We start from the raw sequence: 71598 nt of genomic DNA, 5'->3' as shown, positions 1-71598 counted from the left end.
AGGACCCCTTGGTTCATTGGCAAGAGGAAGGGGGAACACATGAACACATGAAGCTGCCTTCTACTGAATCAGACCCTCGGTCCATCAAGGTCAGTATTGTCTGCTCAGATTGGCAGCGCCTTTCCAGGGTCTCAGGCGGAGGTCTTTCACATCACCTACTTGCCTAGTCCCTTTAACTGGAGATGCCGGGGATTGAACCTGGGACCTTCTGCATGCCAAGCAGATGCTCTACCACTGAGCCGCAGCCCCTCCCCTAGAAGAGGGATCTGGGGGACAGGCCGCCCATGGGAGGGGGATCGAGAAAAGGGCAGAGGGAGGGGAGGGCTTACCTGTGAGCAGGAGTTTTGGAACTGGGGTGGGGAAAACATGTGCCAAGAAGTCTATGCAATGCTCTCTGACCGGGGAGCTGCTTCCTCAGCCGCAGCCCAGCCGCTGTATGATTTACAGCCGCCCGCTCATTCCTCCCACCAGACAGACTGAGAGCCGGAGGCGCTTTTCGCTCGAAGGTTTTTCGGAGACGCCGAGCCCTGACCACTCTCGGCTCCAACTCATCGCATAAAAATTACTTCCCCTCCCCTTCCAGGAGTGCCGCCCGAGAAGCGTCTGCCATCGGATTCCCACCCTCCCCCAAACACTGCCCAACCGCAAGAGAGAGCCCCTTCCTCAGTCCCAGAGAAGAATCCTGGCGGTCATCCCTTCTCTTCCCCCTGGGGCTCCTGCTGCCCCCTTCAGCTAAGAGAACTCACTCGCCCTCCCAGTGCACGGAGACTCCCCAGTGGACCCTATTCCTTGACCCCACAGGCACAGCGCACAAAACCCCCGTCCCCGACACATGCATGCACGCGCAGTCGACGTGCAGCCTGGCTCTCCCTGCCAGAGATCATCCCAGCTGCAGGAAAGGTGTCGCCAAGCCAGCCAAACTCACCTTTCCGAAAAAAAGCCTTCTTTTCTCCGCGGTTCGGTGGTGACTCACAGGACCGTCCCGTTTCGCTTCCTGCTTTTGTAGTCGCCCTGATCCAGGAGCCTCTGCCAAGAGGTCGTGCCAAAAGAAGCAGAGCCGCGCAGAAAAACACCCCTTGATATCCTCTCGGCCGCTGCTACAGTTGGAGCCTGTCCCTTCTCCGTCCAGGAAGTCCACTGGCAGTTCTCAGAAATCCCCGGAAAGTTTCCTCTTTTTCCCTCCTTTCATTTGTCCGATTTTCACACTCCCTCTCTTCCTGTAGCCTCTCCTCCGTCACACGCCTACACTCCTCCCTCCTTGGGTGGCGTCCCGGGATCTTTTATTTATTTATACCTGCATTAAAAAAGATGAAACCAAAGATGTCAGGAGCTCCGGCTAAACCGTGCAGTCAAAAAAGAAAATAGACGCAAGCCCCCAAACGCAACCGAGGGATCGGAATCCAGAAGCCAAAGCAAATATTGTCTCAAGGAAAAAAAAGGAGAAAGGAATCTTTAAAAAAAAACTATTTTGCATCGTCTTCTGAAGTTCCCGGCATTCCTGAACTTCCGGACTTATTCATAGCATTTGGAAACCAAGCTACACTGGGAGGTGGATGAACAGCGAATGAGTAGCAATGCAAACTAATAAAGAAAGAAATGTGGCCTTGGAACAGAAGTGGCCTGTGCCACAGGTTCCAATATTTGGAAAATCAAACGAGGCAATGAGAAGAAGAAGTAGAGTTGGTTTTTACATGCCAACTTTCTCTACCACTTAAGGGAGACTCAAACCGGCTTACAGTCACCTTCCCTTCCCCTCCCCACAACAGACACCCTGTGAGGTAGGTGGGGCTGAGAGAGCTCCAAGAGAGCTGTGACTAGCCCAATGTCACCCAGCTGGCTTCATGAGTGTGTGTGTGTGAAAAGTGCCTTCAAGTCGCAGCCGACTTATGGCGACCCCTTTTTGGGGTTTTCATGGCAAGAGACTATCAGAGGTGGTTTGCCAGTGCCTTCCTCTGCACAGCAACCCTGGACTTCCTGGGTGGTCTCCCATCCAAATACTAACAAGGGCTGACCCTGCTTAGCTTCTGAGATCTGACGAGATCAGGCTAGCTTGGGCCATCCAGGGCAGGGCTGGCTTCATGAGTAGGAGTGGGGAAACCAACCTGGTTCACTAGATTAGCACCCGCCGCTCCTGTGGAGGAGTGGGGAAACAAACCCGGTTCTCCAGATGAGACTCCACCGCTCCAACCACCGCTTTTAACCACTACACCGCGGTGGCTCTCACGCTGGCAGCCAGATGGTAAGAAGGCGACAGAAGAGTGGTAGGAAAGCGTAAGGATGTACTTTGGGGGGGGGGGTTCATGGGGTTTAGGGGCATTCCAGGGGCAGCATTTCCAGGTCTAGAAGGGCGCATCCGAAATACGGCATGGGGGGAGAAAGATCCGAGGGGTAGGCGGGCATTAGGAAATGAAAGCCTCCCTCATTTCTCAGCCCGCAATGAGTCCCCCTCCTCGCAAACCCCAATCGCCTTTAGGGGTTGTCGAGGTTTTGTGAAACTGTTGTAAAAACAGGAACGCTGCTGCTGGGACGCAGCGTGCCCGTCATGCCAACCGATGCCAGATCAGCAGGGCCGCTGCAGACGCTCCACAGATTTGCATCCCTTTAATCTGGAGTGCTCTCTTCACACAGCCTGCATCTTGTTGGGCACTCAGCACCTGCATTTGCTATGCAAACGCAGAAGTCAGAAAGGGCGACCGAGACAGGAGAGGCACGCTTTGAAGACTGGGATGAACAAATGGATCAGACTGATAAGGCCCAGCAATTAATTTCTAGGGCGAGAGGCCTGCCCACAAAATCCCGATGTGCGGGAGGCAGGAAAGGTATGCTGCACATCCCCAAAGGCACTCTCCTCTCGATTGTTTCCAATTTATGAGCACTGGGATTTATGAGGACAGATGTTTATTTAGCTAGCGACATACTCCACTTTTCGCCAAAGCTGCTTACGACATTGTTTTCCCCTCGTCCATTTTAGCCTCATAACGACAACCCTGTGAGGTAGGTTAGGCCGAGAGTGACCAGCCCAAGCTCACCCAGTGACCTTCCATGACAGAGTGGGGATTCAGACCTGGATTCTCGTCTGACGCTAACCACTACACCACACTGCCCGTCATGAAAACAGATTCCAGTCTAAGTCCTGCCTCGAGGTCTCCATGCGAGCCAAGAACTTGCTCTAGAATTTACTTCTGCAGTGAACCATACAGATTGAGTGTGCCTCTGAGCATGCACAAAATACATTTCCTTCTGCACTGTTCAATCAGATTAGAGTGCATAGCTTTCAGGCAAAGAACACATGAACACATGAAGCTGCCTTAGACCCTCAGTCCATTAAAGTCAGTATTGTCTACTCAGACGGGCTGTGGCTCTTCAGGGTCTGAAGCAGAGGCTTTTCACATCACCTACTTGCCTAGTCCCTTTAACTGGAGATGCCGGGGATTGAACCTGGGACCTTCTGCATGCCAAGCAGATGCTCTACCAGTGAGCTGCGGCCCTTCCCTGTAGAAAGGCCCTAGAAATGCCTCTCTTTAGAAATCTAACAATAACTTATTTTTCAAAAAGCCAAATTAAAGTTGCAGAGGGGTTACATGAGAAGTTTACAAGGTTATTTTAACATTATATAAAAAGTTTCTGTCCTGTAACACTAGAACTTGAGAATCACACAAAATCGTCTGGCGGGAGGTTCAGAGCAGCCAAAAGAAAGCTCTTCACTTAATTAATTTGCAAAATGTAAATGGCACTGTGAGAAAATGTAGCAAAGGTTATTACTACCACTGGCTTTGAGCGAACCTTTGAAGACAATCTGCATGGAAATTAGGGCTGTCGGTGGCTATTGGCTGTGATGGCTAAATAGAACCTCCATGTTCAGGGGTAGCATACCTCTGAACACTAGCTCCTAGAGGGTCAACAGTCATGACCTGCTTGTGGGCTTCCTGAAGACCACTGGTTGGCCATTGCGAGAGACTGAACACGGACGGGGTAAAGTGGAACTTTGGGCGAAAACACACGGTTGCTTTAGCCTCCTTTCTTCCCTGTTTCAGCCAGGATTCAGCCAGGATTGAACGCAGGTTCGGCGAAAACGCATGCCTTCGATCCTGGCTAAATCCTGGCTGAAACGGGATAAAGGAGGCTAAAGCGACCGTGCGTTTTTGCCCAATTTGAGTCTGATCTAGCAGGACTCTTCTCTCAAGTAACTCAAATGAAGAGCAGGCAGACAGGCCCCGGGTGGGGAGACGGGCAGGGCCTGCGAGTGTCGATGGATTGATGTGGTGATGGGAATGAACAGAAAAAAATGAAGGCTATGAGCAGGATGGCGGATTGAAGGGAGGAGTGGAATTTGGGAATGAACAGGCTGGAGGAGGAGGAGGAAAGATCCTGGGCCAGATTAGTGGAGACGGGGAGAGAGATCTGTCAAGGCTCGGGAGGCGAGGTGACGGAGGTCGTCCTCCAGACTCATAAATCTCAGAGTCAAGATCTTTTTATCTCCGGTTATGAGTACCAGGTTCAAAGAGCATTTTTAAAAAAAATAACAACAGTAAAGTAGAGAAAAAATGGGGGGAGAGACTACAGGGTAGGGTTCCCAACCTCCAGGTAACAGCTGCTATTACAACTGATCTCCAGCAGATAGATATCAGTTCACCTGGAGAAAATGTCTGCTTTGGCAATTGGACTCCATGGCATTGGTGTCCCTCACCTCCCCAAGTCCCTCCCTCCTCTGGCTCCACCTAAAAAACCTCCCACCGGTGGCGAAGAGAGACTTGGCAACCCTACTACAGGGGGAAGGACGTAGGGTTGCCAGCTCCAGGTTGGGAAATACCTGGAGATTTTGGAGGCGGAGCCTGAGGAGGGCAGGGTTTGGAGAGGGGAGGGACTTCAATGCCATAGAGTCCAATTGCCAAAGTGGCCATTTGCTCCAGGGGAACTGATCTCTTTCGGCTGGAGATCAGTTGTAATAGTGGGAGATCTCCAGCTACCACCTGGAGGTTGGCAACCCTAGAAGGATGGGAGGTAACCCTCCTTAGCCCTAACCTAACCACAGCAATATCCATATATCACTTTCTTCAGAAAATCTGCGTGCCGCCTCTTTGGAACCAGCTCAAGTCTAAAACAACACAAAAAACCAAGACCATAAAAAAAAGACAGCACCATAAGAGCAGCACAAAACCACCCAGCTGTTTTCAAGGCGAGAGACATTCAGAGGTGGTTTGCCGTTGCCTGCCTCTGTGTCAGGAAGCTGGACTTCCTTGGTGGTCTGCCAGCCACATTCTTTTTTAAAAAATATTTTTTTAATTATTTTCTTCATTTAATATATCAACATATACATCAACATCTATTTACTAAAAAATTGATAAAAGTAGTAAAAAACAAAAAATAATAGTAATTTAAACTTAAAAAGACTTCCCCCTCACTCTTTTCCATCTAAAAATAAATTGTATATACTTTTGCTAACAAAATTAATCCACATATTATTTAATTAATATATACTTGTTAAAATTTGTTAATTCTGTACCTTAATGTAACCATAATACAAAATGTATGAGAGGGATTAAATCAAAGAATATCCTTTAAACGGTCCCATTAAAAATTGATTTTCACAGTAAATTCTCCACGACTCCCATTCCCCCCAAAATTGTACATTATCATTCGGATTTATCAAAGCTGTCAGTTTCGCCATCTCTGTCAATTCCAGCATCTTATTTATCCAGTCATTTTTAGTCGGTATCTCGCCAGACTTCCATTTGGTCTCCCAGCCACATTCTGACCAGGGACGACCCTGCTTAGCTTCTGAGATCGGACAGGATTGAGCTAGCCTGGGCTATCCAGGTCAGGGTAACCCACCCCAGTGCATGCTCTCAAGAGATGAACACGCATGAACTCAGCCTCATGTGCTCCCAGAAGCTGCCTCTCAGACCCCTTCCCCCCCCCATTCTAGTTCCCTGTCCAGGACAGGCCAAAGGTTGGTTGATACCTGAGAGGAAAGGTTCGAATGATACCACTGCCCCTAGTAAAAATACCACTGAAGAACAGGAAAAATTTTCTGCCCTCCTCATCCTATATTTTCTCACATTATCCCCACTTTCCACTAACTCAAACCATGGAGAGGATGCTTAACTCACATTTGAGAGCCGGCGTGGTGCAGTGGTTAAGAGCGGCAAACTCTAATCTGGAGAACCAGGTTTGATTCCCCACTCCTCCACATGCAGCCTTCTGGGTGAATCTGGGCTAGTCACCGCTCTCTCTCAGCCCCACCTACCTCACAAGGTGTCTGTTGTGGGGAGGGGAAGGGAAGGCGATTGTAAGCCGCTTTGAGACTCACTGGAAAAGACCATCATACTGGGAAAAGTTGAGGGCAGCAGGAAAAGAGGAAGACCCAACAAGAGATGGATGGATTCAATAAAGGAAGCCACAGCCCTCAATTTGCAAGATCTGAGCAAGGCTGTCAAAGGGCGAAAACGCATGGTTGCTTTATCCTCCTTTAATCCCTGTTTCATCCAGGATTCAGCCAGGATCGAACACATGCGTTTCACTTAATGTGCGTTCGATCCTGGCTAAAACAGGGATTAAAGGAGGATAAAGCAACCATGCGTTTTCGCCCAAAGACAGGACATTTTGGAGGACTTTGATGCATAGGGTCGCCATGAGTGACTTGATGGCACATAACACACACACACAGGTAGAGAAAATGTGGGGTATAAAAACCAACTCTTCTTCTTGTACATCACTAGAAATACAGGTCACATAAATTATCTTGTGATCTTAACAACAACCCTTTAATTATTATAGATATGAGAGGGCTGAGATGGAGGAAGAGCACCTCCCCGCGAGTTCACGGCAGAGGTGAAATTTGAACACAGAACCCTGAGGCTCACAGCTTGGGCCCTTAGCCCAAAGCCACCACCGGCCTCTGTGCCTTTCCGTCCTGCCGTCTCGTCCCTTCGACCACAATCTCCTTCAACGCCTACTGAAACGGGTTGATCAGATGTGGTAGAATATCTGGGCAGATCGGTATGTGACTGTGGCTTATCGGTACCGCTTAAGATGACATATTTAAAATGGGTAAGATGACGCATTGAAAAGAAATGTGCTGCGTCGACACAGTGAGCACGAGCACGAGAACTGGGCTATCGAAAGCCACCTTGTCTAACACACTGTCGCCTCCCGAAACTCCAAGCAGTAAGGTGACACCCATCGCTTCAAGAGCGTTGGCTTGGAGCGGTGGACTCTGATCTGGAGAACCGGGTTTGATTCCCCACTCTTCCACATGAGTGGTGGAGGCTAATCTGGTGAACTGGATTTGTTTCCCCACTCCAACACCAGCCGGGTGACCTTGGGCTAGTCACAGCTCTCTTAGAGCTCTCTCAGCCCCACCTACCTCACAGGGTGTCTGTTGTGGGGAGGGGAAGGGAAGGTGACCGAAAGCCAGTTTGATTCTTCCTTAAATGGTAGAGAAAGTCGGCATATAAAAGCCAACTCTTCTTCTTCTTCTTTGTCCTAAGGATCTGGCTCTCAGGGACACACTGCCTCTAAACATGGAGGTTCTAATTCTAGCTCTCCTGGCTAATAGTCTTTGACAGATTTCTCCAAGAACTTGTTCAATCCTTCTTGTTAAAAGTTAACAAAAGGGAGGATTGCCACTCCTTTCATGCGTGAATTCTTTACATCGGGGGTTCCCAAATTGTGCTCCACGGAGCACTTGGTGCTTCGCGAAGCATCTCGTAGTGCTCCATTAAGAGATTGGAAAGAAAAATACTACTGTCATTCGGTTTGGTATATAGGCGCTAGGTGAAAATTACTAATCTGTGACGAATTTCTCTCCTGAAAAGTGCTCCATGACTCAAAAAGTTTGGGAACCGCTGCTTTAAATTAATGGTGAATCACAGAGGACAATCACACTCACCTATGGTTTAACGGTCCTAACATGTAGATATTTCTAAGAAAATTGTGACTACAACTGTCTGTGGAGGGGGGGGGAGAAGAAGAAGAAGAGCTGGTTTTTATATGCTGGATTTTTCTACCACTGAAGGAAGAATCAAACCAACTTACAATCGCCTTCCCTTCCCCTCCCCACAACAGACACCCTGTGAGGTAGGTGGGGCTGAGAGAGCGGTGACTAGCCCAAGGTCACCCAGCTGGCTTCGTGTGGAGGAGTGGGGAAACAAATCCAGTTCACCAGATTAGCCTCCGCCGCTCATGTGGAGGAGTGGGGAATCAAACCCGGTTCTCCAGATCAGACTCCACAGCTCCAACCCTACGCTCTTAACCACTACACCACGATGGCCCTATGGTACTATGGAACTTGGGGACTATCAATACATTATTCAGGGGGAGGCTGTTCCAAATAGGCTAATAAAAAGTGGTTTGAAATGATCTAACAATTGTACCACGAGTGCAGCTAAATATTTGGGGATTTAAAAAAACTAACATGTTAATTAGAGAACAGAAATTAATCAGTCACAGGGATACAATATTTTTTAAAAATAGGAAGGCGGAGGATAAAATTATTAAGTACGTATTAAATATGTGTTTGTTAAATATCAGGGGAGGAGAAACAGTAAAGTTATTGCAGCATGTTTTTCTACAAGTCACTGCAGTTTGGTATAAATACCTTTTAAAAAATGCAGACACACACACCCAAGTTTAAATAATCTTGAGTATGCAACCGAGGACCCAGGAAATCCTGACTCGATAACCTCCATCGCACTCTGACTTCATAAAGCCATTGGCATTTTCCGCCGGTGGATGTTTCTGCTATCAGGGTCTTCGCTGTTCGATTTGTGGTTATCTAAAATGTTTATTTTCTATCCCCCCCACACACACACACACTGGTGAGTCAGCAATACGATGAGCTGCAATGTGACTCATTGATTGGATTTCATCTGGCAGGGCGTGAAAGGGAACACAGCCCTGGATACTTAAAGTGGCCACTTGGGAAGGGCCATGGCTCTGTGGTAGGGCATCTGCTTGGCATGCAGAAGGTCCCAGGTTCAATCCCCGGCATCTCCAGTTAAAGGGACTAGGCAGGTAGGCGATGTGAAAGACCTCTGCCTGAGACCCTGGCGAGCCATAAATAGCTAAATAAATGGTAGGGCCTGACCCAAAGTTTTGTCCAGATGCTGACATGTAACAAGGCCCTGCAGGAGAAGGGTTTGAGCAGGAAGAGTCTGGATGCTGGCAAGAGAAGTGAGGCACTCTGGGGGGGGGGGTCTGGCCACAGTGGGGGGCATCACATGAGGAGCACATGTAAGTTGCTTGGAGCAAGAGGGCATCTTATTTGCTTACGCTGCTTTATAAAGCAGCCTGTTCACTGATCGTTCCATAAATTCAGCTCTCTGCTCAGTCAAAGGCTTGCTGAATGACTTAAAATAATTTTTTCTCAGCCTCCAACTGCCCTATCTGTGCCAAGGGGAAATTAGAATAATAGTGACCCCATCCCACCCCGGACCCTCTCCTCAGGTATGCAACTGCTAACAAATAAGATGTTTTTTATTACATGCCATGTGGCTAAAGCAAAGTGCCTGCTAAGCATGTAAGTATAATCCAAATCAACAGCATTTTTTGTCATGCCTGGCAAATAGAACCTCCGTGTTCAGAGGCAATATACACTAGAATACCACATGCTGGGGGACAAACAACTTGGAGTGGCCTTCATGTGCAGAGAATGCCTGTTATGCATGTAAACATAATCCAAATCAACAGCTTTTTTGTCATGCTTGACAAATGGAACTTCCATGTTCAGAGGCAATATACCTTAGAATATGCTGGGGGACAAACAACTTGGAGTGGCCTTCGCATGCAGAGAGTGCCTGCTCTACATGTAAGCATAATCCAAATCAGCAGCTTTTTTGTCATGCTGGACAAACGAAACCTCTGTGTTCAGAGGCAATATACCTTAGAATACCATACGCTGTGGGACAAACAATGGAGTGGCCTTTGCATGCAGAGAGTGCCTGCTATACATGTAAGCATAATCCAAATCAACAGCATTTTTGTCATGTTTGACAAATGGAACCTCCATATTCAAAGGCAATATACCTTAGAATATGCTGGGGGACAAACAACTTGGAGTGGCCTTCGCATGCAGAGAGTGCCTGCTATACATGTAAGCATAATCCAAATCAGCAGCTTTTTTGTCATGCTGGACAAACGAAACCTCTGTGTCCAGAGGCAATATACCTTAGAATACCATACACTGTGGGACAAACAATGGAGTGGCCTTTGCATGCAGAGAGATCTGGCTAGCCACTGTCGGAAACAGGATGCTGGAGGAGACAATGGTCTGATCCAACGGCTTTCTTATGTTCTTATACCAAGAGCAAAAGGGCAAAGAGAAACAGGATTTCTGTTTTCCTCTGGGAAAGGAACAAGGTCTAGTTTAAGTAGAGAGTAAACCAGGGATAAAGTATGCAAATAATTGAGTATACACACAAGACCCCAGTTTGCCTTTTTAACAAACAAAGTTAGTGGCCACACCAGCAAACAGAAGAGAGAGAAAAATCAATCAACTAGGCCAGCAGGAAAAAGAAAACCACATGACACAATTCAATCACAGGCATACACCAGTGACGGAGCCCAGATTTATATAACACGGTGCCCTGCCCTCTCTTGCTGCCCTGGAGAGATGTGGAACACGCTTGGAACATGCCTCGCACCATGTGATCTTCAAAGGCACGGCCGGGACGGCGCGGGCCTGTGCCCCAACAGGGCAGGTTTCGCCTGGGAAAGCGGATGGTCTTTGCCAAAGTAAAAAAAGAGCAAAGCAAAACCTTTGACGATGTTCCATGAGCGCCAAAAGTGACAGCAAAACCCCAGAGATCGGCACACTGATAGTGCATCGCTCCAGAAACATGAGACGGTCTGCCAGCTTGCCTCAGTCGAACACGCTTGCACACACGTGCGCACGGTTGCCCAACTCCCTCGAGTGCAAACATTCCCTCAATTTTCCAGGTGCCATCGATATACTCCCCAGTTCGCCCACACAGACATTTCAGACCCATATACAAGTCTGTTGCCCAAGATCTAGGGCCTACATCAGCATTTCTCAACCGGGGTTCCCCGGAACCCTAGGGTTCCATGAGAAATCGCTAGGGGTTCCGCGAGAAATAGTGATTAACAGGCTAATTCTATGTAAATCGTATGTAATCACATGTAGGGTTCCCTGAGACATTAATATTATTTAAAGGGTTCATCAAGGGTCAAAAGGTTGATAAACGCTGGCCTACATCCTCGCTGATGGTCAGATATTGGATGTGTAAGCCGGAAGACCCTTTTCTGTCACCCTCACTCATGTTCCCCTGCAGGGGTGTGGAGAACCTTACCCAAACGCACATGCACAGCAGATGTCTGTGCATAACCCTACCATTTTTCTCCGGCCGTCTTGCCTCCTAGCTATTTTTTCTTCTCAGACCGGGTGTCATCTGCCCTGCAGGACTCACATGCCCTCTCTTCTATAGCCCAGCCTCTTGGCTTGCAGCTACATCAAGAGACAGCAACCTCCAACTGCCCTCCAGCGCAACCCTTGGCTGTCTAGGGCAGAGCCTGCAGGCGTGCCCCCAGGGGCTCCGAACCCTCCTCTTTCTGATAGTCCAGGTAACCCCAACAGCCCCAGAATCCTTATTCTAATGCCCTCAGTGCCAGCCCGCTACTCAACTATGCTCCCTTTCTGAAAGTTCTCACCTTCCCGGGGCCCTTCTCCAAGAGAATCCACCACTCTCCAACTTATACCTTCCCGAAATCTAGGCGCCCTTTGCAAGATCAGGCTGGACTCCTGGCTGCCAGCTTCTGCAAGAGATTCCCCCTTTCTAACCCATTAGGCAACACTACCCTTCCAAAGAACCCAGGCGTCCTGGTGACTTGGAGACCTCTCGCTCCAAACCCTTCCCAAAGAACCCAGGCGTCCTGGTGATTTGGAGACCTCTCGCTCCAAACCTTTGCCAGAGAACCCAGGCGTCCTGGTGATCCTAAGACCTTTCACTCCAAACCCTTCCCAAAGAACCCAGGCGTCCTGGTGATTCGGAGACCTCTGGCTCCAAACCTTTGCCAGAGAACCCAGGCGTCCTGGTGATCCTAAGACCTTTCGCTCCAAACCCTTCCCAAAGAACCCAGGCGTCCTGGTGACTCGGAGACCTTTCGCTCCAAACCCTTCCCAAAGAACCCAGGTGTCCTGGTGACTCGGAGACCTTTCGCTCCAAACCCTTCCCAAAGAACCCAGGTGTCCTGGTGACTCGGAGACCTTTCGCTCCAAACCCTTCCCAAAGAACCCAGGCGTCCTGGTGACTCGGAGACCTTTCGCTCCAAACCCTTCCCAAAGAACCCAGGTGTCCTGGTGACTCGGAGACCTCTCGCTCCAAACCCTTTCCAGATAACCTAGGCGTCCTGGTGACTCGGAGACCTCTCGCTTCAAACCCTTCCCAAAGAACCCAGGCGTCCTGGTGATTTGGAGACCTCTCGCTCCAAACCTTTGCCAGAGAACCCAGGAGTCCTGGTGATCCTAAGACCTTTCACTCCAAACCCTTCCCAAAGAACCCAGGCGTCCTGGTGATTCGGAGACCTCTGGCTCCAAACCTTTGCCAGAGAACCCAGGCGTCCTGGTGATCCTAAGACCTTTCGCTCCAAACCCTTCCCAAAGAACCCAGGTGTCCTGGTGACTCGGAGACCTCTCGCTCCAAACCCTTTCCAGATAACCTAGGCGTCCTGGTGACTCGGAGACCTCTCGCTTCAAACCCTTCCCAGATAACCCAAGTGTCCTGGTGACTCGGAGACCTTTCGCTCCAAACCCTTCCCAAAGAACCCAGGTGTCCTGGTGACTCGGAGACCTTTCGCTCCAAACCCTTCCCAAAGAACCCAGGCGTCCTGGTGACTCGGAGACCTTTCGCTCCAAACCCTTCCCAAAGAACCCAGGCGTCCTGGTGACTTGGAGACCTCTTGCTCCAAACCCTTCCCAGATAACCCAGGCGTCCTGGGGCAAAAACGCACGGTCGCTTTATCCTCCTTTAATCCCTGTTTAAGCAAGGATCAAACTCACATTAGGCAAAACGCATGCATTCGAACCAGGCTGAATCCTGGCTGAAACAGGGATTAAAGGAGGATAAAGCGACCGTGCGTTTTCGCCCCTGGTGACTCGGAGACCTCTCGCTCCAAGCCCCGACCTCCCCTCCCGGAGAACCCTGGAGTCCCGGCTTCCACTCTGCCCCACCGCTCTTCCCCACGGGGAGAACTCCCCACCCCACCCCACCCCACCCCAGCCTCCCATACCGGCGTCCTCACCTCCCTCCTCCATCCCGTCCTCCATCCAGCGGCTCCATCCGCTTCCAGCGACTCCCGGTTGCGCAAACTTCGTTCCCAGTTCCCCCCCCCCCGGCACGCCAACAGTTACAAAGGGAGGGGGGCGTGCCTCAGGCCACGCCCACCCGTCCCCGCTCCCCCCCCCCTACAGTTTCGTCCTTAAAGAGATAGCGGGACCGTGCGGGGATCAAAGGGGGGGGGCGGCTGGAGGGAAACTTTGAAGGCGCCGCGAGCGCGCACGGCGGCTAGAAGGCGGCGGGGATGGCATGGGGATGGCATGGGATGGCATGGGGGGGGGGGGTTGAAAAGAAATTTAAGGCAGGAGAAGCCCCCCCCCCCGCCTCTGGCAAGCCCAACCCTGGGCTGGAATTTCCTGAGCGTTGCTGCGAGTTCCTTTCCCAGAGAGGATAATCTGTTCCAGATGGGAAGAGGGGAAGGGGGGTGGGAGTTGGGGGAGAGTTCGAGACCGAAGCCGGGAAGGTAGGGGGGGGGTAAGGGCAGGGGGGGCGATGGCAGAAAAGAGCCGGGATCAGTAGCGGGCTGGGTCTGAAAATATTGGTCGCCAGGAGGCAAAGGGGAACCCCCCACAATTATATGGCTATAGGGTTGCCAACCTCCAAGTACTGGAAAAGGCAATGTTGTAACAATGTATACAAGTGTAATGAATACAAAATTCATATAATATACAATGTACAAGTGCATGGATGCATATGCAGTAACAGTCAATCCAAGGTAGAAATCTTGAAAGAAGAAGGGGTGGAAAGGGGATACGATCGTTTCAAGTCTCAGGTCTTCCTCAGTCCCGTTCAGTTAAGATATTAATATGCACACTTGTTTCAAAAGAAGCTTCTAGAGCCACTATTTTCAATTTCCCATAGGGATCAGCAAGAGCAATCCATGTATTATTCTCATATTTACAATTTCCTTAAGTTAGGATAGTGATTTGCCAATACATGGTAGCACAGACAAATTCAGCTAGTTACAACGTTCCCGGACGGGATGCAATCAGTAGCCAGGAGGCAAAGGGGAACCACCCACAACGATATGGCTATAGGGTTGCCAACCTCCAGGTACTAGCTGGAGATCTCCTGCTATTACAATTGATCTCCATCTGATCGAGATCAGTTCACCTGGAGGAAATGCCCCCTTTGGCCATTGGACTCTATAGCATTGAAGTCACTCCCCTCCCCAGCCCCCACCCTCCTCAGGCTAAGCCCAAAAATCTCCTGCCAGTGGTGAAGAGGGAACTGTAACCCTAATATGGCTACCATTTAATTTTTATAATAAATAAATAATTTTTTCAAAAAAATACATAAGTGGGAAAAAGGTACAATTAAAACTTTTGCGAAATAAACGTATTTTTTTAGCAATTACAGCGTGCATATATTGTACACATTACTGGCAGTATACAGTAGATACTAAATGTAAGTACAGATTGTTATGATGGAATTTTTAATTTTTTTAAATTTTAAATAAATTGATTATATTTTTAAGCTACTGAAAGGTCATTCACATTTTTAACATGTCTTATGTTGAAGGGGGCCTGCTTCATCAGGGGCCCACAGGGCCCACTTGCCATTGGGCAAGCTGACCCAATGGCCAGTCCGCCACTGGCTAGGATGCAGAGGAAGGAGGAGACTCAGGATTGATCAGGTGCCCCATTGGCATGTCGTAAAAATGCTGACTTTTCTTTCCAAGTTGCAACCACTTTGGGTTCAGGAAGCAATTTTCCTCCAGGCCAGATTGGCCAGGGACCTTGTTGTTGTTTTTTTAGTTGTCTTCTGGGCGTGGAGTAGTGGTCACTGGGTGTGGGGTGGGGGGAGGTAGTTGTGAATTTCCTGCGTTGTGCAGGGGGTTGGACTAGATGACGCTGGGGGGTCCCTTCCAACTCTATGAGTCTAGAAAGAGGTGGCAGGAGATGGCTGAGCCATTTAACACATCACAGCATGCTGCTTGCAACTAGCATGCAGAAATCATAGTGCCTTACACACTTTACGTTGAAGCCATAGCTGGCTGCCAGGGCCTGAATGGGGAGGGGTAAAGAAGGAGCAGCTGGGCCCAGGCGGTATTTTCATCCTGATAGGTCTATTTACATGACTTTGGCGATGAAAGAAAATCTTGTTTTCACTTTCATGACTGATGGGGTTGTATGTATAGGGTAAGACAAGTTTGTACCGGTTCTGAGGGGAGAAAATGCTCCAGGCCCCAGCTTTCCCGCATGGGAACTGCAGCTTTTTGGGAAGCTGTCACCTGGGTAGGGCGTTACGATTTACACGTGGCAAGTCTGAAATGCAGCATTTTTTGCAGCGTGTGAAACCGGGCGTCAGTCTCGCTCCTCCTTTTGTGCTTTGTTCAGACATTTTGCACATAGAATCATAGAGTTGGAAGGGACCACCAGGGTCATCTAGTCCAACCCCCTGCACAATGCAGGAAATTCACAACTACCCCCCCAAACCCCCAGTGACCCCTACTCCATGCCCAGAAGATGGCCAAGATGCCCTCCCTCTCCCCATCTGCCTAAAGTTATAAAATCAGAATTGCTGCCAGATGGCCATCTAACCTATGCTTAAAAACCTCCAGGGAAGGAGAGCTTACCACCTCCAGAGGAAGCCTGTTCCACTGAGGAACCGCTCTGTTAGAAAATTCTTCCTAATGTCTAGACAGAAACTCTTTTGATTTAATTTCAACCCGTTGTTTCTGGTTCGACGTGTAGAATTGACATGTACCTACACAGGTGTTATATTTCTTTTGAGCCTTTTTACCTACCCTTCCTGGAAGGAGCTCAGGGCATTTGTGGGCTTCCTGGAGAGAGCTGGCTGACAACTGTGTGAACAGAATGCTGAACTAGATGGGCCTTTGGTCTGATCCGGCAGGGCTCTTCTTATGTTCCCTATGTGGTTCTCTGTTATTTTTATCCTCACACCAACCTTTTGAGGTGGTAGACAAGAGCAAGAGTCCCGCAGCACCTTAAAGACTAACAAAATTTCTGGTAGGGTATGAGCTTTCATGAGCTAGAATGTGAGTCAATCTATCCTTAAGTAGAGAAGAGTGAATCAGGACACCCGATGGCAATAGCATGTAAATGTCAATAGATAAATGACAATAGCAGGCGTGATTGGATTAGGTGTGATATGCAGAGGGGTAGTAGGCGTGGAGGAATCAGCATTGGTAATGAGACAGGAAGAAAGTAGACTCCTTTGAAATGTGGTGTTGGAGGAGAGTATCACGGATACCACCGTGGACTGCCAAAAAAACCAATCAGTGGGTTATAGATCAAATCAAGCCTGAACTGACTCTAGAAGCTAAAATGACTAAACTGAGGCCGTCACATTTTGGTCATATTATGAGAAGGCAAGAGTCACTAGAAAAGACAGTCATGCTAGGAAAAGTTGAGGGCAGCAGGAAAAGAGGAAGACCCAACAAGAGATGGATGGATTCAATAAAGGAAGCCACAGCCCTCAATTTGCAGGACCTGAACAAGGTTGTCAAAGATAGGACATTTTGGAGGACATTGATTCATAGGGTAGCCATGAGTTGAAAGCGACTTGACGGCACTTAACACACACACACAATGAGACAGGAATCCCATATCCCTATTCAGTCCAGGAAAATGCATTGTCTTGAGCTTCATTATTATAAGCGCCTTAATACTAATTTCCTAAAATGTGAAGCAACCTTGAATACATTATGGAAAAAAGACATTCCACCCAACTTGCAGTGGTTACATCTGGACCAATTTGAGGGGGGTTAGCAAGCAATTGACTTCCTATTTTTAGGGAAACCCTCTGAACTCTGTGATTCCGAAGTGGAACCCGGGCAAGTCTGTAGCAGCAAAACACATGGTTGCCAACTGGCCCAGAGAAAAATATCCAGCCCCTTTAATAGAGAGTTAATAGGATGGTATTTACTTCCCTGCCATGAAAAGATTGGACTGCCTATTTCCAGGCATTACGCCTCTGTTAAAGGGACAGGGCCCTAGCCTGAATAGGCCAGGCTAGGCTGATTTGATCAGATCTCAGAAACTAAGCATGGTCAACCCTGGTTAGTATTTGGATGGCCTGGTTAGACCGCCAAGGAATACCAGGGGTGTGACATGGAGGCAAGCAATGGCAAACCACCTCTGAAAGTCTCTTGCCTTGAAAACCCTTATGGGGTTGCCATAACTCAGGTGTGACTGGACCGCCAAAAAAGGAGGACATTTTCTTCCAGATCCCTTGGCAACCTGAAAAATAAAACAGGATCCTAGCGACATTGTAAAGACTAACACAATTCCTTCCTGCTGTTGGACCAAAACCTAAGAATATGGGATAACATATTAGCTAAAGCAATGTTTGAGTGGGATTTAAATTCATTTAAAATAAAGCAAAACCAAGACATTAGATTAACCTGGATGTGAATGCGGAGGTTCTATTTGCTGCATTCATAAAAGGAAATTGACAAATCCTTCCAGTAACTTTCTTGTGTTTTGCCCTCACTGGGAGGTTGTTAATTCAGTCGATCGCTTTGGAGGATCTGATTACAAACCATGTTGCGCCACGCTTCAGTCAGCGTTCAGAGTCACAGTATGATTAATGCGATTGTTCAAACAAATTAAGTCACTGCAGCCTTTGTTAAAGCCATCAAAGTCAGTTAAATCAAGGGTTAGGCAAGCCTCTTTGCACTGCTGGCAGGGAATCTACCCCCCCTCCCAAGTTTATATTGCAACATGACTCGGGGCAGAGGCTGCTCCATGTTTTAAACTGATATATATGTGATATCTACACCAGCGTGGTGTAGTGGTTAAGAGCGGTGGAGTCTTATCTGGAGAGCTGGGTTTGATTCCCCTCTCCTCCACATGAGCGGCGGACTTGGGAAGGAGGGACTGTGGTTCAGTGGTAGAGTATGTGCTCGGCATGCAGAAGGCATGCTCAGTTTCTTTACACAGCATTTCTGCTCTGTTTCTTTACAGAGTAACACAAGGGGGGTGGAAAAGATCTCTGGCCTCAAGGATCTTGCAGTATAAAGGTGAACACTAGGGAAGCAAGATTTTAGGCTCTAAATGTTATGTTTCTATCACATTTAATCCCACACTCCCTCTGAGGTGCACAGGATTATCTTCCTCATAACAACCTTGTGAAGTAGGTTTAATTGAGAGAGAGTTATTGGTACAAGGCCACTCAATCAGCTTCATGCCAGCGTGGAGATTTCAATCTGGGTTTTCCAACTCCTAATCTGGTGTTCTAACCACTATACCACCCTGCCTGCAGAAGAAGTTACCTTTGCAGAATTCCATGTGCCCAGTGCCTTACCAGGTTGCTTTGCCCGTGCATGCAGCATTAGTGTGCCAGAGATCCATGGCCCAGGCAGGGCTAGGCTGGCATGCTGACATATTTTGGAGTGGAGTTTTTTTAATATAATAATAAAATATTATTCGGTTTTTAAAAGTTGGATACAAAGCTTTTAAAATGTATTCTGTAAACAAACCACATCGATGTTATTACGTTCAATTTACGTTGCTAGTCAGAATAGCATTCCATCTATCAATCTTATCTAACTTTTTACCATGCGCCATACAGGTTAGTTTACTCGACTGTGCGCATTCCTTTAGTGTTTCCAACCACTCCTCTTCATTTGCAGTTAAGTTCCTTTTCCAGTATCTAGCAAAGACGACTCTTGCAAAGGTTATGGCATTTAAAATTAATTCTTGAATAACTGTGGAAAGGAGAGGAGGTATTAATGTAAATGTGAAGCTGGCCCTAGGGAATGTCAGGTGGGAAAGTTCTTCTTCAGCTCCTCAGATTCATATTTAATTTAGGCCCGGCATGGAACCCAGGTGTCAGTGAATTCTCACATTACAATTTATTTATGTAAAACATTTTTAATGCCACCAAGGCGGTGAACATGCACACATTCGAACAATTAAAAACATTTTAAAATGACAAATTAATTCAATATAAACACAGGTTACTCAGGTTATATCTGGGTGGCCTACTCTGTCTTTCAGTCAGACATGAATTATGGGTTCTAGGGTTGCCAGGTCCCTCTTTGCAACCGGGGGGAGATTTTGGGGGCAGAGCCTGAAGAGGGCGGGGTTTGGGGAGGGGAGGGGCTTCGATGCCATAGAGTCCAATTGCCAAAGCGGCCATTTTTCTCCAGGGGAATTGATCTCTATCGGCTGGAGATCAGTTGAATTTGTTGGGTCTTAGATAGCGAGATTCGTTACATGTCAGACAGTCAAAGGGTTAATTAGCCAAATGGTCAGGAAGAGCAGATCGCCATTGCTTCCATGTCATATGGTCACGTAGGCAAAGTAATCTGCATTTTACTGCTTTGGTATATCCTTTGTTTGAAAGAGAAACTGTAGCCCAGTTACTTGTAAGTTACCAACCTGCAAGCATGGAGGAGCACATTCTCCTTGTGAGAATGGCTACTCGTGAGTAAGCGTAGTAACTGCTAAAGGAGTTTAGCAAGTCTAGGAAACTTAGAGATGTAGGATGTTTATTGTTTAATCCATGTACCCTACCCTTGAGATTAGTTAGTAAAGAATTGATTTGATTAAGAAAACGACTCTGTGGTATTTTTGTGTGTGATTAACCTTTATTATCAATAAGCCAAAACCAAGATTCATCGCCCTGAATGGTAGCAGATTAATTAAGTGAGTTTCAGATCCTAACAAGTGGTAGCAGAGGATGGTTTATTCTTGGCTATTGATATAAAGTCACACAGAACAATTTTTGATTTTTGAATCGTGTCCCATCGGGGAACTGAGGAATACAAAGGACCTTACAGACGCCTGAGGGAATTCCTGTAAAGAAGCCGAGCAGCCGAGTCTGTGGGGACGACAGGAAAACTCAACCCTCACGCCTGTGAACTGGAGGAGGAGAGCGACAAGCTGCAAGAATGGGAGAGGACGCGAACCGGGCAGCCACGCCAGTAACATCGAGCACAAACGCAGGAGCCGTGAGTGTAAATGGGAAAGGGATCCAATCAGTAATAATTCCCCACATAAGTCAGTCATCCTTCCCAATATGGAAAAGATCTGTTGAATTAGCATTTAAGGCACTGGGGATTAAACACGTACTAAATGAAGATCCCCCAGATGAGACTGACAGAGATAAGTTTAATGCCTTTGATAAAGCTGATGCCCAGGGGATGTGCCTTCTGGTGGGAGCAATATCACCAACAGAATCATCCATCATTTTAAATAGTAATTCAACGAAAGATATGATGAAAGCACTCAATGAAAAGTATGGTGTTTTGTCCAGAGGTCAGAGGATGAGCCTCAAGGCGAATCTACTCTCATATAAGATGCCTGAAAATGTAACTCTCTTACAACATTTAAAGCATATGCAAGATTTGGAATCAGAGGTGAAATTTGCAGGAGGGGAAGTGAGCTCAGAAGATTTTTTAACAATATTCATTGCCAGTCTCCACCCACGCTTTAATGCAGAGAAGCGAAACCTGCTAGCCAGAGAGGATTTAACCCTTAATAAGCTGATCACAGCCTTGAAAGAATTTGAAACAGACAGAGCACGCGAAAATGAACTGTCTAATGGAATACAGGTATTGCATGTGCATGAGAAAAAGTTCCAATGTTTCACCTGTCGCAAATTTGGCCATAAATCGTATCAATGCAAGCAGAGGGAATCAAAAGGGGGAAAACCCCCCTCTCCGGGGGAAAAGCCCGCGAATTTTAGACAAAGACCAGATTCAGCCACAACAGGAAGTCAAGGCTATAGCAAGCCCAAGAGACCAGATCAGATCGCTACGCTTTTGCTAAAAGATCAATCAACTCACATTTTACCAATAAAAGATGACCCAAAGCGTGTACAAAAATTGCTTTTAGATTCAGGGTCAAGTAACCATACATGTGGGATCATGGAAGCCTTTGATTATTTGGAACCATGCGCTGAAACATTCATAATGGCCAATGGGGAGAGACAAATATGCACCCAGAAAGGACAAATTTCTGTTTCTATCCAGTCTCTCTGTGGAAATGTAATGGGTTTAAGATTACAGAATGTGCTTTATATGCAAAAATCTGAACATTGTTTACTGTCTGTGAAAAGGCTAGCAAATGCTAAGTTCCAAGTGACAATAAATGAGAACGGTTGCTATTTGTTTGATTCTCAAGCAAGGGAATATGAAGTTTTGTCAGAAGGTTCTCATTACTACTTGGAGAACGTTGCAGACCAGATTGTGGATTATACTGAGGACAGTGTTAATTCTGATGAACTGTATCAGTGTGAGAAAGACAATGGACTTTGTGCAAAGGAAAATACTGTTGTTGATGAGAAGGAATGCTTTGTTGACTGCAATAAGGAGATTAAAGGTTTAAATACTGAGAAATGTAAACATGAGAATTGCGTGTACTTCTGGCATTTGAAATTGAAACACAGAAATATGGAGTCTGTGAGGCAGCAACTACATGAGTTTGGCTTGCCAGTAAAGGACTGTGTGAAGAGTTATGAGCAATGTGAAATTTGTATTGAAGCATCAGAGCATGTGCAGAGTGATTCAACAGAACTTCTAGCGCCATCTACTGATGAAGGAAATGTTAGCATCTCGGGAGACAAAAGGGGAAAGGAAATTTCCATTGTAAACGAGATGAATGCAACTGAGAGAATGAGTGATGCAAAGGTTGGAAGAAGGGAAACCGAGCCGGTTACATCCTCAGCATGGGAGCTTAGGCCGCCTGGTGCAGCAAAGTGTCTACAGGATACAGCATCAGAAGAGGGCAGTCCTGAAGCTGATGGAGATATAAAGGTTTCAACCACCTTAAACCATTCTGAAGTGAAAAGTAACTTCTCAAGCTGGGAGAACAAAGAGCAAAAGTTTCTCAGTGGGGAGAAGAAATCACTGCAACAACTTACAGCGATAAACATTCTTTTAAACATTGCCACTTCAAAGAAAATGACAGTGATGATGTTTACTGTTACAGATAGCCAAAAGCTTACTTCACAACTACAGAAGCAAGGCTTCAAAAGGGGAAATAAAGAGAAATGTCTACTCAGCAGAAAGGAAAATGGCCTATTGCAATACATTTTAATAATAATGGACAATGTTTTAATTTGCTGTGATACTGAGTCAAATGCAAAGAAAATTGCTGAACAACTGGAGAAATCAGCAGGATCCAAACTCTTTGAAGAAAGACACTGTTTTGATATGGAAACAGAAAGAGACAAAATACTGGAATTTCTCAAGCAAAGAAAAGTGCAAGAACGCAAGTCAAGCAAGACAAGGAAGAAATCTTCAACTCAAGATTAACTCAGTGAAAGACAAGAAACAAAAGGGACTTATTGATATGATATGATGTGTTAATAAATGTGATGAATTATGTTTGCATGTCTGAATGTAACTGAACCTCGAAAAGGGGATTTGTTGGGTCTTAGATAGCGAGATTCGTTACATGTCAGACAGTCAAAGGGTTAATTAGCCAAATGGTCAGGAAGAGCAGATCGCCATTGCTTCCATGTCATATGGTCACGTAGGCAAAGTAATCTGCATTTTACTGCTTTGGTATATCCTTTGTTTGAAAGAGAAACTGTAGCCCAGTTACTTGTAAGTTACCAACCTGCAAGCATGGAGGAGCACATTCTCCTTGTGAGAATGGCTACTCGTGAGTAAGCGTAGTAACTGCTAAAGGAGTTTAGCAAGTCTAGGAAACTTAGAGATGTAGGATGTTTATTGTTTAATCCATGTACCCTACCCTTGAGATTAGTTAGTAAAGAATTGATTTGATTAAGAAAACGACTCTGTGGTATTTTTGTGTGTGATTAACCTTTATTATCAATAAGCCAAAACCAAGATTCATCGCCCTGAATGGTAGCAGATTAATTAAGTGAGTTTCAGATCCTAACAGAATTAGCAGGAGATCTACTACCTGGCAGTTGGCAACCCTAATGGGTTCCCATTAGTTCCCTCGTGTATTCAACTTGGATTGGGAGCACGTCATGTGGGGAGGAAGGGCTTCAGCCTCCCCCTTAAATCGTCTGGAGGAGAAGAAAGCACCATTTGCCTCTTCTCAGTTTGGGAAAACGGCACTGGGAGGGAGAGCTGAAGCCCCTTTATCCACTCACTTCCACCCTGGTTGGAACTGGGCACTTTCTGAAAGGGAATTGAGGGTAACCTGTAAGTCCCATCTGACTGAAAAACGGAACAGGGAACTCAGACAGTCCCTTTGTAGGTAGGGTTGCCAGGTCCCTCTTTGCCACCGGTGGGAGGATTTTGGAGCGGAGCCTAAGGAGGGCGGGGTTTGGAGAGGGGAGGGACATCAACACCATAGAGTCCCATTGATAAAGTGGCCATTTTCTGCAGGTGAACTGATCTCTATTGGCTGGAGATCAGTTGTAATAGCAGGAGATCTCCTGCCACCACCTGGAGGTTAGCAATCAAAAATCAACACCTCTGTACCTATACCTAAGGTTAGAAAATTAGTACAGAAATAGGCTGATAACAATGCATAATAACCATGGTGTATTGAATATAACAACGTGCTACCAAGCAAATATACAACAAAAAGTCTTTTAGTCCAAGTACAGTAACAATCAATCCAATTATGCATTGTTATCAGCCTGTTTCTGTACCACCTGGAGGTTGGCAACCCTATTTGTAGGCCATAACAAGTACATGGGTAGGACTCAGAGGCAGGCCTGCCAGGTCCCTTTTCACAACCGGCGGGAGGTTTTTGGGGCGGAGCCTGAGGAGGGCGGGGTTTGAGGAGGGGAGGGACTTCAATGCCATAGAGTCCAATTGCCAAAGCAGCCGTTTTCTCCAGGTGAACTGATCTTTATCGGCTGGAGATCAGTTGTAATAGCAGGAGATCTCCAGTTACCTGGTAGCTGGCAACCCTACTCAGGAAAACTGTGAAAGGAACCTGGGAGGCTTAGCAGAGGTTCCATCTTCTAAAGTGAGGGTAAATTGTGCAGTCACAGTGGCTGCGCTCCACATTCCTGTTTTGCCTCTGAGTTGGCCGTTGGGAAGGCCCTCCAGAGGCTGAACTTGGCCTGGGGTCCCTGCTGCTGGCCCCTCCATGACGCACCATTACTAGAAAAAGCAGGGTCGGTTATCACTTCCTCCTGCTGCAGTCCCATTCGATCCCTCCCTTCTCAGAGAAAACTCAGGAGTCCTGGTTCATTATAAGAGGAACTCTGCTGGATCAGATTGGTGGTCCACCCAGTCCAGCATCCTGTTTCCCACACTGGCTGATCAGTTATAGTAGCAGAGAGCAAACAAATAGGGCACAGAGGCCGAGGCCTTCCTCTGGGGTTGCCTCCTGGCCCTGGGATCCAGAGGTTTACTGCTTCTGAATGTGGAGGTTCCTTTTAGTCGCCATGGCTAGCAGCCGCCGGAGGACCGATTCTCTATGAATTTGTCCAATCCCCTTTTGAAGCTGTCTGTGCTGGTGGCCGATCATTATTAGGGCTGCCAACCTCCAGGTACCAGCTGGAGATCGCCTGCTATTACAACTGATCACCAGCCGATAGAGATCAGTTCACCTGGAGAAAATGGCCGCTTTGGCAATTGGACTCTATGACATTGAAGTCCCCCCCTCCCCAAACCCCACCCTCCTCGTGCGCCCCAAAAACCTCCTGCTGGTGGCGAAGAGGGACCTGGCAACCCTAATCATTATGTCCTCAAGGGCAACCAATTCCATATTTTTAGTCACTCCTTGAATAGAAAAGGACTTCCTTTTTTCTATCCTGAATCTATTGCCTGTCAAATTCACTTGGATGCCCCCGAATCCTAGTATTTTGGGAGAGGGAGAAAAGGCTGTCCACTCCCTAACTCTTCTTTTCCCCTCCATCATCTGTGGTCTCTCCCAGAGAAACCCAGGTTTTTTGTTTTTTTTTAAACAGCCCACATATTTCGTCAAGATATGATACCCTAAACTACAGAAGGGAATAATCTTTCATTTTCCCCCAGTAAATCAATTCCTTCCAAGCCCAAACTGAAGGCAGGAAATGCATCGCAGGCCTTCCTAATCCCCCTGCGGGGCCAAGGCTGGGCGGATTTCCTGTTCTGGGCCATAGCCTGCAAGGGGGGCCAGGCATGAGAATTTGAAGGCAGGTATACAGAGCAGGAAATTGTTTACCCCTTGCAGGCCTGGGGAATTACTAGGCTTAGTGGGGCAAGGCAAGGGGGAGGGATATCTAGGAGAATAGTGGACAGATTGAAACAGGCAGGATTTTCTTTTGGGTGGTTCCTCGGAGAGACGTGGAGGAGAAGGCGCCGGGTTCACACAGCCGCCAATTAAAAAGCTTGCAGCAGGCCGCATGTGATTATGTAGGGAGGGAGTCGCTGGACCGGATTCGTAGCCTGAAGCCTCGCAAATGAGGCTGCCCAAGTTACTAGTCCATAAAAAAAGTTTACTGGCTCTCCTGCCTGGTGGCCCAAAGGGAAATCTCACTCGGCATAGTCTTTGTAAAGAAGTCGCTCTGTGTGAGCCTGTGTTCACAGAGTCATAGAGTTGGAAGGGACCACCAGGGTCATCTAGTCCAACCCCCCTGCACAATGCAGGAAATTCACAACTACCCCCCCCCACACACCCAGTGACCAGAAGATGGCCAAGATGCCCTCCCTCTCATCATCTTTTCGTGCAGTGGCACCATTGAACCAAGAATACTGCCCCAAATGGCTTTTTTGATGGACTCAGTGGTTGAATGAGAGCCTCTTAAAATTGACGGTGAAGGTGTGGGGTGGTGATCTGTGTGGAAGGATGTTAGGGGTGCCAACCCCCAGGTACTAGCTGGAGATCTCTTGCTATTACAACTGATCTTCAGCTGATAGAGATCAGTTCACCTGGAGAAAACAGCCGCTTTGGCAATTGGACTCTAAGGCATTGAAGTCCCTCCATTCTCCAAACCCCGCCCTCCTCAGGCTCTGCCCCCTCAAAACTGTGACTAGCCCCAGGTCACCCAGCAGGCTTCATGTGGAGGAGTGGAGAATCAAACCCAGTTCTCCAGAAGCAAATCCCATGGCCCAGGCTCCTGACACTGGTGTGGGTAGATTCCCTAAGAGTGTTAACCATGCAATGTAGTTTACTGTCCAAATAACTGGAGCAGTGTGGGATCAAGTCATCATGCATACCTATTCTCTCCAGGATCAGAGGAGCATGCCTATTACATTAGGTGCTGTGGAACACAGGCAGGATGGTGCTGCTGCAGTCGTCTTGCTGGTGGGCTTCCTAGAGGCACCTGGTTGGCTACTGCTAGACTTGATGGACCTTGGTCTGATCCAGCATGGCCGTTCTTATGTTCTCCTGATCTAGCCACAAAGAAACGGCAACCTTGCCATGCTGGCAGAATACGGATTGTACCATTTTGTCCCCTCTGACCACATAATCGAGTCCACGGCTTCACTTTTCAGTACTTCTGAGCAGCTGTGGAGAGGTGCAAACAGCCTGGGCTTGATCGCACAGATCGGGGCTACAGACGGCCACTGCCACGTGAAATCACAAATGCCACTCTGTAAACGATGAAGTGGATCCCTCATCCTCCAAAGCCATTCAAAAAAGCCACCAACGCTAGTTGCTTCATGGGTGTGTGTGTATGTCTGCGGACTGATCTGCTTCCACTCAAGAAATCTGGAAACCTTCCCTTTAATGTGCACCCCCCTCCCCCAGCACTTAGAAGACACATTTGGGCTGCATTTAGATGCTCAAAACAGCATGTTTTATTTTGCAGCGAACCATACAAATTAACTCTCAAACACTATAATTGCGAGGATTTTGGAGCTCAGAATATGCTCGCTAAGTTGTTAGACCTGGTTTGGTATCAAATCGAGAAACCGCCGGCAGTTTTCGAGCTTCCTTCTCCCCAGGCGGCCCTTCCTGCTCTGCGCTGGTTCTCAGCTGCAGAACCCCTGTGCATTTACCAGGGAAGCCCCGTGTACCACAGAGGATTCTGGGGTGTATTCGAGCCAAATAGCTGACTCAAGCTCTTTGGCTCTTTGGGCTGAGTATTAGCTTTGCCTCTTGGGTTGCCAACCTCCAAGCTGGAGATCTCCTGCTATTACAACTGATCTCCAGCTAATAGAGATCAGTTTCCCTGGAGAAAACGGCCGCTTTGGCAATTGGACTCTAAGTCCGTCCCCTGCCCAAAACGCCCCTCCTCAGGCTTTGCCCCAAAAACCTCCCGCCAGTGGCAAAGAAGGAGCTGGGAACCATACTTGCCTTCCATCCACCCCTGTCCTGCCTCCGTCTTGTTGTGAGGGACTTCTCTTTGCTGCTGAAGAGGTTCCATCACGTCTGCAGTTCTCTTTCCTTAAACAGATTTTTTCCTAGACTGGGGTGGGGGAGCTATCCATCATACCCGGATACATTCCCCCTTTTTGGTACTGAACATCTGGCTTCATGATGAGTTTGGAATTTGAATGCTTGCAACATGGTGTTGTGATATTTTCGTATGCCCTAATAAAACATTGTACACCCTTTTTGGGGGTGCAATTTTTCTGCTGATCAACCCGGGGTTACCTGCAATCTTTCTCTATTTTAGGACATGCCATTTCCTCGGGATGGGGTGAAGGAAGGTGGCAAGAACCAGGAAAGCTGCACAAATCTTTATCCCAGTCGTTGGGACAAGAAGGTCTGGGGGGGAGAGCAAACTATTTTCCCCCACACCACAGACCTTATTGTGCCAAGAGATTTGTGTTCCCTTTGGGTTTTTTTCCTGATTATCCTGGGGCTCTAGGGTTGCCAGGTCCCTCTCCACCACCGGTGGGAGTTTTGGGGAGGAGCCTGAGGAGGGCGGGGTTTGGGGAGGGGAGGGACTTCACTGCCATAGAGTCCAGTTGCCAAATGGAGAAAATGTCCGGTTTCCTCCAGGTGAACTGATCTCTATCGGCTGGAGATCAGTCATAATAGCAGGAGATCTCCAGCTAGTACCTGGAGGTTGGGGCAACCTTATGGGGTCTGGGGAATTATCTCCCAGCTCATTGCCTGTACAGCCTATTCAGAGAGGCTGGCCATGGGTTTAATAGGACACACTCAGTTTATATAGGGTGCCGGCCAGGCCTGCCTTGTCCTACCCACATCCTGTGGCCAAGACCACAGCTGCGTGAGAAAGAGATCAGCAATCGACAGGTTGCTTTTCAGGGAAGCTTGCCCGACAGACCCCTTCGCCGAGGAAGCCTTGACAAGCATCGGAGGAACTCCAGGGTTCCTAGAAGCCGCATCTGCAAACAGCTGCGCTAAGCAAAGTGAGAAAGGCTTCAGCCCAGAAGTACTAATTAAGTGCCAACACGCCTGCCCTGGTTTAGCCAGACAGAGCCATTCCCACCCCAGGCAAAAGGGTAGGGCGTCTTTGGTGCTGACGTCAGTGGGTGGGGAAGGCGGGAGACACTCTTTGTGGCTTCTCCATACGGGTCTGCTGAGTTTCGGGGTCAGGGTAAGTTAGAAGGTGAGGAAACACCGGAGGATTCTGGGAAACCAACGTGGCACCACGCTCTGGGGCCACCAGGTTAGAAACAGACACTGACAAGCCAGGGTCCTGGGAGGAAGTTCAGGAGCTGGTAGGGTTGCCAACCTCCAGGTGGTGGGGGAGAAAAAGGCACCACTGGACTAATATCAAGGAGTAACGTTACTAATCCCTCTTCGTTTCTTGGACTTGTCGCAATTGAAGACTGGCTTTACTCTTACGAGATTTTCAACTATTTTATGAATTTTGTAATTATTGGAATACCATCCTCTTTGTATAGTCATTTTGTATTTCAACTGTATAAGTTATCACTACATAAATACTATTTTCACTTTTGCATATAATGTTGCCTCTGTACTGAATTCCTAACCTCCAGGTGGTGGCTGGAGCTCTCTTGCTATTACAACTGATCTCCAGGTAGGGTTGCCAGGTCCCTCTTTGCCACCGGCGGGAGGTTTTTGGGGCGGAGCCTGAGGAGGGAGGGGTTTGGGGAGGGGAGGGACTTCAATGCCATAGAGTCCAATTGCCAAAGCGGCCATTTTCTCCAGGGGAATGGATCTCTATCGGCTGGAGATCAGTTGTAATAGTAGATCTCCAGCTAGTACTTGGAGGCTGACAACCCTATCAACAGTTCAGACTCTCTGTGTGTATTCAGTCCCGACCAGGCAGAAGGTTTTTTTCTTTTTGGGAATTCACAAAATCAGTTGTTTCAGCATCCCTGGGGAGCCCCCCACATATGCCGAGACTGGTTTCTTATCTATGGGTCCTCTGCCCTTGCTGCTCTCGTTCTTCTCGCTGGCCTAGCCACTTTGGTATTTGCCAGGGCGATGAATGATGACGGACACTTGCCATTGCCAACACAACCCCTCCCTCGAGATCTGGAGGGAAAGAGGCATATGCCAGCACCCAGAGGACAAGGCAGGGTAGCTGGCCAGAGGGAGGGCTGCCGCAGGTCTTTGCTCCCTGCTGGCATTGTGCAACCTTTAGTAGTGGAACCTGCTTGTTGGTTGGAGCAGCCTGGTAGCTCCAGAGGGGGTAGCCGTCCAAAATCACAAAGAGTCCTGCGGCATCTCAAAGACAAACAAATGTATTGTGGCAGGAAGCTTCTGTCAACAAGAGCGCGCATTAAGTTTTCAAGACAGGAGACAAACAGGGGTGGTTTGCCATTGCCTGGTTCTGAGTAGCAACCCTGGACTTCCTTGATATTCTCCCATTAAGGCTGCCAACCTCCAGGTACTAGCTGGAGATCTCCTGCTATTACAACTGATCTCCAGCCAATAGAGATCAGTTCCTCGGGAGAAAATGGCCACTTTGCCTATTGGACTCTATGGCATTAGGGTTGCCAGGTCCCTCTTCGCCATCGGCGGGAGCTTTCGGGGGTGGAGCCTGAGGAGGGCAGGGTTTGGGGAGGGGAGGGACTTCAATGCCATAGAGTCCAATGGCCGAAGCGGCCATTTTCTCCAGGGGAACTGATCTCTATCGGCTGGAGATCAGTTGCAATAGCAGGAGATCTCCAGCTACTACCTGGATGTTTGGCAACCCTATATGGCATTGAAGTCCCTCCCCTCCTTAAACCCTGCCCGCCCAGACCCTAACAGAGCCTGTAGGAGTCAAAATGAGGGCTTTGTATTTCGTTCACAGCTCCCAGGCAGCTAAACTGATCTTTGGGGGTGGGGGGGGGAAGCCTGAATTTCCCATTTGAAAATGGGAATAGTGACCTACCGTGCCATAGAGCTGTGAAAGCTGATACTGTAAAAGATAGGAAAAACACCTTGCAAGTTGAAAGTTCTGTATGACTTTTCATAGAGACAAAATGATGGAGGGGGAAATATTGGAGGTGGGGGGAAACGGACAGGTTCGAATCATGAGGGGTAGGAACCAAGACTGCTGTATTCTTTGAGGAAACAGAGATGATATCTGAGGGCGATGCAGGCTTGCCAACTCTGGATTGGGAAATTCCTGAAGATTTGGGATGGAGCCTGGGGAGGGACCTTGGCAGGGAATAATGCCATACAGCCTACTCTCCAGATCAGCCGTTTTCTCCAGGGAAACGACTGCTGTGGTTTGGAGATCAGTTATAATTCTGGGAGATCCCCAGGCCCCACCTGGAGGTTGGTAACCTTAAGGGCGTCAGGGGGAAAAACGGATCTCGTGGGGTCTCTCGGGAGTGAAAGGGCGTCACAGATCGGAGGAGGGTAGCGGGTGGCCCCCAAACGTGCCTCCCCCATTTCTTTGGCCTGCGCGCCAGGGTCAGGCCGGAGCTGACGGGATCCCATTTCAGACTGAAAACGGAGCCACTGCAAATGTTTTTGGTTAAACACAAGATTGTTCACTGGTGCCAAAGGGCTCTGCGAAACAGCTGCCGCCGTTCCCCCTGGGGCCCGGTTCAGATGCAGCCAGCCCTGGGGCTTCAGATAGGGGAGAGGGAAAGGTCGACGTGTGTGTTTGTGTGTGTGTGTGAACGCAGGATTGCTAAACCCTGTCAAAGGTCTATTGTGCTGAGTATATGTGCGCCTGCGCAAAAGAGCAGCACTCTCCCGTTTTAGTGCTTATAAACCCTGTCTGCTCCTCAATGGCCACACCAAGCGGTAACTGCTGTGTTTAACCTCTATGCCAGGGCTCAGTAGCCGAGTACCGTTGCCAACTTGCGGTTGAGACATTCCTGGAGATTTGGAGATGGAGCCTGGGGGAGGGGGGAGTTTGGGGAAGGGCTCAGCGGGGCATAATGCCACAGTAGAGTCCACTCGACAAAGCCGCCGCTTTCTCCAGGGGGAACAGATCCCTGTAGCCCATTGCAAATCCAGGAGATCGAAATAAACAAATGCATAAATGGAAAATGCATCAACTAGGAAATGACACGTGAACACATATGAACACATGAAGCTGTCTTCTACTGAACCAGACCCTTGGTCCATCCAAGTCAGTCGTGTCTACTCACACCGGCAGCGGCTCTCCAGGGTCTCAGGCTGAGGTCTTTCACATCACCTACTTGCCTAGTCCCTTTAACTGGAGATGCCGGGGATTGAACTTGGGACCCTCTGCATGCCGAGCAGATGCTCTACCACTGAGCCACACCCCCTCACCGAACGACGAACAGAGGCCTTCACAGTTATCACAGCACGGGGGTGAAGGTGAGCACATGGACTTTTAGGCTCATACTTGGCATCTCCAGCTTAAAAAGGTAGCGTGGATTGGGAAAGACCGTTCCTCTTCTCGAGATCCTAGACCGCCATTGCCAGTCGGGCAGTCCTGGGGCGAAAACGCATGGTCGCTTTAGCCTTTATTCTGTTTCAGCCAGGATCGAACGCATGCGTTTTCGCCAATCGTGCGTTCGATCCTGGCTAAATCCTGGCTTAAACAGGGAATAAAGGAGGCTAAAGCGACCATGCGTTTTAGCCCCTGATCTAGATGGACCAATGGGGTTTAAGGCAGCTTCCTGTGTTCAAAGATGGTGATGAAAGATAATGACTCAATGCTGATATAAGATGGCACAACTATTTTTCTCTGTAGAAATTGCTCCTCCCTGCACCACATTAACATATATGCCATGCCCCCACACTCTATAATTATCAATAGTCCATATGAAGACAAGTGAGAGGTGATATGATAACCATCTTCAAGTATTTGAAGGGCTGTCATATAGTGGAAGGTGCCGAGTTGTTTTCTGTTGCCGTGGAAGGTCAGACCAGAACCAACAAGTTGAAATTAAATCAAAAGAGTTTTCAGCTAAACATTAGGAAGAACTTTCTGACAGTTAGAGCGGTTCCTCAGTGGAACAGGCTTCCTCAGGAGGTGGTGGGCTCTCCTTTGGAGGTTTTTAAGCAGAGGCTTAAAATGCCATTTATGCAACAATCCTACATTTGGCTTTTGAGAGTTATGTCCTCTTGATGTACCAATTGCACTCTTTTACAGGTCTCCCATAGCAGAATGCTCTCTCACAAAGCCGTCCATAAAACTCACCCTGCACTTAGAAAACTAGCATCGCAGGGGAAAAGATTCTAGACATGCTAGCTTCCTGGATGCAGGGAGAATTTTGCCGAGGGCTTTGCGAGACAGCTTTTCCACCACGGTGCTTTCTGTGTTTTGCCTTGTAGAGAGGAGCATTTCATCAGCCCCACCTGTCACCTGAAGTGGGGCAGAACAGCTCCTTAGAAGTGAGAATAAGGCCAGAGATGCAGCTCAGAAGATCGGGTCGCCGGCTTTTCTTCCCAGCCCTACCCGGTTCCTGGCACCTTGTGGGGCTGGTTGCTTAACGTGGCACGCTAGGAGTTGTGAAATATATAAGCAACGTGAAGGTCTCCGAAGGAGCGTATGTGGCAACGAATGGAATCTGGCAACGGGACCCATCCTTTTCACTGAGTCCTGAGTCACCCTTTCCGCAGCTTCCAGTATCACCCCGACAGCTTTCCTAATTCTCCTGTACGCACTTACCTTCTTCAGCTCTCAGTTTCCTTCGGCAGCGCTCCTGACCAATCTCGGAATAGCACGCCGAGCGCCGCTGCTCCACCCCAATGCCACAGGACACGGGCCGTGTGCCCAGATGTGGCAGAAAAGCAGTTCCCTACAACCACCCCAGAGGACCTTCAGTAGCTGGTAGCTCTAAACCCACACTAGGAGCTGCCCCCCCCCCCCCAAAGCAGGCCGAGACCCGCTCCGACAGGGTTCGGGCCATTCCGTCAGGAATTAAAAGAATCCACTCTGTAAACACTGCTTCCCACAACCCTTGAAATGTTGCAAATCGCAGATGTTTTCCCCCAAATAAATTGCTGGGATCTGTTCCCTCCCATCCCAGAGAACCTGGGCAGGCGACCACATAACCCCCCTCAACAGAGGAGAGATAGTCGTCGATGAATTTGGGGGGGGGGGTAGGAAAGACAGAAGGCACTGTTGTGTGTGGGGAGGGGGGGACTGTGGAAGCATAGGGCTGTTGGGACAGTAGAAAATGCTGACTCCCTGGAAAGCTCCCTAAAGGGTGGGCCCTTGGCCAGCAGCTAGAGGTTGCATACTCCAGCTGGGGAATTTCCCAGAGATTTGGAAGGCCGTGCCTGGGGAGGGAGATTTGATGCCACAGATTCCAAAGCTGCCATTTCCTCCAGGGGAAGGGATCGCTGCAGCCTGGAGATCAGTGGTCATTCCCCAGGAACCCCAGGTGCCACCTGGAGGTTGGCAACCCTACCAGCAACTAAAATGACCGCCAGATCACTTTCAGACTGTGTGTGTGAGAGAGAGAGAGGGGGGAGAGGAAGTGGCGTGCTGCCTGTCTCCATTTCGAGGTTGTACTTCACAGACCTGAGTTAAAACAGCATACTTTGCCATTACCCCCAAACCAGGATTACTGTGTCTTGTAACAGAAGGTCACCTGTTGGTAAATAAAACAACAAAAAGCAAAGCTACTATATAATACAGAGAGACAACATGGTGTAGTGGGTAAGAGCCGCAGACTCTAATCTGGGTTCGATTCCCCACTCCTCCACATGAGCGGCGGACCCTAATCTGGAGAACCGGGTTCGATTCCCCACTCCTCCACATGAGCGGCGGACTCTAATCTGGAGAACCGGGTTCGATTCCCCACTCCTCCACATGAGCGGTGCACCCTAATCTGGAGAACCGGGTTCGATTCCCCACTCCTCCACATGAGCGGCGGACCCTAATCTGGAGAACCGGGTTCGATTCCCCACTCCTCCACATGAGCGGCGGACTCTAATCTGGAGAACCGGGTTCGATTCCCCACTCCTCCACATGAGCGGCGCACCCTAATCTGGAGAACCGGGTTCGATTCCCCACTCCTCCACATGAGCGGCGGACCCTAATCTGGAGAACCGGGTTCGATTCCCCACTCCTCCACATGAGCGGCGGACCCTAATCTGGAGAACCGGGTTCGATTCCCAGCTCCTCCACATGAGCGATGGACTCTAATCTGGAGAACCGGGTTCGATTCCCAGCTCCTCCACATGAGCGGCGGACCCTAATCTGGAGAACCGGGTTCGATTCCCCACTCCTCCACATGAGCGGCGGACCCTAATCTGGAGAACCGGGTTCGATTCCCCACTCCTCCACACGAAGCCTGCTGGGTCATCTTGGGCCAGACACAGTTCTCTCAGAACTCTCTCAGCCCACCTGGAGGCAGGCAATGTCAACCCACCTTTGAACATCTCTTGCCTTGAAAAATCTACAGGGTCACCATAAGTCAGCAGTGACTTGACGGCACTTTTCCACCACACACTATTGAATACACTTCAGCACATGTTAAGACATTTTTGTTAGCTGTAATGTCATTCTAATGATGTTTTTCAGGAATTCAGTGGTTATGAGGAAGTTAAAGAGCTCAAAGATTGTCTTTGTATGGAAAGATGTCATTGAATTCCCCCTCCCCAGTCCACAGTTAGTTTAGTTAATTTAGTGGTCCCCCAGGGCTTAACGTGGTTAAGATTGAAACATTTGAGAAAAGAAGAAACGTGTCTCCCCTTGTAACAGTAGGGTATGGATACCAAAAATGTAAAGAAATGGCTCACTGTGATAAAGGACGGTGACCAAATGGAGCAATTGGTTAGAAGAAGAGTTGGGTTTTATACCCTGATTTTCTCTACTTTTAAGGAGTCTCAAACCGGCTAACAATAACTTTCCCTTCTGCTGCTGCAGTCGTCTTGCTTGTGGGCTTCCTAGAGGCACCTGGTTGGCCTCTGTGTGAACAGACTGCTGGACTTGGCCTTGGTCTGATCCAGCAGGGCCTTTCTTATGTTCTTCCTCTCCCCATAACAGACACCTTGTAAGGTAGGTGGGGCTGAGAGAGTTCTGAGAGAACTGTGACTGGCCCAAGGTCACCCAGTTGGCTTAATGTGGGGAGTGGGGAAGCCAACCTGGTTCACCAGATTAGCGTCCGCTGACACGTGGAGGAGCAGGGAATCGAACCCAGTCCTCCAGATTAGAGTCCGCCCCCCTTGACCACTACACCACGCTGGCTCCCAGAGGGCAGCAAACCACCCATTACAGAAGAGAAGTGGCAAAAAAAGACTACAAAAATTAAAAAGGGCTGTAGATCTTTACTAAATGGATCTGTAACTAAGAAAAGTAAACTGTGTTGAAGCTTGTATTTGTAAAGTAGAGCAAAATAGTCTTAGCATGTATAAAGTTATTTTTAAAAAATGTTTCCTTTAAAATTTCTTGACGCTTTTAAGTTTTTACTAAATTAAGCACATGTTAAAGTTGTATAATGCCAATGTTAATGTGGGAAAAAATTCTGAATATTCTGTCTTTTAAAAATTACTAATACGCAGAATGGCACTTAAAACAATTAAAATATATCTCCCCAACCAAATATTTTCACACCTGCTTCTGCAGACAAGTCAACTTGTTCAGGAGAGATAACAACGAACGAACACTAGCAAAACAGCCACATCAAGTTAATATCATTTTTATTTACACAGCTTTATAGAACCAATTTCCTCAGTAAACCCTAGGCGCACAAGCGGCAGCTGTGTAGCTCCCGTCATGTACCCTCTAGCACAAGATGAGCAGCCGGGCATCTCAGGAAGTATTGGCAATAAACCCGCAATTAAATTTGCAAGGATTGATTAACGATAAAGTGCACACTCGGATCAAGGGAAGCTCTCTCTAACCGCATTCTCATTCTCGAGTCCGGGGTTTCCAACCTCCAGGTTGGGACTGAATTTCCCAACCTGGGGCTGGCAACTTTAATTCCTGACCTCTTCTTTAAGGGTGCTGTCAGAATTAGGATATGGGGGTTGGTGGGAATCATTTTCAAAATATTAATGGCAGCTAAGATTAAATTAATATAAATATGCTTTAAAATAAATATTTCGGGGGAGAGGGGGACCATTGACAGGCAATTTCGGCCAGAGTTCACCAAGACATCAATCTCAAGGCAGAGATCAAGGGGAAACGATCTAGGGACAATCCCTGGAAAAGATGCTATTAACATCCTAAGCACCAGGAAGTGGGAGAGAAAATGGTTAAAAGGTGGAAAGTGCTCCAAATCAGAATGTTCTTCCCCAAGTTTTATGAAAGGTGTTGGGGGGGGGGGAACCCTCCCAGTTTAATCCCTAACTTCTCCCCCAAACCCACCATAATGAAGAAACACAAGTCATGCTTCAAGATGAATGATCAAACCTGACACAAATAAGTTTTCTTAAAAGCAGGGGGGGAAAAAGAATTGAAATACATTATTCTCTTGCACAAGAATCTCTCTGGAAAGCAGCTGATTCAGGGTTTTTTGCTCTCAAAAACACACATGCTGAGGGGGAAGTTTTGAGGTCAAACTCGTAAAAACCTGGCCAAGTATTAATACAAGCAAAAATAGGAAAAGGGCATCGGTTCAAGAATTTTTTTAACAGCAATGTCCTGGTTTGCTTCAAATAGCGCCTGCCGCCTGGTGGTCACAGATGGTACTGCTGGATAGTAGTCAACAGCTTTACACCAATCTCCCATGCAGTTTATTCCTGAGATGGAAGAGTTTGGCGTACGAACTTTCACTGGTGCCTGTGTTTATTTTTTCGCAATGAAAAGTAATTGCAGAAAAGCAAGGTGCAGAGATTACCTTGCTTTGCAATATAATTAGAAGCGACTATCCGATGCTGATGGGAAAAGGAGATGGAACCATGATTTGAAAACATTATGACCTTGAGCAAATACCTATGTGCAAAAACTATTTCTATGCAGATTTACAACTACAAAATCCATGATGCAGTGCAACATATACAACAATTGCCAGGACCTACAGTTAAGTGAAGATCTGAGAAAGCAGTGAAGAGTGGCTGAGTGGCAGAGCATGTTCTGGGGATCTCAAGTTCAATCCCCGGCATCTCCAGCTAAAGGATATCAAGTAGATGTTGAGAATGCTCTCTCTCTCTCTCTCTCTCAGGGAGGGCATGTGGCTCAGTGGCAGAGCATCTGCTTGGCATAAAGAAGGTCCCAGGTTCAGTCCTCAGTATCTCCAGTTAGAGAATAAGGTAGTCGATGATGGAAAGACCTCTGCCTGAGCTACTGCCAGTCTGAGTAGACAATACTGACCTTGATGGGCCAACATTCTGATTCAGTGTAAGGCAGCTTCATGCGTTCTCTCTCTCTGATGCTCAGGACAGCCACTGCCGGACTAAATGATACTGGGCTATAAGGACCAATGGTCTGAGTTCGTAATAGGCGACTCATATGTGTAAATATGAATGTAACAATGGGAATGCACTCAGCTGGAAAAAAATTCGATTTGGGCCAACAGATTTTCCACGGATATCTGTTGGTTGTGGCACAGAAAGCTGAACCAACGATGGTAACAAACTTGTGGGTTTCATATTTTGCCTGTTTGGAATGGCACAAACATTATTTAATTCTGCAGAAGGAGAAAATAAATACAGTATGAATAGCTTCAATTTTTAAAGAGGCGGCGGATGCAATCGTTCCATTTTTTTTTCCACTAGGAAGTGCGAGGGAGTCACAAAATTGCTCCATGGTGGAAATTTCGAAAAGGAACACCGGGTTATAATTTGGAGAGAGCGTGATCCCCTTCAAGAAAATAAGAAACAAATGTGGACTCAACGAAAAATATTTGGCTTAATTAAATGGATGTTGGTGGATGTGGAGTGAGAAACTGGAGGGGGTAGCAACTTCTGAGAATGCAGTTCCCCATTTTTCCTACAGAGGGAACTCTCACACTGGAACACGGGAAGTCTCTATCCAGTCAAACGCCTTCTACTTTCCTTTTCTGCTTCTCCATCACTGCCTCCAGCTCTGATATTTTCCCAGAATCCTAGAAGGAAAAAGAAAGAAAAAAACCACAATGAAAACTGCCCTTCTTGCAAGAATTACGCCTTCCACACCCCTGTCGCTCTGTAACAGACGCTCTATAAGTGACTTTACTACACTTAAATGCTGAAACAGCTGCACTGGCTCCAGTTGGAGTATCGGATCAGGTTCCATGTGCTGGTTTTGTCCTTTAAAGCCGTACACGGTCTGGGACCTTTGTACCTATGGGACCGCCTAGAATCATAGAGTTGGAAGGGACCATCAGGTTCATCTAGTCCGACCCCCTGCACAATGCAGGAAATTCAAACTACCTCCCACACACACCCCCAGTGACCCCTACTCCATGCCCAGAAGATACCTCTCCTGGTATGCCCCCCAGCGAGCTTAATGCTTTATGAATGATAACCTACTGGTGGTCCCCTGCCCAAGGAGTGTGCGGCTGCCCTCAACAGAGGCCAGGGCTTTTTCAGCCCCAGCCTGGTGGAATACTCTTCCTAGTAACATCAGGGCCCTGTGGGACCTTAAAGAGTTCCGCAGGGCCTGCAAAACAGAACTATTCCACCAGGCCCACAACTAGGGTTGCCAACGTCCAGGTACTAGTTGGAGATCTCCTGCTATTGCAACTGATATCCAGCCGACAGAGATCAGTTCACCTGGAGAAAATGGCAGCTTTGGCCATTGGACTCTATGGCCTTGAAGACCCTCCTGTCCCAAACCCTGCCCTCCTCAGGCTCCACCCCCAAAATCAAAGGCCTGCTGGGCCCAAGCCCCACTTGGCCCTGCCCTCTTTCTAAAAACACTTGGCAGGCTCCAGGAAAGGTGTTGGTTAGGGTTGCCAGCCTCCAGGTACTAGCTGCAGATCTCCTGCTATTACAACGAATCTCCAGCCGACAGAGATCAGTTCACCTGGAGAAAATGGCCGCTTTGGCAATTGGACACTATGGCATTGAAGTCCCTCCCCTCCTCAAACCCTGCCCTCCTCAGGCTCTGCCCCAAAAACCTCCCGCTGGTGGTGAAGAGGGACCTGGCAACCCTAGTGCTGGTGGATGCCATGGCGCCCATAGGCACCCCGTTGACCCCTGCTCTAGACTCTTTCCTTCCCAGAGAGGTTTTGACAAGCTACGTCTCCAACATCACCCCTTCCATCCTGTCAGGAGAGACTTGAGAGTTGCTCTACCTCCAACAGAGCTCTCTGGACTGTAACCTGGCTGTAGACCCGAGCTCCTTCCTCTGGGCTGACGGCCTTGAATTCTTCCTTTTGCAAGGAGAAGAGCTGAGCTCCATTCAGAACGCCCAAAGCACTCACAGTCCTGGGAGAGGAAAACAAGGTGGAAGGGGAGAGAGTCACACAAGGAGAAAGTCCCCTGACACTCATACAAATAGAAACATGGAAGAGCAAAAAAACACTTGACTTGCATGTACAGAGGCTGAGAATTGTATGGACGAAAAGCAAAATGTTTGTATCAGCAGCCAGAATCTGCACCAAGCAAAGGTGGCATCTCTAGAACCCCCAAAACTAGCATTGGCCAATGAGAAAGCAGGGAGGCACCAGCGGTAGCCAACCAGGAAAATATAATGTGGGCAGGTGTATTTCTCCAAGCCTCATATTTGGCTTGAGTGTACCTTACTCAATAAGATTTGTAACGAAACTATCGGACCGTTGCTAGAAAGGTTTCCTGGAAGATCTAACAAAATTTAACTTGAATATCTTCTGTCAGATAAGAACCACCAAATGACACGATCGGTTGCCCGGTTTTGCACCCAGCTTTGTAATCACAGAAAAATTGAGAAGGGCCTTTAATCCTGAAGAGTGGCAGAGATTTTAGTTCCTGAAATGACTTAATCCTGAGTTATTTGCCCAGGAGAATGTCGAAGTGTTAAATTGCTGACAGATATGTGCAGTTTTAGCTGGTATCTATTAGGACTATCCTGTGTTTATCAAGATCATTTGTATCTAAATTTTATTCTTTCTGTAATTAATGTTTCCTTTATATACCTACTAGGAGCCCTGTGGCGCAGAGTGGTAAGCTGCAGTACTGCAGTCCAAGCTCTGCTCATGACCTGAGTTCGATCCCAACGGAAGTTGGTTTCAGGTAGCCGGCTCAAGGTTGACTCAGCCTTCCATCCTTCCGAGGTCAGTCAAATGAGTACCCAGTTTGCTGGGGGTAAAAGGAAGATGACTGGGGAAGGCACTGGCAAGCCACCCCGTAAAACAAAAGTCTGCCTAGTAAACGTTGGGATGTGACGTCATCCCATGGGTCAGGAATGACCCGGTGCTTGCACAGGGGACCTTTACCTTTTACCTTTTTATATACCTACTGGTCATGGATTGTAATAATAAAGAACTGAACATATTTGGCTAGCCTCAATATTGGAAAAGTACCCATAGCTGGCAACTGAGAAATGGAAAAAATAGAAGCTACAAAGTAGGAAAGTTGAAGATGCCTTGTGTGGTGAACAATCAGAAGGTCACTCAAGAGTGGTTAGCTCCCTGTGAATTAGGAAAACTGGGCAGGACAAGTTGGCGTGTGTAGGCCTCGCAACTGGCTAATATCCAAAAAGACCCAACGGCACCAACAAGAAATAAAAAAGCGGCAAATCCAGAAAGGTAGGTAAAGGAATGTGCTCAGACCATAAAGTCAACTCAAAACGATTTCCAAAAGCATGCAATGTCAACTCACAATGGGCTGAATCCTTTGGCCTCTAGCCAGGCTTGAACCTGGGCCGGGTTGGAGTCATATTCTAAAGGCATGGTGGTGTCTGGAGCACGCTGGATGTGAAGAGTTTTGCTACGGCCGCCGGATGTCCCGTTAGCCAGTCTTAGGGCAAGCTCCTCGTTGACGTTGCTGAACCGCTCTGTCAAGGCAGGAAGGGATGTCACACACAGTTTCAGGAACTTGATTTTAAACATTTGTATATAGTTAGGTAGAGCCCCGTGGCGCAGAGTGGTAAGCTGCAGTCCTGCAGTCCAAGCTCTGCTCACAACCTGAGTTCGATCCCGACAGAAGTCGGTTTCAGGTAGCAAGCTCAAGGTGGACTCAGCCTTCCATCCTTGCGAGGTCGGTCAAATGAGGACCCTGCTTGCTGGGGGTAGACAACTGGAGAAGGCACTGGCAAACCACCCCATAAACATAGTCTGCCTAGTAAACGTTGGGATGTGACGTTACCCCATGGGTCAGGAATGACCCACTGCTTGCACAGGGGACTACCTTTACCTTTTATATAGTTTGGTAGATGAGTTTATGACCCAGTCTGCAATACAACAAGCCTCCAACGGTTTTATGTGTTGCAAAATGGGGGCCGCACCCGCCTTTGGAAAACATGAAGGAGGACAGTTATAAAATAGCCTTCAGTGGCAGTCAGCCAGGGGAGAAGAGATGTTTGTGAAGAGTCTATCTGTGAAGCCAGAGAGAGTTCTGGAGGCCTAAGGGCCTGGGGGGAATAATTGGTCAGGAGACAGGGCTCATGGTAACTGTCATCCCTCTATGACAAAATAATAGCTTCTGTTATTTTCACAAATCAGGCCACTGCTGTCTCTGAGAAATAGCCTGCCTGGCTGATCTGTGGGAGTAAGCCACAAAGCTAGAGAGTGCAAAGCCACCAACATGTTCAGCCGTTCTGAACACACAAATAAGCATCTCACAAAATGACCAAGTGCTTTTTTCGAGCGCCTCTATAGGCAGGAGGGTTGCCAGGTCCCTCTTGGCCACCGGCGGGAGATCAGCTGTAATGGCAGGAGATCTCCAGCTAGGACCTAAAGGTTGGCAACCCTAATAGGCAGGGTTGCCAACTCCGGCTGGTCAAATTCCTGGAAATTTGGGTGTGGTGCCTGGGAGGGTGGAGTTTGGGGAGGGAACTCAGGAAGGATGTAATTCTGTACAGATCAGTTCCATTTCCTTCAGAAGAACTGATCTGTGTGATCTGGAGGTCAGTTGTAATTCTGGGAGAACTCCAAGCCCCGCCTGGAGGTTGGCAACTACCCCATCTGTAGGGAAGTGTGGCCATTTTCTGTTAGAGATATGGATTCTTCACTGACTCCTTCACAGTTAAGTCAGCCTTCACCTTTGGCTCGGCCAGAAGCCAACCGCTTTCCCTTGTCCCCTAAACAAGCCAATGGGAAAAGCTAAGAAGCCACTCTGTGTTGGGGTCCCCTCTCCATAGTGCCAACCTCCAGGCACTAGCCGGAGATCTCCTGCTATTACAACTGATCTCCAGCCGACATGGATCAGTTCCCCTGGAGCAAATGGCCACTTGGGCAATTGGACTCTATGGCATTGAAGTCCCTCCCCTCACCAAACCCTGCCCTCCTCGGGCTCCGCCCCCCAAATCTCCAGGTATTTCCCAACCCGGAGCTCGCAACTCTACCGCTCCAGAAAAACAACGAGAAAAAAAGAGATTACCCTCCCCAGATCCTCAGGGAGGGAATTCTCACCTCGATCATTCAGGTCCATGTTCAGCCCTTCCGCACTAGCCCAGCGCCTGCCGTTTTGGTGCGGAACCCGGCTCTTTGGCGGTGGCTGAGGTGGAGTTTTCTAAGCAGAGGAAAGGAAGCCGAGTCAACTCTACGTGGCCTTTTATGCATGGCTGTTTCCCTCGTGGTCACCCCTCCCATGACTTTGGGTCTTTGGGTTGATTACGCGTGCTGTTTCCGACCGTCACAGGTCGCCTCGCTCTCCCCATGCGTTCCCGCGCGTTTTGAGGGACCTGTTTTATCTCGAGTTTGAAAACATGGGTCAAAACGCGGTGACCTCTGACGGTCGGGAACAGCACGCAAAATCAACACAGAGACCCGAATTCGTCAGAGGGATGACGGCGAGGGAAACAGCCGTGCATAAAAGGCCCATGATACCAGCTCACTACGCACACCATTCAGAGTTATTGGGCATGGGGGAGGGCAGAATTAAAGAAATGTAATAAATAGGATTAAGTTCATGATCCTATTGCTATCTCTTGTGAACAGTGAATTATGGGGAGGAGCTGTGGCTCAGCGGTACAGCATGTGCTTGGCATGCAGAAGGTCCCAGGTTCAATCCCCGGCATCTCCAGCTAAAGGGACTAGGGAGTAGGTGATGTGAAAAGACCTCTGCCTGAGACCCTGGAGAGCTGCTGCCGGTCTGAGTAGACAATAATGACTTTGATGGACCAAGGGTCTGATTCAGTATAAGGCAGCTTCATGTGTTCATGTATTGTGAGAAATGCTTCCTTCTATTAGTCCTGAGCTTGCTGTCAGTTGAGTTCACTCGGTGAGCCTGGATTCTAGAACTGGGGCAGTTTTTACAAAGCTCTCTCTATCCACTTTCTCCACACCAAGCATAATTTTTTATCATGCTCTACCAGGTTCCCCTGTGCCTTTTCCCCTAAACTAAAAGGGGCACCTGCTTGCTACCATCCACCATACCGGTGCTTGTGTTCTTGCAGAGTTGGTTCCATTGAATTGGACAGTTCTGTTGTGGTTCTGGGGGTCGGCACCATCTCCAGGCAGAACGGGACTAACAATATTGTAAGGCACGTAGCCGATCTGACCGTAACTGTTCTCAACCTTCCACCACTTCTTGCTGTCGTCCAGGACCTAAACAACAAAAAAAACCGGAATAACCCCCAGCTAAGCCAACATGATGAGCCCCGTGGCGCACAGTGATAAGCTGCAGTACTGCAGCAAGCTCTGCTCATGACCTGAGTTCGATCCCGACAGAAGTCGGTTGCAGGTAGCCAGCTCAAGGTTGATTCAGCCTTCCATCCTTCCGAGGTGGGAAAACTGAGTACCCAGCTTGCTGGGGGTAAATGGAAGATGACTGGGGAAGGCACTGGCAAACCACCCCGTAAAACAAAAGTCTGCCTAGTAAACGTCGGGATGTGACGTCACCCCATGAGTCAGGAATGACCCGGTGCTTGCACAGGGGACCTTTACTTTTTTAAAGCCAACATGAATATTCCACCAAATTGTCACATTCCTATGCATCAAGGGAAGAGTCCCAAACCCAAAATACAAATAATTCCTGAAAGTACTAGCATGATTTTTTTAAAACTAGCCTGCCAATCCATGCCCAACCATATTGTAATTTTTAGCACGTGGCTTACAAGGGGGAGGGAAAGAGGAAGAAAAAGTCCACTGTCCAATTTACAAAAGGTTCCCAGCTTAGTCGCCTAGAGACAAATTTTGTCTTCATGCAGGTGACCAAGCCAGAAGAAGAAGAGTTGGTTTTTATATACCGACTTTCTCTGCCACTTAAGGAAGACTCAAATTGGCTTACAATCCCCCTCCCTTCCCCTCCTCACAACAGACACCCTGTGAGGTAGGTGGGGCTGAGAGAGCGTGACTAGCCCAAGGTCACCCAGCTGGCTTCATGTGGAGGAGTGGGGAAACAAATCCAGTTCACCAGATTAGCCTCCACCGCTCATGTGGAAGAGTGGGGAATCAAACCCGGTTCTCCAGATCAGAGTCCACCACCGCTCTTAACCACTACACCACGCTGGCTCTCCACTGTCTACTTACAAGCCCATCCTAATTTAGCACATTCTTTACGGTTCTGAAGGTGAGAACCTTCTCTTTAGTACCGCCCACGCTGCAAGTTGTCTCTCCACCTGTACCCCTCTCTCCCAGATTGGAGGGGTTTGTCTCCAAGCAGCGTCTGGGTTAGGCCAACTCACCTCCAGCACCTCTCCTTGAAGGACTGACAGTTCGTTGCTGTTTCTGGCTACGAAGTCGTAGGTGCAGCTGACTCTTTTGATTTCGTGTTCGTGCCTGTGGGGAAGGAAGAGAGCGCAAAGCAGTTTACATGCTAGGAGGCCCAGGAGTTGAGCATTCATTTTAGAAAATGATGGCTGGTTTGCATTTGTGAAGGTGTTCTTTTATATTGTATTTCATCTGTAAGCCGCCTGGCATATTCTGTGAATAGAAAAGGGTCCTAGAATCTCTCCAGAGACATGAATCAATCCCATGAAGTATATAGTTAGTTAGGACTGCATCTAGAAACCAGGACTTTGGGGTTCAATCCTGAAATTTAGGAGTTAAGGCTGTACGTAAACTAAAACATATAATTCCCTCTAAATTATCATAATTCCTTCAAACAGTAAACTTGGTGGCTGCGCGCACCTACAGACAAGGTAGAAAAAGAAGAGTTGGTTTTTAATATGACGACTTTCTCTATCACTTAAGGAAGAATCAAACTGGCTTACAATCACCTTCCCTTCTTCTCCCCACCACAGACACTCTGAGAAGTAGGTGGAGCTGAGAGAGTGTGACTAGCCCAAGGTCCCCCAGCTGGCTTCATGTGTAGGAATGGGGAAACAAATCCAAATCGTGTGTAGGAGAGGAGAAACAAATCCAGTTCACCAGATTAGCGTCCGCCGCTCATGTGGAGGAGCGGGGAATCAAACCCAATTCTCCAGATCAGACTCCACCGCTTCCAAACCACCACTCTTAGCCACTATAGCACGTTGGCTCTCCATGTTGGTTTTGGTAATGTGCAAAATCTTTTAAATTAAATTCACTTGATCAGTCAGGGGGAAAGTCAGTTGGTAAATCAATTAAAAATTCTTTCATCCACCAGGAGCCCAAGTTTTAGATGATTTTAAAAAACCGAATAAAAGTTAAATTTGTGTAATTCCACAAGAGCACCTATGATTACCCCTCGTTTTGAAGCAAAGTGCTGATTAAAAAAAAAATACAGCTTGAGCTGACACTGTGAGGTAAGATGGCTTTTAAAAAAGTTTTCTAATAGGTAAAGTTAGCCAAGTATCTAGTTGAACATTTCACACCCCGGAAGTTCTGAGAAAGAAAGAAAAAAAGGTTATGATCTGTAGGAAGGAAAGAAGGGATGGAAAACGGGCAGGAAAGGATAACATGAGTCACTGGCCCACACCAGTTGCAACTTTACGCCTCTCTCATGCAGTAGATTTTTGTTTTCTGCCAGAGAATCTCTCGCGCTGCCATTTGGAGGTCTTCCTCCCAGCTAGGTTTTACGGTGGTCACAACAGAAATTGGTGGGACAGATATTTTTATCTCAGAGAAGGGGACAGAAGAAGGAGGGGAACGAGAGCCATGTAAAGCCCTCCACTCGCCGCCCATCCTACCTTAGCTGGCTGCCTAGCGTCCCCCTCTTGGCTCTCTTCTGGCGCCATCTTTCTTTTAACAGCTGTCCTCTTGCTTTCATCCTGTAATATTTCCCTTCTGCGCCCATCACCAGAGCTTCTGGCTTGCGCCACCTGCTGCCCTCCGTCTGCGACATCTACAGTCCTGGCGGCATCTCCTTCCCACCTAACCCCAGTGTTGGGACTGTCTACCCCATTGCTCTAACCCAGCGGTTCCCAAGCCTTTTCGGCCACCGCCCCCTTGGTTCCACAAACTCAACCCCAGCGCCCCCCTACCCTATCCAACAACAGAGTTGAAGGGGCCCACCTCTAGCGCCCCTCTGCTGCCCCCTTGCCTCTTAGTGCCCCCCTAGGTAATCCCACTGCCCCCCCCGGGGGTGGTACTGCCCACTTTGGGAACCACTGCTCTAACCCATCAGATCCTCTTGCTGCCGGTCCCTTCGCTACATGATTTACCCCTAACCGACTTGGGGATCAAAGCCCCTCTTGTTCTGGTTCCCACTCACTTTGAGAAGTCCTACCCCCCTTACCCCGTCTTCTCTTTCTGATCTGCCCTTCTGTGCCTTATTCCCGACCTGGAATATTCCTTTTTCTTTAGCTAACTTCCTGCCAAGCCTGCCTTGGTTCGCTCCGCAGCTGAACGGCCGCCAACCAATCTAAGAAATGGGTTTTCCAAGGGAGGAAAAGTTCACCGTGCCCTCTTGAGCTGCGGCTTGGATCGTTTGGGGTGTGGGTGTGTGTTTATTGGCTGCTCTCCTATTCTACATAAAGGAATTTTTTGCGGTGTTCCGTTCGGTTGCAATGCGCCCAGGTGACAGCACCTAGCCACTGCCAGCCAAGTTGGTCTTTAGGCTGCAATCGCAGCAACGCAAAACAAACAGGGGTGATTCCGTTGGGGCTATTCAGCGGCTGGGGGACAGCCCGGAAGTACCACTGGCCTGCTCCAAATAGCTTCCAGAGGGAAGTTGTGTGGGATATATTTGAGAATCCTCCTTGGCTTTGCTTCTAGCACTGTAAGCAACCAAATCTTCTGTGTTGCACAGAGGCCCACTGGGACGGGACTTGCTCTTACCACATTCACGTGAGCTGTGTTCAGACTCTAGCATTGGGGTTGCCAGGTCCCTCTTTGCCACCAGCGGGAGGTTTTTTGGCTGGAGCCTGAGGAGGGGAGGGACTTCAATGCCATAGAGTCCAAGTGCCAAAGCAGCCATTTTCTCAAGGTGAACTGATCTCTATCATTTGGAGATCAGTTGTAATAGCAGGAGATCTCCAGCTACTACCTGGTGGTTAGCAACCCTACCTAGCATACTATTCATTTGAAAATCAGAATGCGCACGCATCTCTGACTCCTCAGATAAGCGAGAGCTACGCCACAGCCATTTAATATGCTTACAGGGTGGGGAGGCAGCCACTTGTGGCCTCTAACCACATAAATGAGTCCAGTATTACCAGTTCTCTTCTCCATGTTTCCTCGAGACTCTCTATTCACATGTGGTCAAAACGGAACGCCAGCTTCATTCACTGCACATAGAATACACCCAGTAACTTGAAGCCTTGCTGTACAGTTATAGCCAACTCTTCTTCTTAGGATCTTAGGGAGTCAATCTTTGTTCTCCCCTCCTTATTTGATCCACACAAACAGCTTTTTTTGTGTGTTCAATTAGATGGTGCCCGACCCAAGTTCGCTCAGTGAGCTTCCTGGCTGACTGGGAATTTGAACCTGGGTCTTCCAGGCCTGCTCTGGAAGTCTAACCGCTACTCCACACTGGCTTTCTACGCAAGCCCGAATGTGTGTGTGAGAAAGGTCTACCACTGCAAATGGTTGGATGGGTTCCTGTGATCCAGCCCTAAATCTCAGTAAGAGTGTGGCGATACACTGGGGAGGGGCCGTGGCTCAGTGGTAGAGCATCTGCTTGGCATGCAGAAGGTCCCAGGTTCAATCTCTGGCAGCTCCAGTTAAAGGGACTAGGCAAGTAGGTGATGGGGAAGACCCCTGCCTGAGACCCTGGAGAGCTGCTGCTGGTCTGAGTAGACAATACTGACTTTGATGGACCCAAGGGTCTGATTTAGTATAAGGCAGCTTTGTTTGTGTGTACATGGCCCTTGTCATGTGACAATGGCCCAATCACACAAGAGCTCTGCCTGATCAGAATCCCAAAGGCTCCTCCCACCAAGTAGAAAAAGCTGGAGGGGCTGGGAATTACACACAGTGGAGGGCTGGCTCCATTTATCCTCTCTCCTATTTCTTCTTTGTGGATCATTTCCAAAAGCAACTGGGAGGGGGAGTAACAGCGATATGATGCTCTTATGGGGGGGGGGATCAAAACACCAGGATTGAGAAAGGTAGCCATTGACTTCACCACCACTGCGTGTGTGATTGGGTAGATCTCTCCGGTAGCGATCCGTGGCAACCAGCACCAAGTTCTTACCCAAATTTCTCTGTCCCCCCGCCAAAAAAAACCCAACTCCCAGAATTCTCTGGGGTGGGAGAAAAGCCATAATAGTCACACCAGTCTTCTCCTTTATGGTTTTAGTGCAGAGCTACTGATATTCTGAAGGTTTTCTGGAAAGGGGAGGGCCGCGATCTTGGCACTTAACCGGAACATTTCCGTAATTGTCCAAGGCGTGAAAAAAAAGTTACACAAACACACAGTCACCCCATGGACTGTGACTTCTCCAGGTGAACTTCTCATCGTAAATACTTGTGTGAATCCACCCAGCGTAATAAAAAAAAAAAAAGAAGGGGTGAGGTCACTCGCCAAGATTGTTTCAGCGACCCATCGCGGCCTGAAATCCAGGTAGTCAATCTTTTGACGTCTGCATTCAGACAGTTCAGCTGCACATCCAGAATTTCTAGCTGGGCCAGAAAAGAGGCATCCGGTTTCCATTTATTTTAAGAACAACGGGAATCATTTCCTCGTTTCCACGGGGCGTGTGCAGGGCTTAGTCCATTCCACGTGTCTCATTTCATTTCAGGTATCTGACGATAACTCATCTCCTTTTCCTGGACTGACGTTTCCTTTGCCACGGGTGGCCCCCAGTAAGCCATTGCGGACAGATCTACTCCAAAAATTTAAATTGGATTCAGAGTAAAAACTTTTGATCCAGGGAATCCTAGGAATTAAGAGTTCCATGGGCTGGAGAATGTTTCACACAGTCTCCGCACCTGTATCAGGCTACAGTTTCCGGGATTACCTGGAAAATACCACGATGCAGATAAAACTTGTACCAGTCTGCAGCGTAGACATGGCCTTCTCTCTCAGCCAAATTCATTTCACAGGGTTGTTTGTGGTGAGGACACATCGCATCAATGAAAAGTGCTACAGAAGTGGCTAATCGTAACTTAATCCCATTGACGTTACTGGATATTTTTTTTGTTTCAGTCTGAGATGTGCTTGATCTTGACGTAGATTAGGATTCACGGGCCATTAAGGGCACATAGGCTACAAAGGAGCGTGGAGGGTACAAACCAGATCTGGAAACTGCGTCACAAACCCTCCCTTGTTTCCCACTGGATCTTAACCCTCTCCTCACTGTCTGTTTTTGAAAGTCTTTTTTTCCCCTCCCAAGAGGACTAGAAACAAGATTTTAAAAAAGAGTTCTGATTCATGCGGCAACTGCCATGATTCTGAGTTTGGAGGTCCTCTTTCCGCATTACAGATTCTGAGCCACCTCTATAAACAGGTATAGATCTGAGGAAGTAATTTGAAGCCCTCCCCACCCCCCTGCATCAGCCTGCTAATCACATAGCCTAAGCCCCCTCCCCCCTCTGCTTACCCCTGCCACTGTTGACTTATAGGGACCACCACCTGCCCTAGCTAAGCTTTCGCCCCTCTTTCCCAGTCTAAACCCCTTCTCTGGCTTCCCTGCTCACCACCGGACCCAGCTGTTCTCGACACAGACGAAGAAAGAAAAAGAGACAGACGGACAGATAGAAAAAAAAAAGCAATGCAGAGTTGATTTCGGCTTCCCGGGAACAAATGGCCCTCCAATCTTCCACATCCTACTCCAACACACTTCAAAAACCTCTCCTTCACATAACCTACCCGCTCTTCCTTCCCGCCTCCAAATTCCCCCATTGACAAGCCCTTTAAGGTAATCCCCTGCAAAGAACTGACAAGCTCCCCCCCCCCCTCATCAAATCCTACTCCTGTAGGACCCACTGAACGGTCTGGACTCTGGAGCGACATCTGGTGATGTAAAGTAGGTGTGGATCTGACTATTGCCTGGGGAGGAGGGGAGACCTGGCTCAGCGGTAGAGCATCTGCTTGTCATGTAGAAGGTCCCAGGTTCAATCCCCAGCATCTCCAGTTAAAGGGACAAGGTAAGTAGGTGATATGAAAGACCCCTGCCTGAGACCCTGACAATACAGACTTTGATGGACCGAGAGTCTGATTCAGTATAAGGCAGCTTCATGTGTGTTCATGTGACCTTTTCAGGGTGCAAGCAAAAGAGACGCTGGGAGTTCCTTGGTGGGAACTGCCACCTTCTGTGGCTTTTGGTGTGATAATGCAGGAATTGGGCAAAACAGACCTGATTCTGAAACAAGCAAACAACTGTGGAGGGCTTTTCCATACCTGAAAAACACAGCAACCCACCCCCCAGGCCCCTGATTTTGCCTATCCCTAGTGATCCTTAACCCCATTTCTCTGCCTCTCTCTGACCCTCCCGGGGCCTGAATTCCAGCTCCGCCATTCTTCACACCATCTTTCTTCCAAGACCATCCATTGCCTAGGGACTCACCCATTGGCTGCAATTGTGGGAGCCGATTGCTGTGAAGGAAGGAAGAGAAATAATTAATTAACAGTTGTTTGCAGTTTGAGGTTCTACTCAAGGCAGGACCCCGGCCAGTTATCAATCCCTTTGCTAAAAATTTCTAACATAGGCCATTTATGCCTAGCTGTTTCCTCGCCATCACCCTGTCGACTACTTCGGGGTTTTGCCTTGATTATGCATGCATTTTCCGTCCATCAGAGGTTGCCTCACTCTCCCCGTGCATTTCCGTGCTTTTTGCCCAGGTTTTCTGGATGCTGGCTAAACACGAATCCAGAAAACGCTGGCAAAATGAGCAGAAATACGGAGAGCAAGGTGACCTCTGACGGTCGGAAAATGCAAGCATAATCAATGCAAAGCCCCGAAGTAGTCATCGGGTGACCACGAGGAAACAGCCAGGCATAAATGGCCATAGAGTTTCTGGATGTTAGAGATTCTCTGGTCAAGTCAGGTGGCTTCCACTAGGGAAGGTGAGCCCGATTCTCCACCTGTCTCCCTCCTGCACTGAGTCATAGAATCATAGAATCGGAAGGGACCACCAGGGTCATCTAGTCCAACCCCCTGCACAACGCAGGAAATTCCAAACTACCTACCCCCACACACACTCCCAGTGACCCCCTACTCCATGCCCAGAAGATGGCCAAGATGCCCTCCCTCTCATGATCTGCCTAAGGTCATAGAATCAGCATTGCTGACAGATGGCCATCTAGCCTCTGCTTAAAAACCTCCAGGGAAGGAGAGCCCACCCCCTCCCGAGGAAGCCTGTTTCACTGAGGAACCACTCTGTTAGAAAATTCTTCCTGATGTCTAGATGGAAACTCTTTTGATTTAATTTCAACCCGTTGGTTCTGGTCCGACCTTCTGGGGCAACAGAAAACAACTTGGCCCCATCCTCTATATGACAGCCCTTCAAGTACTTGAAGATGGTTATAGCTGGAGTCATAGCTGGAGTTTTTGCATCTACACTCTCGTCCTGGGAATGGTGGGGTTTGCGCCCACTTGTCCTGGCTGCTTTTCACCTCGATCCTCACCTGGGCACGGCGCTCTTCGTGTCGATGCTGCACCTCCACCGGATCCTCCCAGGGCTGCCCGTAATCATCCAGGAGAGGTGGCTGCCAGCCGCTCTGGAAAGCTGGGGTGTAGGAAACTGCATATTCCCGGGGGAAGTCCACTCTGGAAGAACCAGCCATAGATGCAGTCAGGAAACCCCCCGTTTCTGATTAAAGTCACCAAAACAGTTAAGCCGATCTGCATCGACGCCTTCAAACCAATGAAGCTGCACCCACGCACAGTGCAGGCCCAGGTCTAATTGACCAAAGGGACCTCGGGATTCAAGTTTGAAGGTTCCAACAACGTCTAGGCCACCAAGGCCTTCTGTGACATCAGGGCAGTTCAGCCAATGAGAGGAGTAAGGGGTGCCTTTACTGCAAAACTCTGCTGTGACGTCACAGCCGAAGAGCCAATGGCAAGACACAGAAAATTTAGAGGCTAAAGGGGAGATTTAAGAGCCCTGTGGCGCAGAGTGGTCAGCTGCAGTACTGCAGTCAAAAGCTCTGCTCACGACCTGAGTTCGATCCAGATGGGAGTCAGTTTCAGGTAGCCGGCTCAAGATTGACTCAGCCATCCATCCTTCCGAGGTCGGTAAAATCAGTACCCAGTTGCTGGGGGTAAAGGGAAGATAACTGGGGAAGGCACTGGCAAACCAGCCCGTAAACATAGTCTGCCTAGTAAACGTCGGGATGTGTGGTCACCCCATGGGTCAGGAATGACCCGGTGCTTGCACAGGGGACTACCTTTACCTTTAAGGGGGAGACTGTAACAACCGAGAGGTCCGAAGGTCAAGTGGGGAGAATAAGCCAAGCCGCATGCCACAGGAGAAAAGGGTAAGCAAAAGAAACGGTGAGGGAACAGATCTTCACACCACAAATCTTGATTCTTTTCCTCTTATATATACTGTACCTTGGCTTGGTCCAGTTTTCGCCTAGTGAATGCCAGAGCTCAGCTTCCCGTTCCTCCAAGCAGCTCCGTAAAAGGGTCACAGCCTCCCGGGTCAGCATGGGGCTGCGCAGCTCGGAAGCAAACGCTGGCCCCCCAGAGGCCTCCACAACCTGAAATAGGATGCAAGGATCAGAATCGTGAACTCCCGGTTCTCTGAGTGTAGCAGTAATCTCCTTATCGCTAATATGCTCTCTGAATCAGAAACATCTGTATGGTTTTCTTATATTGAGAAAAAAATTACAGCATTTGGGCTCAGCGCCGAGGATATGGTGCTTCACTCTGAGAGAGCTGCATATATCATTGATGTTGAGATGCAAGAACTTAGAAGTTTAGCCTCTGGTAGATGTTCACCATTGCGATGGGGGATATTAAATTCTCTGCCAGCTGTCTTACTGTTCCTCATCTTCAGAGAGCTTATATGCTAGCCCGTTTTAATGTTCTCCCTTCTGCTATTTTGTATGGGTGATATAAGAAAATCCCATACTCCGCTAGGGTGCGTAACTGTGTTATGGGGGAGATAGAAAGTATTGACCATATTCTTCTGTATTGTCCATTTTATTGTGAAATTCATGCTGCCCTTTGAGATCCCTTTCTCTCAAATTATGCTGATCAAGGTGATGATAGTAAGATTAACCTGTTGTTATCCTCCCCAAAGTTCTGAGATTATTGAAGCTGTGGCTAAATTTCTAGGTGATGTAATTAAGAGGCGAGGTAAAATGATTTATAGTGGCTAGGTTATACTCTGATTGATTGCTCGATGGTATGCCAATAAAGGTATTGAAATTGAAAATCGAGTGCCTAACTAATACCGCTTAGAAATAATCCTCGAATCTCTCCTCTGCACCGAGCCAATCTATATGTGCAGCAGTAGAACAGATCTCTGTCATCTGGGGGTCAGTTATAAATCCGGGAGATCTCCAGGCCTCTCTTGGAGGTGGGCAACCCTACGATACAGATTGTACCACATCGCCCTGCAAGTGGACAGCTCTTATACAAGCTGGGTATTGCCAAAGGCACCTTGCATGCAAATGACTAGCCTGTCAGAGAGGAGTATTCTGGGCTAGCCTGATATAGTGGCTTTCTATGTTGCAAGGGCCGTTTATGGTTGGTAATTAGCAGCACGTTCCAGGTTGTTTTTTTATTTTTTCACGCTGAACCGTCATTCCAGACGTCACTGCAAAGTCGAAGCCGGCGCACACCTGCTTTGCATTCCTTGAGAGCCCCTTTAATGCGACCTTTTGTATTTGCTCCACCCCCACATCGAAGCATTCACGGAAGGAAGCATGAAGAATCACAGCCTGGGGTTAGCTATGCAAACGACGATTGCCAATGGCTATGCAAACAAAGGAACGAAGGAGCAGGCGAGGGGGTGGTGGAATTTGTTTGACTTTCTCCTCTGGCATTGGGACCGTGGATAGTCATTTTAAAGCTTGGATTAAAAAAAAGGAGCTTTGAGCGAGCATCAAAACCGACCCTGCATAAATGGCCAAGGAGTTTTCCAAATGCATTGTTCCTCAACTCCTGTTGATGTTGTACAGACCAGGAAAAACTGCCCCATGTTACTTTTGCTCGTCATGTCAGCTGCTAATGATGCTAAACCAGACCTGAAGTTAGACTGCTTCTCAACAGCCCGCAATAAGAGATTGTTCCTTATTTGCTGCGGGGCAGGAAGCTTTCCCCTAACCCCAGTCTCAAAATCGATCCTTAGCCTCCTAGCAGCATGAGATCGAACCAGTAATGCTAGATGGGTTCCGAAAGCAGAATTTTCAAGTTCTTTTCAGCTTTCCAAAGGCCAGATACCCGACCCCTCACTCACCATCCTCAAGGGACCAAAGAGAAAATGTATCAGCTCCTCTGAGGAAGGGTTCATGATACTCGGTTTGAGCCTGGCCTGGGTAAAGAGGAATGAAAAAAGTACAGTCTAGTGGTTAACATGAGCCAGGCAAACTATTTCCACTCACTGGGAAGGAAGGTGTGCCCCCAAACACTTACCAGAAGGCTGAAGGAATATTTCATCTTAGCCAGCGTGTCTGCAAATTCTTCTTCAGAAGGAGGCCGAGCTCGGAGGGTCAGGAGCCCCACTGTGGGTGAGGCAAAGTAAGAACAACTCGATGAAGAAGAAGAGTTGGTTTTTACATGCCGACTTTCTCTACCACTTAAGGCAGAATCAAACCGGCTTACAATCACCTTCCCTTCCCCTCCCCACAACAGACACCCTGCGAGGTAGGTGGGGCTGAGAGAGCTCAAAGAGCTGTGACTAGCCCAAGGTCACCCAGCTGGCTTCATGTGTAGGAGTGGGGAAACCAACCCGGTTCACCAGATCAGTGTCCGTCGCTCACATGGAGAAGTGGGGAATCAAACCCGGATTAGAGTCCACCGCTCCAAATGGGTTAATCTAGCACTGCTGTTTGGGACACTGAAATTCTACTACAGTCTAGGGTTGCCAACTCCAGGTTGGGAAATTCCTGGAGATTTGGGGGTGGAGCCTGGGGAAGGCAGGGTTTTGGGAGGGGAGGAACTCAGTGGGGTAGATTGCCATAGAGTCCATCCTCCAAAGCTGCCATTTTGTCCAGGGGAGCTGATCTCTGTAGCCTGGCGCTCAGCGGTAATTCCGGATCTCCAGGCTCCACATGGAGGTAGTAAAAACAAACAGTAGTCGGCTCTGCAAACAATGATACAAGTGTAACGAAGTATCAAACAGATAGAATGACAATGTAACAAGAACAAATTGAATGATGATTACAATAGTGTACACGTTGACAAATGACAACAAGGTCAAGCAACAACATCTACAGAACAAGCAAAAATGGTAATTGGCAATTAACAAGGAAATAGCAGCCCATTCGGGAGAGTGAAAGTTGAAATTATATGCTAGATTGCACACTAAAGGCTGAAGAAGCCACTTTTGTGGCGAAAGCGCTGTTACATATCCAGAAAGGCGTTTCCTCCGTTGACCTCCATTTACGCCTGACTGCGCAACCGCCCAGCAACAAGTCAAGCCGAATTTGTTGGACATTGTCCCTTTATCATGAACTTTATGTAAAGACTGAGGCTGTTTGCAGTTGCGTCTGCTTGCTTGCACCGTTTTTGCTTGTTCTGTAGATATTGTTGCTTGTCCTTGTTGTCATTTGTCAACGTGTACACTATTGTAATCCTCATTCAATTTGTTCTTGTTACATTGTCGTTCTATCTGTTGGATACTTCATTACACTTGTATCATTGTTTGCAGAGCCGACTACTGTTTGTTATTACAGCTTAACTGTACAGTTTTTAGTGAGTTCTTTGTTCCGCATGGAGGTTGGCAACCCTAACTTCCAGAACCCATCTCGGATAAGCCAGAAGCTTTCTCAAAAGAGCAGCTTGCCTCGCTAGCACAAAAGCCCCTTGTGCGCGCGCGGCACAATGAGATAATTGTATCACACCCGCATAGAAGGCCTGTATGCGAATACACAGATCAGAACCTGAAGTTGCACCCAAAATTCCAAACGGAGCTGAATTCCATGGTATTTTCAGCACCCTCATAAGAACATAAGAAAGGCCATGCTGGATCAGACCGAGATCCATCAAATCCAAGGGTCTGTTCACGCAGTGGCCAACCAGGTGCCTCTAGGAAGCCCACAAACAGGACAACTGCAGCAGCATTATCCTGCCTGTGTTCATAGAATCATAGAGTTGGAAGGGACCACCACGGTCGTCTAGTCCCACCCCTTGCACAATGCAGGAAATTCACAACTACCTCCCCCCCTCACAGCCCCAGTGACCCCTACTCCATGGCCAGAAGATGGCCAAGGTGCCCTCCCTCTCATCATCTGCCTAAGGTCATAGAATCAGCATTTCTGACAGATGGCCATCTAGCCTCTGCTTAAAAACCTCCAGGGAAGGAGCGCTTACCACCTCCCGAGGAAGCCTGTTCCACTGAGGAACCGCTCTAACTGTTAGAAAATTCTTCCTACTGTCTAGACGGAAACGCATTTGATTTAATTTCAACCCATGGGTTCTGGTCCGACCTTCTGGGGCAACAGAAAACAACTTGGCCCCATCCTCCATATGAAAGTCCTTCAAGTACTTGAAGATGGTTATATCCCGTCTCAATCTTCTCCTCTTCAGGCTAAACATACCCAGCTCCTTCAACCTTTCCACAGCACCTAATTTAATAGCCAGGCTCCTCTGACACTAGAGAGAATAGGTATGCATCATGACTAGTATTCATTTTGGCCAGTGGCCATGGATAGCCCTATCCCCTCATCTATTCCCCACCTATCTTGGGCTTCAGTTGTTACACAGCATGGCGGGGGGGGGGGACGAGCAGCCATTGCCCTGTGGAAGCACTGAGCCCATCTCTTACCGCCTGCCTCTCGGCGGCGCCCCCTTGAGGCGCGCTTCCGCTGATCCAGCACGCGGAAAGCTTCCGCAGCCTTCTGCAATTTCCCCATGAAGGCTTCCACATCGTCAAACACCTGGTTCAGTAGGGCCTGGCAGAAGCGCAGAGAGAGAAAGAGGAAACGATTACAAAAATCATAGCTCCAGCTCGACAGTGTGGAAAGAGCAAACCATACAAGGACCAACGTGACACAGATTGCTAAAAATTAAACAGGTAGAGCTCATGCACATTGATCTAGGAGTTCTGTATCTCCTCCCCCCCCCCCACTGAATATGGGGGTTGATTTGCCATTGCTACGTTAGGAAAGGCATGCTTTATATGAGCAGCACATAGGCTTGTCAACCTCCAGGTGGTAGCTGGAGCTCTCCCGCTATTACTACTGATCTCCAGGCGATAGAAATCAGTTCCCCTGGCAAAAATTGTCACTTTGGCCATTGGACTCTATGGCATTGAAGTCCCTCCAAGTCCCACACACCTTAGACTCCGCCCCCCAAAAATTTCCAGGTATTTCACAGAGCTGGTATTTATATGCTGACTTTCTCTACCTTTTCAGGAGAATCAAACCGCCTTACAATCTCTTTCCCTTCCCCTCCCCACAACAGACATCTTATGAGCTAGGTGGGGCTGAGAGAGCTCTAAGAGAACTGTAACTAGCCCAACGTCACCCAGCTGGCTTCATGTGGGGAGTGGAGAAACCAACCCGGTTCACCAGATCAGTGTCCGTCGCTCACATGGAGAAGCTCCAAACCACTGCTCTTAACCACTACACCAGATTGCAGTCAAATATTTCCCAGAAAAAAGACAGCGTTCAATGTTAAAACTACCCATGACACGTAGGGTTGCCAACCTCCAGGTAGTGGCAGGAGATCTCCTGCTATTACAATTGATCTCCAGCCGATAGGGATCGGTTCACCTGGAGAAAATGGCCACTTTGGCAATTGGACTCTATGATATTGAAGTCCCTTCCCTCCCCAAACCCCGCCCTCCTCAGGCTCTGCCCTAAAAATCTCCCACCGGTGGCGAAGAGGGACCTGGCAACCCTAACGATACATGAGTATTATTTTTAGAATCCAGAAATGCAAAAGTGCCCAGATTCTGCTTTTAAAATCTGCGCAGCAGGGAGAAAATCAACAGGTATGGCTCTCCATCACTCTCCTCTACCACTTGTGCCTGCCAACCGTGCCCCGGCTAAAAGCCTAGGACATCTTTTTTTTGGGTGGGGGGGGATGTAGCCATTTTTCTGGGCACATGCAAATGTGGAAGAGACACAAGCAGATCTGTAAAACCTGCCTCCATGGCAACCCCTCCCAGTTTCTGCAAATCTAATCGCTCTCTTCTGATTTTGCAAGCCACACCTATCCAGCTAACTCACCACATCTTGCTCCATACGGATGACGGCCAGGTCAGGCAGCGAAAGGGCTGGAAGCAGAAAGAACAGGAGGTTAGGAAGGGCGGGGCTGCCGGCCTGCAACCCAGAGACCACTTCTGGGTCTTTCACAGCAACTGCTCCAGCCTTCTGGAATCAGGTATTTAAGTCAGTGAGAGCAATTTTGCAAACGGCAATACAAAAAGAAGCCACTTGTAGCAATTTTGAACAGTAGGCCCAAAGGGATTTCAGTTAATGAATACGAAGCCTTTATTGGCATTAGATTTCAGTTAATAAGATGTATTTAATGGGAAACTTCTGTTCCGCAGCCAAAATGTTAATAGCTGTGGCATGGATAGGGTCCCTCCTCATCACCAGCAGGAGGTTTTTGGGGAGGGGAGGGACTTCAATGCCATAGAGCCCAATTGCCAAAGCAGCCATTTTCTCCAGGTGAACTGATCTCTACTGGCTGGAGATCAGTTGTAACAGCAGAGATCTCCAGCTAGTACCTGGAGGTTGGCAACCTTAGGCATGGAGATGGGAGAAAGCCCCAGATATCGAGAAATGGATAAGGAAAGAAGAGTCGATCATGTTAACTGGGGAAATATCTGCATATAGGAAGTTCTGGGAAGGAGACAGACATGCACAAAATAGGTTTGTGCAAATTTGGTCACTTTCTGTTACTTTTTGGAATAGTACGAAGTCTGAAGAATCAGAAGAAGAGTTGTTTTTTATATGCCGACTTTCTCTACCACTTAAGGAAGAATACAACCAGCTTACAATCACCTTCCCGTCCCCTCCCCACAACAGACACCCTGTGAGGTGGGTGGGGCTGAGAGAGTTCAGAGAGAACTGTGCCTAGCCCAAGGTCTCCCAGCTGGCTTCATGTTTAGGAGTGGGGAAACCAACCCAGTTCGCCAGATTAGCGTCCACCGCTCTTAACTACTACACCATGCTGGCAGTTAAAAATTCTGAACTCTGTTTAGACTATAATTTTTTTTAATGGATATAACATTATATATTATGTAGGATTATGTATTATATATTATGAAATAAAAAAGCCTCACAGCAGGGAAAGAGCAGACAGCTCTGACTTTTCCTGGTCCATTTCTTCTCCAGCTCATCATCATTCAATTTATCATTCATAAGTGTGCCTGAAATATACCAGGCGCTGTACAGGAATAAAATGAACAGATTCCTGCCCACTGGCGCTCACATACACATACAAAGCAATCTTAAAATAAACCTAAACCCTGGAAACAAGAGGAAAGGGGGAGTGAAAACCTGACAATGTTTGGATGAGAATAAAAGAAACCAAAAAACGAATTAAAGCTGCCAGCAACCCTGCCTAGATTAGACCATGGAGAGCCAGCGTGGTGCAGTGGTTAAGAGTGGTGGTTTGGAGCGGTGGACTCTGATCTGGAGAATCGGGTTTGATTCCACATTCCTCTACATGAGCGGCAGATGCTAATCTGGTGAACCAGGTTGGTTTCCCCATTCCTCCACCTGAAGCCAGCTGGGTAACCTTGGGCTAGTCACAGCTCTCTTAGAGCGCTCTCAGCCTCGCCTACCTCACAGGGTGTCTGTTGTGGGGAGGGGAAGAGAAGGCGATTGTAAGCCGGTTTGATTCTTAAGTGACAGAAAAAGTCGGCATATAAAAAACCAAGTCTTCTTTGAAAAAACAACAACATGGCTTCATGGTAAGGAGCGGGGAAACCAACCCGGTTCACCAGATTAGCCTCCGCCGCTCATGTGGAGAATCAAACCCGGTTCTCCAGATGAGAGTCCACTGCTCCAAACCACCCCTTTTAACCACTACACCACGCTGGCTCACCTTAACTGTGGCTCTGTTATACATCCCATTCCCCTCCATTTGGCCGACTTTCTTAACTTTATTTATGTAACCCCCGTTTTTTCTCCCCAGTGGGGGGCTGCCACGGCCTAAGCATCACTTATGTATTATTTCATAATATATAATACATAATACTACATAATATATAATGTTATAACAGTGAAATAAACCAACCAGGCCCCAGGTTCTCACCACTTTTAGGCTGCTTTTCAGCTGGATCCGATGAGGGGGGCAGTGGGGAAATGACTTGTGTCCGGGAAGGCTTGGGGGACTCAACCACAGTATATGGAGACTCTTTGGGCTGGTTGCCCAGCCAGTTCTGGGCAGCTCTGTAAAGCAGAAACAAAAGGACAGCGGCTGAGATAAAAGGGATGGAGAGATGACACAGCCTCTCCCCCGTGCTGTTCTAGGCCTCAGTAACCCAGGCCGCAACCCCCCACCCCACGCTACCTAGGGCTTCCAGCGATAGGTCAACCCCACTCTCCCTCCCAAACTGCTTGAGGATCGGGTCTCCACCAGCTTGCTTGGACTCTCGAACTCTTTCACAATCAGTTTGGGAGAAAGAAAAGCAGGTTTCTAATTAGGGTTGCCAGGTCCCTCTTTGCCGCCGGTGGGAGGTTTCTGGGACGGAGCCTGAGGAGGGCGGGGTTTGGGGAGGGACTCCGATGCCATAGAGTCCAATTGCCAAAGCGGCCATTTTCTCATGGTGAACTGATCTCTATCGGCTGGAGATCAGTTGTGATAGCTAGGAGATCTCCAGCTAGTGCCTTTCTCTGCGTTTTGTCCGCATTTTCAAATTTGAGACAAAACAGGTCTCTGAAAATGTGGGAAAGTGCAGGGGGAGAGCGAGGCGACCTCTGAGGGTCGGAAACAGCATGCATAATCGACACAATGACCCAAAGTCATTGAAGGGGTGATGGCGAGTGAAACAGCCATGCATAAAAGACCAATGCTGCATACTGGTAAGATAGCAGTGGATTAAAGGCTGGAAGCCCCCAAGTAAGTTCCTGGTGCAGATAAGTCCCCAGACAGGCTTCATTTTTTCTCTTCCCATCCCTTTGATTGTGCTGACATATGGCTCTCTGTTCACCTGAGTGCCTCTTTCCTCTGGGCATTACCCCCGGATTTGAAGTCCAACAGAGCACTGTGAACATCCTGCTGGATCAATTCAGCCTGGAGTGGAGAGAGCAAAGAGCTAGTGAAAAGACTGAGGAGTTTAGACAGAATCTCCCTTAAAAATAAAACATGCTTTAAATATAATCCCTGATGCTGGCAGAGGATCGGACCCCAATGACTCCATGGGGTTATCCATTAACGTTCGTGGCAGATTAGCAAGGTCCAGTTTTTAGGCTCACAAATGGCTAGTAGCCGTGGCAGTGAAATAGAACTTCCATGTCCAGAAGCAGTATACCCATAAATACCTATTGTTGGAGGGCTCTGGCCTCTGCTGTAGCTTATGAGCCTTCAGGAAACACCTTATTGGCCATTGTGAGCAACGAGATGCTGGACCTGACGGACCTTTCGTCTGAACCAGCGGGGCCCTGGCTGTTCTTAATTTGCTTACCCCAACGTGGTCGCATGCAAAGAAGTGGACATCCGGCTTGAGCTGATCGGGCTCCTGGCACACCAGCAGAAGCAGGGACCGGGACCGGGTCTCAGATTGGACTGCCTCGCAACGAACCACAGCGGCCAATCCATAGTTCTCCAGCTCCTCCTGCAAGGGGAAACAAAGGTCATTTACCTGAGGTTCGTTGCTCGTTGGACCCACACTTTCCTGTTGGGAATCTATGCACCAGCAGTCTCCGAGCTCGAATCAAGAAGCATTTCAGTCCCTGCCCCTTGAAATGCTGCATTGTAATTATCTTACTTGTAGTGCTTACTGTGAGAGAAAATCCCCCCCCCAACCCAATTGCCACATAAAAAAGCATTTTAAGAATAACAACATAAAAAACAGAGCAATCTGGAATCTAAGCCTCGGTTTTAAAAACATTTTCTTCTGCTCAGAAAGAGCTCCGAGGCAGCAGCAAGTATTTCAGTCCCCGCCTCTGGACGTGCTGCTTTGTAATTGGCTGTGAGCAAAACAAAACTTGGGTGCCCCGCACTTTGCCTTATGCACAGGGATTTCACCCGGCTTTGCTAAGGGGAGAGGGAAGAGTCGGGTTAACAGAGGAATGGGAAGACCCGGACATTGCGAGGGCTGGCAGCGAGGTCATCTCTAATGGATGGAAAACTCATGCATAACTCCAAGGAACAACCGAGATAGACCAGGGGCGAACATGAGTGAAAGTACCCATGCATAAATGACCAAAGTCACCTAAACCCATGCCGAAAAGCCTATATGGAACCCAGGAGGTTCCCATCAGCCTCTTCTCCATCCCTGCAGCTGTCTTCCAACTCTGGCCTGGGTAGTTCCTTTACCTTTGAGTTTACATCGAAAAGTTTGACGGCAGATCCGTTGACCTGAAGCAGCATCTCTTGAGCCCAGATCTTCCCTTGGGCATCCATGACAGACAGTTTCCTTATCGCATCCTCCACGGTTCCTAAATCGTCCTCCTCCCCGATAGAGAAAGTCACAAGGTGCTGGGAGGACACAGAAGCAAGAGAGACATGGGCAGACTGTGCCTGGCACCGAGGTGCTTTATTCATTTCACTGCCTTTTGAACTGGGAATCTTGGGGGAATGGCAGACCACCTTTTTGGAAAGGTGTATTTCTCCAATGATTCTTCCAATGCAAGATAGTCTGGAGTGTGTTCTAGGGTGTTTGCATGTGGCCTAGCATGCACATGTAGCATGCACATGAATTGAGGTGTTCCAGAGCCAGCATGGTGCAGATGTTAGAGTATCCAACTAAGATCTGGGACACCCTGGTTTGGATCCCCACTTTGCCATGAAGCATGCTGCGCGACCTTGGGCAGTCACACAGCGTAACCTACCTCAAAGGGCTGTTGGGAGGATAAAATGGTGGAAGGGAAAACAATGTTATAAGCTATGTTATTGGTAGGATTGCCAGCCTCCAGGTGGTAGCTGGAGATCTCCCACTATTAACAACTGATCTCCAGGTGACAGAGATCAGTTCCCCTGGAGAAAATGGGCACTTTGGAAGGTGGACTCTATGGCATTATACCCTGTTGAAGTCCCTCCCCTCCCCAAACCCCGCCCTCCTCAGGCTCTACCTCCGAAGTCTCCAGGTATTTCCCAACCCAGAGATGGCAACCCTAGTTATTGGGTCCCCACTGGAGAGAAAATTGGGGCATACATATCTAAATAAACCATTATTCCACAGAATCTGTACAATGCTCAGGGATTTCCTTGTCCATGGGGGGTTCCTTCTACGTGTCTCTGAAGATAACATTACATACCCAAACAGTTAAGGATCTCCCTGCATTATAGCCTTTCTCCCTCACAGATGAGAAATTCAAACTAGGCAGTAGGGTTGTCAACTCCAGGTTAGGAAATTCCTGGAGATTTGGGGGTGGAGCCTGGGGAGGGCAGCAATTGGGAAGGGACCTCAGTGAGGTTTAATGCCCTCCAAAGCTGCTCTTTTCCCCAGGGGAACTGGAGGTTCAACAAAAACAAACCCAAGCTACTTTCAAGACCAGTACTAAAAATTGTAGCTACAATGGCTAAATCATGTAACGCTCATATAAGTAAATAATAAATTCGGTAAGCTTTTTTGCCGTTCTTATGTATTACTTCCATACAATTTATCACTGTGTCAATTACATTTTACAAACAGCTTGTCAATACAGTGTGTCAATTTCATATACTTCTCAAGAATTCACTATATAATGGAAAGTCTTTCCTGTATAAGGAATAATATATTGGAAGTGCCCCTTGTAGAACATTTTAAAATATTCAAGCATGCAGATACCGATCTTAGGTTCAATTATTTAGAAGAAGAAGAGTTGGTTTTTATATGCTGACTTTCTCTGCCACTTAAGGGAGAATCAAACCAGCTTACAATCACCTTCCCCTCCCCTCCCCACAACAGACACCCTGTGAGGTAGGTGGGGCTGAGAGTGTGTGTCTAGACCAAGGTCACCCAGCTGGCTTCATTTGTAGGAGTGGGGAAACAAATCCAGTTCACCAGATTAACCTCTGCCACCCATGTGGAGGTGTGGGGAATCAAACCCGGTTCTCCAGATCAGACTCCACCACTCCAAACCACCGTTCTTAACCACTATACCACACTGGCTCTCTTTACTTATTTACTTATATGAGGGTTATATGATTTAGCCATTGTAGCTACAATTTTTCCCTGACCTGGATGGCCCAGGCTAGCCTGATCTCGTCAGATCTCAGAAGCAAAGCAGGGTCAGCCCTGGTTACTACTTGGATGGGAGACCACCAAGGAATACCAGGGTTGCTGTGCAGAGGAAGGCACTGGCAAACCCCCTCTGTTAGTCTCTTGCCATGAAAACCCCAAAAGGGGTCGCCATAAGTCGGCTGCGACTTGAAGGCACTTTACACACACACACACACACCTACCATTTTTAGTGCCACCTGGAGGTTGGCAACCCTACTTGGCGGAGAAGCTTCTTTGAAAGAGAGCTTCCCAGTCACAAGAAAAGTTCATGGAGGACTGGTCTACTAACAACGATGGCTAAATGGGATGTCCATGTCCAAGGCAGGTATACCCCTGAATGCCTGCTATTGGGAGAAAAGCCACAGCGGGGGGAGGCTATTGCTTCCTGGCGCTTCTTTCCAGAAGCATATATTGGACTGTGGTCAGAAACAGGATGCTGGACGAGGGCATTTCATCTGATCGCTCTGGTTTCACGCCCAGCCCTCTCCACTCTGACTCATTAAATACATCTTCCTCCACCCAGAGAACCCACTGAGAGAGGCACCTACGTTGACAGCATACTGGGAGACGTCCGCCATGATGACGCTGGAATATTTTTTCCTCTGCTCTGCAGAAGGAAAGAAAACATATTATACAGCGGGTGAAATTGCTTCGTAATGTTTACCTGAGACAGTAAGGTAGACCAGGAAGTTCAGTGGCAATTTGGTGAGATTGTCAGAGGTATGGAGAATAAAATACTAAGTCCTTTCTTCTTCTTCTTCTTCTTTTTTTTTTTAAAAGAGGGGGGTTTATCTGTAACAGATTTGTGGCAGAGAGCAAGAGCTGTACTTCCTACTGGCCCTTTCCTCTCCAGTGAGGAAAAATCTGGCCTCCGTTGTGGCAGCAGCAGCCTCGTGCTTTTAATAGCGGCACAGAGGGCAGAAGTCCAACAGATGAAGTTTTCCTTTCTGCATGCTGAGGAAAGCGTCACCTGTTGAATATGTCCCCAACATACTGCTGTTCAGACTGCCGGGGGGGGGGGGAGAGGAGGAGGAGGAGGAGGAAGAGAAAAGTTGGTTTTTATATGCCGACTTTCTCTACCACTTAAGGAAGAATCCAACCAGCTTACAATCACTTTCCCTTCCCCTCCCCACAACAGACACTCTGTGGAGGTAGGTGGGGCTGAGAAAGTGTGACTAGCCCAAGGTCACCCAGCTGGTTTCATGCGTAGGAGTGGGGAAACAAATCCATTTCACCAGATTAGCCTCCGCCGCTCACGTGGAGGAGTGGGGAATCAAACCCGGTTCTCCAGGTCAGAGTCCACCGTGCCAAACCACTGCTCTTAGCCACTATGCCACGCTGGTTAGAACCACATGGTAAGCTCCACCTTCCATGTCAAATAATACTAGTTCTGAAACAGGACTGTCTAGTTCAAAAGACCTCACCCTACCACCCAAGGATCTGTCCCTCTAAGGAAGACATTTCAATTCTGAAGAAGTCATTTCCTTGCCTAGAGCAGAGGGAGATAATTAGCTCCTGTCCCTGGGGGAACCAGTTTGACTTGCGAGGAACTCACATAAAAGTCAACCCTTCTTGTTCCTTCCTCCGACATCTCCCTCCCCCTCCCCACCAGCACATGAGTAACCATTAGACTTTGAAATTCAGAAAGCAGATTTCCTGAGAAAGAAGGGACACGCAGGAAGGGTGTGAGGGTTGAAGGATCCACTGATGACCTGACTCAGTAGTAAGGAGCACAAGTAAATTACTGAGCCGTTCACTCATCTCCATCTCCGGTGATAAAGACAGTAACGTCTGCACAAAAGGCCCTTTAAAATTATATTGCACGCTAATGCACCAAGGGTGGAGAAAACTGCTGCAGATAAGCCAATCCCACAGAGACAGTTCTGCTTTGGACAAACTAATTTCCAAAGCAATCGTATTCTTCATGACTGTTACAGTCCCATCAGCTTTTGTGGCTTCTGAAAGTGTTTTGGAAGCGAGAGGACAGATCCTCATCCACAACAAGCGCAGAATCTAAATGTTGGCCGTGGGGTGAACACGGTACGTCTTACCAATTTGTGTCAGTAGTTGCTTTATGGAAGGTTTGCAGACATTTAGAGCAGGAAGCCAACGAAGAAGGGCTGCTTCCCGGTGCAACTGGCTTGCTATCTGAACTCAGGAGTGAGCTAGATGCAACCTATCCACCCACCCGCGCACCCCAACAGGGCTGGCCCAAGCAACTTTGGCACCAAGGTAAAATATGTGAGCCAGCGTGGTGTAGTGGTTAAGATTGGCAGACTCTCATAATTTACAGTTAAGGCCAGAAGTCGCTCTCTCTCTCCGTTGCGTTGCTCTTACAACACAATAGGCAAGATAAGAATAGGTAAGGATCAATTGGGGCGAACGCAGTTACAGACAGAGTCCAACCATTTATTCCTTGTGTTCATAGCCCACCCTTCCTGCCACAAGCTAACTGAGGGCAGTGAATATATATGTAGGGTTGCCAGGTCCCTCTTCGCCACCCGTGGGAGGTTTTGGGGGCAATTTGGGGGACTCTATGGCATTGAAGCCCCTCCCCTCCCCAAACCCCTCCCTCCTCAGACTCCGCCCAAAAAATCTCCCACCGGTGGCAAAGAGGGACCTGGCAACCCTAGCTGAAGCTGAAATACCCCTCCACACACGCACACACACCATTCAGTTTTGAGCCTTCTTACCACCCAAACACAAAGACCCCCCCCCCAAAAAAAACCAACTCACCATAGATGGCTCTGGCACTGGGTTTGGGGACGTCACCTCTGCTGGGGGAAAAATTGGGCAAGTCAGAAAGAGCCTTCTTCTCAGACTGCTTATCAGCTCCCCCCACCCCACTCCTGCCAAAGCCCTCTGGCTCCTTAAGACACTGGGAGCCCCCCATGTCTCCTGAACCCTGACCTGCTATTATCCACAGCCCGCCCCTGCCAACTGGGGAAAACTAGTACTAACATTTATTTAGCTGTTCTCATAGAGTTGCCAACTCCGGGTTGGGACATTCCTGGGGAGTACAGAATTAGAGGGGGTGAAGGAGCTCAGCAGGGATGTAATGTCACTCTAGGACTTCCGTTTCTCCTAGACTCTATAGTATACCATAGAATCTGCCTTCTAAAGTTGCCATCTCCTCCAGGGGAACTGATCTCTGCTGTCTGGAGCTCAGTTGTCATTCCAAGAGATCTCCAGGCCCCACCTGGAGGTTGGCAACTTTCCTTCCAAGCGGGTGCCAGGCTCTACTGCACTGAAGTTGCCTGACTCCCCATTCAGAGGTTTTGCATCAAACGGTTTTGCATCCCTATTTCGCCCCCACCCTCCACCAAGCAAAGGCAGAATGAATTATGAAAAACAACCAAACATCTGAAAATACTTTACAGAATAAAAACAAGCTGTACATTTTGTGGACGTCCTTAGTGAAGAACGTTTAATTCTTACATATTGAAAACAGCAGGGTTCTCACAGGACTGACTACGTAGTGGAATTTACAGATTAAATGAGGTTTAGGAGGAATTTGGAAGAGGTAAAGGGGAAGGGGGTTAACAGATGGTGGCTGCCTTTCCAAACAGAGATGCATCAGGCCTAGGGTTGCCAGATCCCTCTTTTCCACTGGCGGGAGGTTTTGGGGGCGGAGCCTGAGGATTGCGGGGTTTAGGGAAGGGAGGGACTTCAATGCCATAGAGTCCAATTGCCCAAAAGGCCATTTTATCCAGGGGAACGGATCTCTATCAGCTGTAGATCAGTTGTAATAGCAGGCGATCTCCAGCTAATACCTGGAGGTTAGTACAGGAGCGAAAGGACGAACGTTACCAGTGCAAAAACTTATATTAATAGCGACATATGACTCTAGTAAACAACAAAGTGTTTACTACAGTACTTTTACTGTAATTTACTACAGTAGACTATCCAAATATAATGCATGGACAACAGGAAAAAGTCTCTCTATAGAGTGGAAAAGTTCATGTGAGGTGGTTCAACGCAGAAGTCCACTCTGCATAAACCAGAGATATAAGGGGATACGGCCGTTTCGAATTCTTCACACAAGTTCTTTCTCAGTCTACTGTAGAGATCACTTTGTTGTTTACTAGAGTCATATGTAGCTATTAATATAAGTTTTTGCACTGGTAACGTTCATCCTTTCGCTCCTGTACTGATTTCCTAAGCCGGATGGTCCTAGTACAGCGGTGTCTTTTTCCTTTCCAGTACCTGGAGGCTGGCAACCCAAACCAGGCCAGAAATTTTAGGGTTGTTTTGGGAAACATCTGGAGAGTTGTGGGCAGTGCTTTGGGAGGGCAGAGTTCGAGGAGGGGATGTGATGACAGCCTGCCCTCCAAAGCTGCCACTTCCTCCTGAGGAAATGATCTCAGTCGCCAGGAGATCAGTTGTAATTCCAGGAGAGCTCCAGGTCCCATCTTGAGGTTGATAACCTTGGCTAAGTTCAGATTTGCTTGGAAGCCCCCCGGCTGGCTCTAAGCCTGTTGTGTTATCCATGAAGTATGGAGGCACCCAGACCAAATATGAGAGTGCATTGTTTGGAGAAAATAGCTTCAGAAGGTGGACTCTGTGGCGTTACACCCAGGCTAAACTCCCTTCCCTCCCCAAACTCCACCCTTCCCAGGCTCTACCCCCAAATCTCTCAGAATTTACTAACCCAGAGTTGGCACCCCAAGCATTAGACCCCTATAAAAATCTCAGGGCCCCAGACTACGTGCTGAGTTCAGCCGCTTAAGATGGAGATTTATATGCACTATCCACCGCGACAAGCACCTGTTGCGTTGCGATACCCTAGACAACTAGCTGCTCCACCTGCCTGTACAGTAAAGCTGTCCTTGCGAAACATTGCTGTTTAAATCTGAGATCATAGAATCATATGTTGAGATGGCAGCCTTTTTATAATTATTATTCAAGTGGTAAATAATTTATTCAATAAGGTTGAAGGAAACATAAAAGATAATTCACACAGGTATACAAGATATACATATGTGTAAGATATTTAATAAAAGATATGGTATTAGATTTTCTTAAGTTTAGCTGATATGGAGGCTCAGTGGATGAAACATATTTCTGTTCATTTTAGAGAACCTTGAGATGGAGTAATGTTTCGCATGAGATAATATTTGGTAAAATCTTTTCCTTCCTTTTAAATTTAATCTATGTGGAAGCTTGGAGGATGATGTATCTTTTTTCTTATTTCCCCCCTCCCTTTTTTTCCTTTCTGTGCCCCTTATATAAAATAAAATTTAAAAAAGAATAATAGAATCATAGAGTTGGAAAGGACCACCAGGGTTATCTAGTCCAACCCCCTGCCCAATGTAGGAAATTCACAACTACCTCCCCCCCACACACACACCCAGTGACCTCTACTCCATGCCCAGAAGATGGCTAAGATGCCCTCCCTCTCATGAACTGCCTAAGGTCATAGAATCAGCACTGCTGACAGATGGCCATCTAGCCTCTGCTTAAAAGCCTCCAGGGAAGGAGAGCTCACCACCTCCCGAGGAAGCCTGCTCCACTGAGGAACCACCCTGTTAGAAAATTCCTCCAAATGTCTAGACAGAAACTCTTGATTTAATTTCAACCTGTTGGTTCTGGTCCAACCATTTGGGGCAACAGAAAACAAAGATCGACAGGGGCTGAATGAGATTATCCTCCTAGCAGTCATTCTTACCTGTCTGAGTCGCTCATGGTGCCAGGTAGCCCACTCTTAAGAGTTTTAACACAACCTGATGAATTTAAGAGGAGAAAGTTACCACTGTCCCCTAGGCTAGGAAAGCTGCTAGCCTCTTCACCAATGCTCCATTCACAACCAGCTAAAAGAACATCTGTTGGCTTCCCTTCCTTTGCTAGACATGTGGTTTCGAAATTCAAGGCAGGCCCTGCTTCCCTAAACAGCTCAGGAGAACTCTCGATTTCAGGCACTCGGCTCTTTCTCCTTCGAGTGTTGTCTGCTTTGTTCTGGTCAGATCTACCTTGACTGAGGTTTCCTAGACAATGATGTTGGCAGGTAAGGCTGTGGTTGCCATGAGTCGGAAATGACTTGGCGGAACTTAACCCCCACACACATGAAAGCTGACTTTGCTAGATCTGGGGGTAAAACCTTGCAATAGAACTCTGACCCATTGTAAGTGTTAGTACGCATCCTCCGTTTGCCTCTGGGGATGATTGTGAGGACCGTCGTACTTTGAATCCGCTCTTCATTGAACAGATGAAGCTGCCTCAAACCATCCGTTCATCCAACAGAGCAGCATGGACGTGTCTGACCTGCCTCTCCAGGGTCCCAAACAGAGAAAGATGTTCCCCAAAACCTTCCAGCGGAGATCCTGGAACTAGAACTTTTCCAGCTTTGGCTCTGGCTTGGTGGAACTGCTGTCAAGTGAGACCCTGGCCCTGCGGGACCTGGTGCAA

General features: G+C 48.1%; 1 protein-coding gene across 1 annotated transcript; it reads right to left on the bottom strand.

The window, feature by feature from the left end:
* Positions 1–38361: 38361 nt before the first annotated feature.
* On the bottom strand, positions 38362–70878 carry EPS8L1 (EPS8 like 1). The gene is made up of 21 exons (XM_056863648.1): positions 70862–70878; positions 67930–67967; positions 65742–65800; positions 63306–63467; positions 62452–62601; positions 61978–62060; positions 61080–61216; positions 59816–59821; positions 59042–59088; positions 57634–57760; positions 55281–55369; positions 55105–55179; positions 53250–53398; positions 52322–52463; positions 51261–51289; positions 45075–45168; positions 43825–43995; positions 42859–42958; positions 41108–41282; positions 39604–39736; positions 38362–38430 (listed from the first exon to the last, which is right to left on the bottom strand). The coding sequence occupies exons 1-21, from the start codon at positions 70876–70878 to the stop codon at positions 38362–38364; spliced, it is 2052 nt and encodes a 683-aa protein (XP_056719626.1).
* Positions 70879–71598: the final 720 nt, after the last annotated feature.

Source organism: Euleptes europaea, chromosome 18 (assembly GCF_029931775.1).
Source record: "Euleptes europaea isolate rEulEur1 chromosome 18, rEulEur1.hap1, whole genome shotgun sequence".
Classification (NCBI taxonomy): domain Eukaryota; kingdom Metazoa; phylum Chordata; class Lepidosauria; order Squamata; family Sphaerodactylidae; genus Euleptes; species Euleptes europaea.
The sequence above is the reverse complement of the archived record's forward strand: the minus strand, read 5'-3'. Positions and strand labels throughout refer to the sequence as shown.

Excerpts from the sequence above, each read along its gene's own strand:
- EPS8L1 (XM_056863648.1), bottom strand. Across the intron at positions 55,370-57,633 it reads GCGCCGCCGAGAGGCAGGCG|TGGGGCTCCTGACCCTCCGA; the intron begins GTAAGAGATGGG and ends CCTCACCCACAG. Across the intron at positions 39,737-41,107 it reads GCCAAAGGATTCAGCCCATT|GACTGTGAGTGCTTTGGGCG; the intron begins GTGAGTTGACAT and ends TTCCTCTCCCAG.